At 36.9% G+C, this 72,089-nt stretch overlaps 1 protein-coding gene across 2 annotated transcripts; it reads left to right on the forward strand.

The window, feature by feature from the left end:
• Positions 1-1,111: 1,111 nt before the first annotated feature.
• LOC122007018 lies at positions 1,112-38,956 on the forward strand. 2 transcript variants are annotated; one of them, XM_042562760.1, is made up of 28 exons: positions 1,112-1,366; positions 1,470-1,650; positions 1,758-1,879; positions 8,427-8,543; positions 8,630-8,776; positions 8,861-9,305; positions 9,405-9,558; positions 13,996-14,117; positions 14,227-14,318; positions 14,479-14,698; positions 14,783-14,846; positions 17,285-17,433; positions 17,522-17,592; positions 17,718-17,891; positions 17,974-18,045; positions 25,185-25,286; positions 25,363-25,452; positions 27,268-27,343; positions 27,431-27,530; positions 27,622-27,691; positions 27,834-28,013; positions 35,082-35,204; positions 36,258-36,341; positions 36,449-36,633; positions 36,705-36,843; positions 36,929-36,988; positions 38,140-38,244; positions 38,541-38,956. In XM_042562760.1, the coding sequence occupies exons 1-28, from the start codon at positions 1,277-1,279 to the stop codon at positions 38,652-38,654; spliced, it is 3,648 nt and encodes a 1,215-aa protein (XP_042418694.1). In that variant the 5' UTR covers positions 1,112-1,276; the 3' UTR covers positions 38,655-38,956. The 2 variants fall into 2 exon arrangements, with proteins under 2 accessions (XP_042418694.1, XP_042418693.1); XM_042562759.1 differs by having other exon boundaries at positions 8,861-9,558.
• Positions 38,957-72,089: the final 33,133 nt, after the last annotated feature.

Genomic DNA, 72,089 nt, shown 5'->3' on the forward strand with positions numbered 1-72,089 from the left:
AGCTTAGTAGAGTAAAGATAGGATATATAGAATTTAAGTTTAATAGTATTAGACATAATGAGATAATTATTAATATAAGAAATGACGAGTTGTTTGAAATTGAGAGCTCTAAGTATTTAGGATTATTTTTGTAAATTTTGAAATGGAGGAGAGCGTTGGGTGCTTTATGTAATCACAAAGTATTTCTAAAACATAAAGAGAAATTATACAAAACAACGATTATATTTGCTATATTATATGACGTTGAATATTGGGTTATGACTCGAACACATAAACAAAAGATGAGAGTTGCAGAGATGATGATATTAAAGTGGATACGTGGACATAAGAGGATGGACAAAATAAAAAAAATGAGAGCATTAGAAAGTTGGAGTTGCATTTATTGAGTGAAAACTCCGAGAGACATTTAAAATGATACAGATATATACTTAGATGACTAATAAATATTTCAGTTAGATAATGTGAAATTATGACAAATACACATATTAAGTAAGGAAGAGAAAAATAAAAAAAGACTTAGTTATTAATAATAAAATAATATAAAATTTATTTAAATATAGATGATAATATAATAGATGATAGGATATAATGGTATATAATCGATCCAGCTAGTGAGATAAAATTTAATTGTTATTAGTAGTATTGAATTCTCATCCTATTTTTTTTACCCTGTTTTTTAAGGATTTAGAGTAGAAATTAGTAAAAAAGAGAAAATTAGAGTAATTTATTTCATATTTATTTTTATTTTTATTTTTATTTTATGGAATAAAATTTAATGTGTTTAACTCACATGCCTATTTGTTTTCGGCACTAACAATGACATGCGGCTAGTTAATTTCAATAATTATTTAAAAGTCAAAAACTTAAATCTAACATTCGAACTTGGTGGTCAAATGCATTGGCACCGCTTTGTTTATTTATTATTTTTTACAATATGTGGCTCAAAACGATAAAGACCTTGAAATTTTCAATATTTAATAAGGCCTTGTGGATAAAAATATCGTCAGTAATTGCAAATAATGCGACGAACTATGGCAAAGTAACTTTCCAGATTTGGAACGGGGACAAGTGAAACCCTAAAATTCATCTGTTTATTTTTATTTTTATTTTTCTGGGCAATAATTACAAATACGCATCCCTTCCTTTCCTCCTTGAGCACGAACCCCAATCCTTCTCCCGTCTCTGCGTTCGATCGCGCTGCGCTTCGACCTGATCCCTCGCGGGAGAGGAGCCTCGAAGAGGAGGGCGAAGAGATCAAGGAAGAAGCGGTGAAGATATGGTGGAGACGAGGCGGAGCTCGGCGTCCACGAAACGGCCCCCTTCCGGACCATCCCCCGCGACTCCCCCGTCTTCGAAACGGCCGAAGGTGCGATTTCTCCCTCGCCCCTCTAAAATTGTCGATCTCGGCCTCTTGGGGCGATTTCTCACCTGAAGCGATTTCTGGCGGGGGATCCGCCTTCGGCCTTCAGGAGGAGGCAGGGGTCTCGCCCAAGAGGCAGCGGGAGGAGTCCCACAAAGAAGCGGCAGCAGCGGCTGACGACCAGCAGTTGAACTCCGATCAGCCTGGTAAGGACCCTCCGACAGAGGCCGCAACGCATGATGAGAAGCAAGGCGATCCCCCTGGCCACGCAGTCCACATGCTGGCAGGAGGTACGATCTTGAGCTTGGTTGCTTTGCGTGGGTGACTCTTGTTTCGGTTTCTTGAATCTTGTTCTTTAGACCTTTTTCTGTTCCCCTTGTCTTGTCTCCTATTAAAGAACGAGCAACCAAGGCGGAAAGCAGGAACCATGGTCTCAGCTCTGTTGATAATTTGACGAAACGAGCAGAAAAAGTACAACAGAAGGCTGCATGGGCAAAGCTTATTTCACAACACTCTCAGGTAGTATTGCTGCGCTAATGTCTTTATCAGTTTCATAGAAACTAAATTTATTTCTCTGTTGGTTATATATGACTTTTGCATTTGCTTCCTGTTCCTAAATGATACATCTATAGGATATCTAACGTTATACTAACCTGTCATAGAGTGGGTAATCATGAAAATGGTCAAAAAATTGTAACACTTAATGTGTATTACCTGCTCTTGATTACATTCAATCCATAATATTGGTTTAATGATTTTTTCTTGACGGTCAAAATTGGCTCTAAAATGAGAAAGATGTTTCCCATCCAAAGGATATATTCGCGATAGGATACCATGTTGTATGCTCTCTTTAAAGGAAATAGTTGTAATTGGTGACGGTGAAAACAAAGAACTCAAAGTATGAATTGTGTGAGAAGCTTTAGAAACTAAATATTTCTAAGTTAAATGGTGTAGAAATTAAATAATAAAATAAATTTTTAATAATTAAGAAAAAAGTGGGAAAATAGTTAAAGCGAATTAGCGATGGATATGAAATTTTATCTAAGAGTTTTAGATTTCTTGGATTTTATTATTCAACAAGAGAGTTATATGGATGGCAGTAGTTGGAATGGAAATAAGTTTTGGAGTCTTTTTGTAATTATTGTGTGCCCCTTAGGCAAAAAGGAAAGTTTCTTTGTAAGACTATGATACAACTGATCATACTCAATTGATCGATTTTCAACAATTAAGAAGGAACACACTGGAAGTAATTAGATGTAGCTCCAAAAGATAGTAAAATAAGAAACCTATCATACTGAATGGATCAAAATTTCAACAATTAAGAAGTAACACAATGGAATAAGTAGGTATAGTTTCAATAGATTATAAAGTAAAAATAATTAGCATAAGACATATGAATATGTTCAATGATGAGAGATTTATTATATCCAAGTTGAATCAATTGGAGTTATAGGTGTGAGGTGCAGATAAAATTCTCTTTTAACATAGTAAGTGTGAATTTAAACAATTTAGCTAAAGGGATATTGGCTTGCATAGAGTACAATTGACATATAAAAGATCAATGAAATCAGCTGCAGTAATTTGTACTAGCAAAATTTGATGATGACGATAATATTCATGAGTGTGAAAGTGCAAACTCAGAATGTACCAAACTTAGATGCAATGGCTTCAGTCTTGTTTTGTGCGAAATGCTTGTTTTCCTTGTGAGTCAAACAAGAGACATCATATTGTCCATTGATAAACCAATAAGCAAAGGCAACTCCCATTATTTTTATTTTGTTAGTGTAGCACTTTGCTCTATTTAGTACGTAGGTCCATGTTGCCGCCAACATTCATATGCTGGTAAAACCATATGTTTGCCATTGTTAAGATTGCAAAGACATTTCATGATACAAAATGAAGCAAATGAAATATAATATTTCCTTGGAAGACAAATTGTCAAATTTAGCTTAAGCAAAGCTAGTCGAAAATGGATTTATTTTTAGGAAATTAGAAAGAAATGCTATGGCCGAGTGCTCTAAGAATAAAATCATTATTATCTACTTAAAATAATCCATATTTGCTAAGCCTGAAAGATATTATTCTTATGTTTTTATAATAAAAATTAAGTTCCCGAGGCTTAAATTTTAATTTCTCAAGTTGTCTACCAAAAGTTACTTAGGCATGTGATGATTGCAATTAATTATTTAATCAACTTTAACAATGCTTATCCTCATAATAGTTGGGTAACATGAGTGTAATCAAATGGAGTATACCTTTAGACAAATAATCAAAAACAGAATGCAAATAGCACAATATCCATTGAATTCCATGGGATTAATGGCAAAAGTTTGGTGCTCTCCTTTGGTATCTCCAATCCTTCACCCACTCTACTCTTCTTGGTTTCTATGGTTACATAAAGGTGCTACTTGTATGATTCCTTATGATTCTACATTCAACACAAGGCAACTTACCATGATACCACAAGGTGAATCATATTCTTTTCTACTTTTATTGTTGTACCTTAGTATACACTATTTCCTGATATGTTTTTCCTCCACGATGATGTTGGATGACACATGTCACATGGCATGCGCTAGAGATTAAATCAAGGATTCAATTCTCCTTGCTTCCAATTTAAAGAAGAGTGTTGTTTGGAGTCTTGTGTATATCATTTTTTCTAGCTGACTAAAATCAACATTGCATTGGCATGAAGATATTGGATCTAATGTTGAAATCTTGAGCCGTGTCGGCGTTTTAGTATTTTGATATCATGTAGATGTTCTATGGTGTTGGTGGTGAATTAGAGGTAGAAGGGGATGACGAAGAAAATAAAATAAGTATATGTTTTACGATCCATCTAAAATGATACAATTTTGACATTATCTTATATGGACGTAAATTGCGAAAAAAATATTATCTTAATTTATCTTGATTAGTGTAGTAGCATGTTAAGAGACGTTGAGTATCATCATGACATGATTGACAGAATGGCACAAGAGACATTTTTTAGTAGTATCGATTTTTGAAAATTTCTCAAAAAGATACCTTTCAATTGTGCCGCTAGGCACGGTAAGAGATTTCAAACCATGATTGGATCATTGGATAACATTGATTGGCCATGGCGGTATCAATCTTGTCTCATTTAGCATTGATCTAGAAGAGGGCTTCAACTTTAGAAGGAGAGTGGAGGAAGATTTGATTGTGAAATAGGGGAAACTTTGACTCTAAAAAGGAAAGAGGGTGCGTGAGCAAGGGATGGAGTAGGAGGCTTTGACTTTGGAAGAGGTGGTAGAAAATGATAAGCTTTGGATTAAAAATTCAATGAATGTTTCTTTTTTTTTTCCCCTACTGCAGGGCTTCTTCTTAGATGCCTTGCATCTAGGGATGAACACCATTAGTTAAACATATGTTAGGAGATATATATATTTTTTTTAAATTAAACAAATTAATCAAACACACATTAATTAAACATATTTTTAGGTTAGACTAATTAAACAATAAAATACATACTATCTATAAGTTTTTAATTAATATTGATAAATCGTATTAGTTTTTTTAATTTAGACACATTGATTGAATTAGTTATTAAGTTATAACTTATTTTTATTTAAGCTAATTTAATATCAATTAATATTTGATATTAGTTATTACTTACAAATTTTATTAATTTTTATATTACTTTACTAAATAACTTATAAATTATACTAAATAAAGATATTACTATTAATAAATTAAATTGACTATAAAATATGATTTGTTATTTAAATTAACACCCCCACATGAAATTATGCTTTAATTGAATAATTGCTAGTCTTAGTTTTAGAAGTAAATACAAGTAGAAGGGGAAAAAGGAGTTGGGACATTGATGCGTAAAACACCCAATGTTGACATAATATAATATCGAGACCATCATTGCAACAGGAAAGTAATATGCCCAACACATAATGATACTATAAACAGTGCAATTGCAAAGCCTCTACCTGAAATTCCATATCTTTTTATTGTTAGCATAACTCTTTTTATGACTCTTTCCATCCTTTGAACCTTTGTCATCTCTACCGTCTTTGTACATTGGTTAAAATAGTTTTTTAGTCACTGACCTCACACCAACATGAGTGTTTTGCATTTGCTCCCATATAAATCTTCATAATGGTCTGTTTTAGTGGATCAAGAGAAAGATCTCCATACCATTTTCCTTCATCACATGATGTCCACTTCATGTGTATGGCGCCTCTTCCATCTATAGTATGGTAAGCAATACTGAATATAAAACTTCAATTCTCATAGTCTCTTGTTTCCTTCTCTAAAATCTAGAGAACAATCTAGAATCTATCAGTTAGAACACCATTAACATGTAAGCTTGCAAATTTATCAAAGCCGTAAGTCATTTTAATGGCAAGAAGTTGAGTTAAGCTTTATATACTCACCCAAATGACATCTCATACCCGCTAGAAGTTTTTAATAAACTTGAACTGAATCTTGCATTTTGACTTGGTTGTGATCTTTTTTATTTAGCATCTTAGTTAAATTTGGAAGCTTAAAGACATTAATCAAAGAATGCCATAAATATATTAAACAATATTTTATTATTTAAAATTATATTTTAGAAATTTAAAGTTGCTACCATGTGGCTTGGTGGTTACGGGTCCAAGTTGTGGAAACAACTTCTTGTAATGTCGGGTAAGGTTGCGTATAATAGACCCAATGTTTCCTCGGGACCCACATTGGCATGCACCTGATTGTCCTTTTTATATTTTAGAAATTTAAATTCCTTGATTCCCAGAATTGAAATTCATTACTTATTTCTATTTTCCATTGTTCTTAACTTAAAATTCTCGGAATTGAAAATTCACCTTGAAAGGAAAGGTTCTAGAAAGATTGGCTGAATCTTGTGACTTTTGCTCAATTTGGCTGATTTCTTCTCATTTTCAAATGATTTCTTACCTATTTACACCTAATTCTCATCAAATTTCACTTCATCATATTCAATATTTTAGAGATTTCTAACCTACAACAATAAGAACAACCAAGCCTTATCCCACCTAGTGGGTCGGCTATATGAATTCTTTAACGCCATTAAACTCTATCTCCTACGATATCATTATCTATACTTAAATAAATTTTATCTTATTTTATTGTTGCCAACCAAATCTTTTTTGATCTTTCTCGTTTGATATATGTGCTTGTTATAGTTTCACATCGCCTAACTGGAGCATTTATTGGTCGTCTAAGTATATGTCTTTACCATCTTAAACGTGTCTCTCGGAGTTTTCCCTCAATAGATGCAATTTCGACTTTCTCTCTAATGCTCTCATTTCTTATTTTGTCCATTCTTGTATGTCCATACATCCGCCTTAACATTCTCATCTATGCAACTCTCATCTTTTGCTCATGTTATCGAGTCATATCCCAACATTTAGTTTCATATAACATAGCAGATCTAACTATGATTTTATAGAACTTTCCTTTAAGTTTTAGAGGTACTTTACGGTCACATAAAACACTCGATGCTCTCCTCCATTTCAACCATCCTACTTGTATTTTATGTAAGACATCTCTCTCAATCCCTCCATCGTTTTGTAAAAATGATCCTAAATATTTAAAACTTCGGTTCCGGGCAACTCGTCCTCTCCTATCTTAACAATTGTCTCATTACTTCTAATATTGTTAAACTTAAATTCCATATATTCTATCTTTAATCTACTAAACCTAAAACCTTTTCCTTCTAGTGCTTTCCACCAAGATTATAGTTTGACATTTGGACATTCTTAGCATGTGTTTGAGAAATTTCTTGGAATTGAATTGGCCAACATTGATGCCTATCTGTGTTGGGATCAACTTAGTTTGCCAACCATGTTATATATCAAGGTTTAAAATTTTGAGCGATGTTGAAGTTTCAGTTTACGACCGGAATGTTAGTTATATTTGGGCTAATACTATTTTGGTACTTTTTAAAATATAATATATTAATTTAAAAACATTTTTAATAATATTTGATTTTTATAGATGCTTGCTATTGAGTTATATTTGGGATGTTGTATGTTGAGTTTAAGTTTTAATATTATCTCATGAAATATTTGATGCTTGTTGATTAAAAGATAATTTAGGGTTAACTGAAATCACTAAGAACATAGCAAGAACAAATAGGTTTAAACTATATTTAATTTGGATTTATTTTGATCAATTTAAAATTAAACCATATTTATATATAGAATAATATAATTTATCAGTAGTAATATATTTATAAGGTTAGAAATTATATATTATATATTTATTTTTTTTAACAATCTATTTTCTCCATCTTAATGAGACTTTTCCTCATGTACAGATAAAGGAGAAGAAAAAGTTAACCATCCTTTAAGAGGTTTTTTTTTTCTTTTTGTTTACCTCATGAATGAATGAAAGAGGGGAAAAATTAACTATGAGTTTAGGAATTTTTTTTTATACCTTTGTGGACGGATGAAGTAGGGGAAAAAATTAACTATTCGTAAAGAGTTTTAGAGCTTTTTTTCTATCCTTGTCGACGGATGGAGGAGGAAAGAAATTAAAGAGGAAGGATAAAGAAATTTAACATCAAGAATGGAAAGCATAAAGGAGGAATAAAATAAGAGGGAAAAAGAAAGAAATAGGGAAAAAGAATAAAAAGATAAAAAATAAAAAACATAAAAAGTAAAAAATATAAAAGAAAGCCAGCTGTTGGCTTCCTTCGCTGCCTCGTGAACGCAGCGCGAGGTCGTGGCATCCCCTGCCGCTTCGTGGAGGTCGTTGTGAGGTCCTGGCTCCGGTTTCAAACCTGTGCTGGTTGGCAGATAGAACAGTAAATTTCACCTATGCTAACTAGCACGACACAATATCTTAATCCATGTTATATATCACAATGTACCCATAGGGATTTATCGTCAGGCTGTTGATAAGATACCGGAGGTTTGCATAGTTAAACAACTTCCTGTTGTACTTCATTTGGTTGTCAAAACAGTTATAGCAGAGTGAGGGTGCTTGATCTATTTTTTTTTTGTCTAGTTTAGTTGCTTGGTACTTCTTATTTCTAGTCTGGTATTTGACTCAGTTGTCTTTCTCTGTCTAGAACCCCCACCTTCTTCTATCCAATCCTCACTTCACTGTTGGCCAAAGCCCGACCTGTAACTTGTGGTTAAAGGATCCATCTGCCAGCAAAACTCTTTGCAGATTGAGACATTCCCAGGTACAAATGAGGACATTAACATTGGTAAACTAATATTTTGAGTTGATATTTTTATGTAATTTTATTTGTTATTATTATAACATCAGCTTGGAGGTGCATCAGTTGCAATGCTTGAAATAGTAGGAAGGAAAGGATTTGTGCAGGTAAATGGAAAGAGTTTTGAGAGAAATTCAAATGTTGTTCTCATGGGAGGGGATGAACTAATTTTTAGTGCTTCTGGGAAACATGCTTATGTATCCTTTCTGAAAATCTGATTAGTACCGCATCTCAGTATTTGTTATCCATTCCTTGGGAGAAAATTCCTTATCTGTAGGCAGATATTTCAGCTACTTAAGAATAACAATTCAGCTGTGTCAATGCCACCTTCGCCGCTTGATATTTCGGAACCAAAGGTTCTCTCTGCAAAAGAAGTACAAGTTGAAACCAGGTCTGGAGATCCATCAGCAGTTGCTGGAGCTTCAATACTGGCATCCCTTTCTAATAACATGAAGGACCTTCCTGGTGTTCCTTCATCACCTAATGATGAGAATGCTCAGGAAGGTTTAGAAAAGCCCGACTTGGATTCTGTTTGTGATGCATCAGAAGATTGCAATCCTGATCTTGAGAAAGGCTCAGATATTCTGAAGGAAACTTCTCAAAATGATGTGGGTGCTGAGTTTCCAACTGATAATCCTGATGCAGTCATATCTTCTGATCTTGGTGGAGATGAGGTCATGCAACTTGATTGTATTGGTCCTGATGCTCATAATGATGATGAAATTGGTAAGGTTTCTGCTCTAGACTATGAAACAAGGCCCTCTTTAAGAATGCTTGCAGCATCTCCTACATCTAATCTGAATTTGACTGGAAATGCATACAAAGCATTTGATGACCATAGGGATTTCCTCAAGGATCTGGAATCAACAACTTCCATTCCTACTAATAGATGCCAAGCTTTCAGAGATGGTTTGAAACAAGGAATACTCAATCCAAGTGATATTCAAGTTTCGTTCGACAAGTTTCCCTACTATTTGAGGTATGTCAGGTTCATATCTTTACATATTGCTTACTCAATATTTAGTTATGTTTTCTTCGGTTCGTCATATTCTGAACAGTTGTTGTAAATTTCGTGTTCTTAATTTTGTCTGCTCTTTATATTTGTTGTTTATTCTGAAACAAATTAAGCGAAGAGCTGAAACCTCATACTTGTCCTCTATGATACTCGAATAAGGGTGTGATACATTATTTCCCTTCATACGTGTTGGTACAGATTGAGACCTGCCAGTATGGCATTGGTTTCTGCATCGTCTTTATTTAAAAGTATCTGTTTGAATACAAGAGCAATAAGATATTTTAATCCGAGGGTTTAGATTGATTAGCACATCAATGAAATAAGAAAATTCTCATCTTCATTAGATTGTGTTTAATCCTGGAAACAACCTCTTGCAAAAAAGCAGGGTAAGACTGCGTACAATGGATCCTTCCCCTATGGTAGAAGCTTTGTGCACCGGGTTCCCTTAATAATAATAATAATAATATTAGCTTGTGTTTAATGCATGTTACTTGGCCTTGGGTATGCATATTCAATATTGACATAGATCTAGTTGTCTGAGATATAGTCAATAAGGGTGTCAGTGCCCAACTAAGAATCTGTGTGGTGTTGGATGTGTGACATAGTACCATGTGGATAGGCTGTATCTGAATATCAGAGTATCTGATAGTATATAAAAATTGATGAATTATTCAAATTTTAATCTTAAAAAATCTTATAGGGTAGAGACCTTAGGATTGATGACCAAGAAATATCTATAAAGAACTTCGATTTTGAATTGGTCTTCACACTTCGAAAGCTTCTTGTTTCTTTAAGTTTGTAAAATTAAGAAGCTACATTTCTATGCTATTTTTTTAATTGATTGTAAAATCTCTAGAAGGCATCCAATGGTAACCTGTGCTATAATGTTTGAAGTTAAATAGCAATCACAAAGCACTATTTGGTAATATTTTCTATTTTCCCTCCATATATATGACATGTTACAAGTTTTTTTCTTCAATATTGTTTACTTCAAATCAAAGTGTGCTGGAACTATCACGTTTTGGTTGCTTAGGTCTTATGTTTTTTTTTTTTCCTTTTTGGATTTTAATAGTAAACAGGAATCATTGATGTGGTTTTCAAATAAAATCTTAATTATTATTTTTAATCCCGGAATGAAGGATTTGTACATAGTTGTCAAAATTGGCCATTAACAATACGGATTGCTAGAACTGGATAAGTACTGGCAAATCTAAACGGTTCTTTCTTGAGAAATCGAGCATCTTGTAAAGATTGAAGGAGAGGTCCAAAACAAATTAGAGTTCCCTAGAAATTAGCTAGAGATATGTAAAATTTTACTACAAAATGGATGAATTTGATGGAAATGGTTGAGATTTGGTTTGATTAGGCTAATTTTAGAAATGTTACCCAATCTAATTGATTTTTCATAAGCGATAAAATGACAACATGATTATATCTATTAATAGGTTGATATCATTAATAGCATAATAATAATTTGATATAATTGATTTTTATAAAAAGGAAAAAATATATACTTGTTTTTTTATGATAATATATTATGTGGTATTAATCTAAATTTATCTAATCCATTATTTATTATTGTATAATATATTGTCAACCATACCAATACCTAGTGGGATAAGATTTGATTTTGTTTTACTTTTACAATGCCACATGTAATAATTTTATTTTATGTTTCTATTTTTTCATGAAAATTGTTACTATTCCATAATGTCACCAATGATAATAATTCCGTACCACCGATAATTTTTAGAATCATCATTGTAAACAATTCTTTTTATCATAGACATCCAATCCTCCAAACTGTTCAGATGAAGTAGTGTTGTTCATTATTATTATCATCATCATTTTTTACTATCATGGTACAGATGAATTTCTAGTCCTTCACTTGATACAGTACACAGGCATTTGCAAGTATACCCCACATCATTATCAACCTATGCGAGGATTATATTTTAAATCATAATAACTTGCCTCCGTTTTTTTATTATCTAATTGTAGATCTTAATTTTTTTATTTCATTTTGTGAATATTTTTGTTCGACATGAAATTGAATCTAAATTAGATCATTCATACTATGACATGTTCTCTGTGTGTAAATGTTATGTTATTGCTAAACTATCATGATCTAGGTGGTTGATGAGATTAAAATTTAAAACTCTTGTCACTCATACTCTCTATGGGCTTTGATATGAGGCTATGAGCTACATGGTCCTCTTTCTGGTTGCATCTTCAATTTGATTCTATAATGACAATGTAGATGATAGATGCAGTACAACCATGGATTAAACTCTTAGTTTTGTTTTGCCTTATACGGTTGAAACATTTCGTTCAGCCTCCATGCCGACGCACCTGAGGCCCCATGGATGTGTTGTGCTAGCCCAGTGACACGTCCAGAGGCATCATGCATAGAGATAATGGGTCGGGTTCAGATCGGATTTCATATCCTCCGTCATACCCATCGATTATTGGATATTCATACCCATTAAATGATTGAATATCTTCTATACTAATAATTTTCTTTTTTCCATTCAATTATCATCATTCAACAAAAGCCTATTCCTAATATCAACAAAAAATAGTTAGTGAGTATTGGGAAAAGAAAATTTTCTTTAATATATATTATTTAATCTGATATTCGGGTCAGATATCAGTAGTCCCTCCATATCCTCCTCCATACGGGTCGGACATCGAATCCTCCATCAGGTTTGGAGGAAATTGCCATCCCCAGTCAAGCGGGCCGGAATAGTGGGGGCGAGGGAAGGTTGTAATTTAATTAAACTTATGTTAATAATTTTAATTAACTCCTAGATATGGTTGGGATAATTTAAATAGGCTTAATTAAAACTTAATAAAATTATCTCTCTCTCTCTCTTATATATATATATATATATATATATATATATATATATATACTTATGAGCACCTAATGTAAGTTTTTTGTGTGCTTAAGACTATATCCTAACCCCCCTAAACCAAGCTTAAAAAAAAACTATGAAAAATGTTTTATATTTAAATATTTAGATTAAATTTTTTATTCTTAGTTAATATATTTTATATTTTTAAAAGTACCGAAACTATGTCAGTATGATATGATACTGAGACGATATTGTTCAGGATCTAAACCTCGGCACGGTTTGAGATTTTAAACCATGAGTACAACTAAGCCATACTTGACCATCAAAGTTTTTTTTATTTAGTTGGCACTAGATATCTAGCTTATACCAACTAATTTTGGGGTGTCCGGTCGGCCCCACAGACCGACCATTAGGATAAATCGGGAAGTGCTCACAGTGGGCGTGTCTATTAGCCCAATGTTCTTAGGTCAATCACCCATTAAAGAAATTCATCCGTTACTTCGCTGAAGTTGGGACGGGATCCTTAGATGTCTAGGAGACTGAGATGGTGCTCGTCGAAGTTGGGGCTGCATTTCTTCATTGAATAATATGTTTGATGATTTGGCATATCAGATTATTTTTTTTCCATATCATCATATGTAACGGGATTTCTCAGGGACCCGCATGGCGGGAGCTTTGTGCACCGAGCTGCATTTTTTTTTTTTTTTATCATATGTATACCCTTCTTGCATACCCTGATTTGACATTTCTTCCTTTACAATCAAGTCTCTTCTCAACTTTTTGTTGTGTATTCTCCAAACCCTGATTCGGCATACCAAACTGTTAGTCCTTTGTCATTGTCACTTTATCTAGCAAGGCGCAAAAAAATAGCAAGTATAAAATGTATTCCTTGAAATTTAAAGTTTTATTATTGAGATATCAACTTGGATTTGGTGGTTATTGCAAAATGATATTGCTTGATGTGCTCTCTTCTCTATATCAGAACACTTATGCCTCTAATTCATGTAGGTCCAAAAGTTAAAAAAAAAGGGGCAGCCCGGTGCACGAAACTCCCGCTATGCGGGGTCCCAGGAAGGATCCATTGTGCGCAGCCTTATCTTGTTTTTTGCAAGAGGTTGTTTTCAGGATTCGAACCCGTGACCTTTTGGTCACAAAGCAACAACTTTACCGGAAAGTTGTTCCAAGGCTCCCCGTCTTGTAGGTTCAAAAGTTGGCAACTGGAATTCTTGTAGCTAGTGTATTATGTAAATACTATCAGTTTTGACGTTATGCTGGGGAGGGTATCGAGATATTGTCTATTCCTTCTATTTGTCGTGTGCTAACTTGTATGAAAATCTTCATAATCAGATCTATTGCTTGTCAGATATTGTCTTTTGGTTATATTGCTTCGAAGTTCCTAAGTTTAGTTGAAAGATAATAATGAGAGAAATGCTTAGGATCATAGCCTCATGCATGTATAGACTATAAGTTGAAATCTCAATTTTATTTCTTCAATAATCTTGTTTGAGCAACCATTTATTAAAATTTCTTTTTGATCTTCCAGTGAAAACCTGAAAAAAATTCTCATGATTTGTGCATTTATTCACCTGGAACGCAAGGAATTCATAAAATACGCTGCAGATATTTCATCAGTGAACAATCGGATTCTATTGTCTGGTCCAACAGGTATGATGGAAATTGTCTGGCCCTACAATTGGATTCTATTTTCAATTTCAAAGAATAGAGATGGAATTTTGCACCCATTAATCTAAGATGAGTTTGTTTACCCATCTAGGATCTGAAATATATCAAGAAACTTTAATAAAGGCCCTTGCCAAACAGTTTGCTGCTAGATTGCTCATAATTGATTCTCTCCTGTTACCCAGTGTAAGTTTTTTCTATTATCCAATACCTTTATTTTAAATAAAAAATCTCTTACAATTGGTTGTTTAGATACACCCTTACCATTGAAAATTGAATATTTTATCCACATGATGATAAAATTGTTGCTCATTGATCCTGGGAACTCGAAAACAATTGATTGCAGGGATCATCTTCTAAGGACTCAGAACCGTTGAAAGAGGTTGTGAGCATGGACAAACAAGGCATCTTTTCTAAGCACCGTACTGCACTGATTGACAGTATACAACTGAGAAAACCAGCTTCCAGTGTGGAAGCTGATATTGTGGGGACATCTTTAAATTCACAATCTCTCCCAAAACAAGAGATATCTACTGCAACATCAAAGAACTACACATTCAAAGAAGGTTAGCCAATGTTTTAGCTTGTCTAATGTTTGATGGTTTATCTTAGTTGTAAGCTTAAGGAAACAGGATCTTGATTTTCTACAGGTGATAGGGTAAAATATGTTGGATCATTTCCTTCATCGGGCTTTCCTCTTCAGGCACCTCAAAGGTATAAATCTTGTTTTAAATTATTATGTTTCAAAATTTTATTTTTAGTTTATCATATATTCCAATCCTTTTACTTTGCTAGCTATTAAACTTAATATCTTCTGTTGAGTTGCTAAGATGTTACTCATAATGCTGACTCAGAGGAAATTTTTAACTGAAGAACTTCATAAACTGAGCTATTATTTCTCTAGATCTAGGGTCAAGTGCTGGCCCTATGACTTTGCTTCATGTTGTGGACTTGCAGTTATTATGTATCTACATTTTTTCTCTTTTGGGGAATTTCCATTTAATACTATTTAATGTGGAATCCACTATTCATAAACTTTGCTTGCTTGATTTTTAGAGTATCTACTCGACTTATTAGCTGTCAGTTGTTACACTTGTCATGTACACTACAATACAGTCTTCTTGATACACTCATGTGTCGATGCAATTATTATATGGTTTTAGACTTTAGAGTATTTGTTTGGTTCATTGCAAGGTTCAAAATATTCTGTTTTAGTCAGCACAGGAAAACCATAGCATTCTGCCCATGGGCCAAAATTGAAATGGGGCCTTCACAGATGTAGATGATACCTCTACATTGAGTTTTTGATTGCTCGATATTGCTCGATGCCTGCCTTCACTTGTCTACCTAAATCAATCATCTGTTAACCCATTGAACTTATCCTGTTTCGCTGTCCTAAAATTCATAACGGGATTAAACCTTTATTTCATTCTGACCCTTGGAACAGCTCTTTGTTTCAACAAGGTAAGCTATAAGCCTGCCCTCCAACAACCCCTTGCTTCCACCTTTCTCATTGTTGCCATTGGCACCACATGTCGGCATGTTGACATGACATGATACTGTTTTGTTCTGCATGGAGACCAAAGGAACTTTAAACGATCATGCACATTGGTTTTCAGTTGTTAAACATTTTATGAATGTGATTTCGATTTTCTTATTTATATAGTCATGCACATAGTAAGGTACATTCATTTAGTTTGGTTGATGCAACTATTATTCGGTATTTTGTCATTACACATGACAGAAAAAAGTGCAGCTCCATAGCAGACAACAAAAAATATCATTAACCAATTAATTCTATTGATGGTTTTTCATATCACATTTTCCGTATAATTTGTTTTTATTTGTTATATACTTTTAGTTTTACTTGTACAGTGGGCCTTACCTAGTATAACCCAAAATGCTTTTAGATCCATGTGATTATTATATTGTAGTTGGCTCGTTCTAAAGGGTAACAGCTGCCTCTTATTTGTGCGACCTTAAAGTCCTAACATGTGGATGAAGTTTATGATCTTAGGCATGCTTGGTTTTACTGTCCATGCATAATTATTGAATGTGAACTTGACTACCGGTTGATTCGAGCAGAGAACCAGGCAACCAGAACCATGTGTCAGTCCAATTTGCTTGCTAGAAAACCTGATCAGTTCATTTGTTTTCCAGAATTTAAGTTTTCTTAAATTCTTATATCTATTTTCTTGTATATTTACAGTTTATACTTATATATAATTTAAATGTTTTTATATAATATGATACTATTTATAATTATTTTCACATATATACTTAAATATTACAAAACAAACATGTGACTATGTGAGTCAATTGGTTGAGCCACTTGTTTGAGCAAGAATCCAGACCAACTGCTTGATTGGGTTGTTCGTTGTGGTTCTGGTAACTCCTTTTACAATAAATAATCCTTATGATACAGACTGGGCAATTCATATGCCCCAAACTCCTGCAAATCTTGAGTATGGACATGCGACAGTCAATCTGAGCAGCCTTCCCCTTGCACAGAAGCTATTTCCTACAGGCTCTTGCATCACAGGTCTATGGGTAAGCAGGAAGAAGAGCCATTGTGAGTTGTTTAAGAATACATTAACCCGTCCTGCCATTTACTTATCTCACTGACAATTTCTTCCTTTCCTATCAATTTCTTGTCCTTTCCCTCCTTGATCTATTCTTAGAACATTTGTTCTTTCAAGTCATCAAGTTTTAACTTTATTTAATGTCTATTACTATCTTGGTTGGGTTGGGCAAATTGTTCATTGACATCCATATTTTTTATATCACTTGAGGCTTTGTGATGGAATTTCACTAGTTGCCATCATTGGTATAGTTATCTCGAGTCATACTGGTAAATATTTCTGCTTTTAAATACAATATCCCATCATTATTGTGCAGATTAACCTCTCCTGCCTATGATATAGCCTTGTAGCCATTCAGGACAAATGGCTTAACCATTTTTTTTCTCCCTGACAAACATGAGCAGGAAGCCAAGTGTTGATGGGCAACCTATGACGATGCCTGAAAGGCTATTTTGTGAAGGAAATAGTTTTTATATCTTTTATTATGGTTATCTCTATTGTTTCTTCCAACTGTTAATATATTGGTCACGTTTATCATGCCAGGCTTATTGGCTATTTTATCTTATGTAGGGGTCCAAATTATGGGTACCGTGGGAGAGTAGTTCTTGCTTTTGAAGAAAACGGGTCCTCTAAAGTTGGAGTTAGATTTGACAAACAAATTCCTGAGGGTAGCGATCTTGGGGGCTTATGCGAGGAAGATCATGGATTCTTCTGTGCTGGTGGATCCTCAGTTGACATTGTTTTTTTTCCTTCATTCTTCATAAGTATTATTTTTGTATTCTCTTAATTAACTGTCTTTTTATGCAGCTGATTTACTTCGCCCAGACTTCTCTGGGAGTGAAGATTTTGAAAAGCTTGCAATCAGTGAATTGTTAGAGGTATGCTATTTTGTTCTTATCCTTTGCAGGTTGATACACAGTTGGCATTTGTTCTTATCCTTTGCATGTTGACATACAGTTGGCACGCATTTGGGATGCTTCTCACTGCTTGATCCCCTTTTCAGGTTGTGACAGAAGAAAGTAAAAATGGTCCTTTGATTGTTTTTCTCAAAGATGTTGAAAAATCTATATCTGGAGTTACTGATTCATATATGACTATGAAAAACAAGCTTGAGTTGATGCCGCAAGGTACTCTTATAGTTGGGTCGCATTCGCAGGTTGACAATCGCAAAGAGAAGGTAATAACCTACCTTAAACAGGTTTTACCTTCAGAACATTTGTTTTAATTTTCATTCATTTTTATCTTTTATATCTTTGCAGTCACACCCTGGTGGGCTTCTTTTTACAAAATTTGGGAGTAATCAGACAGCCTTGCTTGATTTGGCTTTCCCGGTACTCTTGCCTCTTGCCAAACTGTTGTCATTTTTGTGTTCACGAGATTGAATTTGTCTTACCATTTATATGCTTCATAGTCCATGCTTTTGATGCTATCTTCAAATTATTTCATTGATGTGGTATTGGCCATCAAGTGCTGAGCAAAGTAGTGTTTCAAAAGAGAAACTGTTTCATCTTCATAGAAAAGATGATGGTTTACTTCTGATGCATCAACAAACTTAGGGAATATAAGGTCTAGGCTTACATGATTTTATTCAATCCCAGCCCTTGATCTTCTCTAGCTCCATGTATTTTCATCACTCCCATATTATTGAACCTTCTAAGCTAGGCACCTAACTACTATTGATAGAACAACTTGGCCTAAATTAAAAGATAAGGTGCCTCAACTAGCTGTCATGCACTCAAAGGTCAAAACAAGGACCTCCAGTGCCTTCAACAAATGCTTCGGTCGGTGATGCATGATTAACGACTTGGTTACTTGAAGCACACACAACCTGGATTACTTTATTATTCTTTTTTTAACCTATCAATGGTAATCATCTTACTTAAGAGCAACTGGATGCTTCTTTTGGAGGATGTAAAATGTAGTTCTTGTTGTTCTCCAGGACCAGGAGGAAGTATTGGGGCTGACTCGATGAACTGTCTTTGTCATACAATCTTGGCCTCCTAATAGTATATGGCATGGTTGGCCCTTTTCCTATGATAATTTGCTACTTTCTGGTGTCCTAGTTGTCTAATTGTTGAATTAAGCCTGCCTATATGTAACTTTTCAGTGAACCCATTAAACCCAATTCTTATAGACAAAACATTGTTAAACTCAGATGTGTGCTCCTCAATTGTCATCTCTTTTAACATGTGGAATTTCTCCGACAATTGCCTGTCATAGTTAGAACTATGAAGTGTTGCCCCTTTTAGTTTAAGTTTCACAAAGAACATTCTTCTTTCTCCCTGAAGGTTATCATTCAATGTAACTAACTGCATTCATTTCTTACTCTAAACAGTCTTCTCTACATGTGTTCTCCTATGAAAATCTTCTAGTTAGATTTAGATTCCACCTCCTTTAATTCAATTCATTTCTTCTCAAGTTTGGTTCTACAAGACTTGTTAGTGCAGTGAAAATTAAACAAAATACACAAGCACAAGAAGACAAATCAAACTCAATGATTTAATATGGTTTGGAATCTCCCGTTCCTAGTCCATGGCCTATGAACATTCAGATGAATCATCCTTTGCAAATACCACTACTTCCATCTTCTCGGTACTCACCTTGAGGCAGAGAAACCTCTTACAATGGATGAGAGGTAAATGTAAGAAGATGGAAGCAACAAAGAAAGTAAAGCATTTAATACAAATATTCAAGACATACATGACATAGTTGCAAGGTTTAAAATCTCGATTTGTGTCGAGGTTTTAGTCTCAAACTAGGACGATACGGTATTGTATTGTGTCGTACCGATATAGTTTCGGTATTCTTTAAATTTTAAATATAAATGTATATTAATTTTATTAATATTTGATTATTAAATATGTTTTATATTTTGAGAATTTGAATTTATATTTCAATATTATCTCATAAGATAATTGCCTATTAATTTTTTATAAAAATTATTTTAAAAAATAAGTAATTCTCAAAATTCAAAATTAAATTTAAAATTATAAAATTATTTGAAAACTAAAAATAATTATAAAAATTATGAAAATTTTAAATTATTTTTTTAATGTATTTGTAAATTTTTAATTTTTAAAATATTATTTGAAATGTTTAAGAATTATATTTTTTTTTAAAATTTTAGATTATTTTAAATTTATATTTAATTTTAAAATTATTTAAAAATTTTGAAATAATTTTTAATATTTTATAACTATTATTAAAAATATTTTTTTTATAAAAAATACATATTTAAAAAAAATTAATTAAACAAAAAAAAAAATCACGGTTGCGATGACCCGAGGAGGTGTCTGTAGTCCCCACAGAGGATTTTAGGAATATATAAAATTTTAAATAATTTTTTATATATTTTAATAGGGAAATTCGATTAAGATTTTAAGAAATATATTTGGCTATCTATTTAAGTTAGGGGTTGATTGGATTCATTAAAAATAATAATAACTTAAGAGAAATAAATAAAATTTATTATATATTTTTAAAGTTAAAATAAATAACATATATAATTAATTTGATAATTTTATTAGGGTTTAATTAAATTCCTTTGAATTATCCCTATCATTAGGAGTTGATTGAGATAATAAACCCAATATCAAATTTAATTTCTGTTTTAATTGAAAAAACTTGCGACATTGCGACCTTAGCCTCCGACCTCTTTGGATTATTTGTAAAACCCTAATCCTCTTTGGATTATCCCTATCATAGCTCGCGACCTCAGTCAGGACATTGCGACCTTAGTCAGTACATTGTGACCTCTGATGTGGTGTGGGGTCGCGCGACCACTCTGGCATTGCCACACTCGAGCCTTCTGCAGTGATCGCAGGGGTCGCGTGATGCCTTCGTGGCTGTTCCTGGGCCTGGTGTTGGGTCATACTGATGACGGTCGACGGGAGGAACGAAATATTTCGTTCGTTTTAACTAGCTTTGCTTGATATCTCAATCCCTGCCGGTAGCTTCTTCAAGTTCCCATGTGCCTATATATATTGTTCTTGTCTGAAAGCGGAGAAGATGGCAGGTTGGGAACATGACTTGGCGGTTAATTGGATGAAAACTCCTCGCTGTCCTACAAAACCAGGAGCGTTAGTGTCGGACCAGGAACGGGTTTCTGACATTGGCCCTCCGACGCTTAGGTCAGTTTTCAGCTCAGTGGAGAAGAACAGTAGAAATGAACAGTAGCTAAAGCATGTGGAATAACAAGATATCGCATACCTCTGCCTGTGGATGGAAATCCCCTTCTATATTCACTGTAGCGCTTGTGCACTCATCTTAAAGCATATGCACGCTTTCTAAAGCATCCTAGAAAAAGATAAGTCAAAAAGTGTGTCTGACATTTTTCCTTAAGCAAGCACACAAATATCTGACGTGATAGACTAGAAGCTTCTAAAATACGATTTGTATGCGGGACATGCTCTGTTGTGGCACAAACTTCCAAAAGGATACGATGAGATATATGGGTGGGTCCCACTATTGATTGATTGGAGGCCGCTCGGCAGGGACGTCCCAACTCGGTCGTGCTGATTAGAGCTATCGACCTATCCTCAGAGGGCTACCATTTACCCGATCGGACATGCCGTCCGATCGGCAGGGACGGTGGGTCAGAAAATTTACTGTCTGTTTCTTAACCCCAATTGCAAGTTTTCAGAGGTTGGTCGTTCGGACGGTCAAAACTTGCGACATTGCGACCTTAGCCTCCGACCTCTCTGGATTATTCCTAAAACCCAAATCCTCTTTGGATTATCCCTATCATAGCTCGCAACCTCAGTCGGGGCATCGCGACCTCATTCAGGACATTGTGGCCTCTGACGTGGTGTGGGGTCGTGCGACCACTCTGGCGAAGCCGCACTCGAGCCTTCTGCAGTGATCGCGTGGGTCGCGTGATGCCTTCGCGACTGCCCCTGTGCTTGGTGCTGGGTCATGCCCCTGGTGTTGGGTCATGCTAATGCCAGTCGACGGGAGGAACGAAATATTTCGTTCATTTCAACCGCCTTGGCATGATATTTCAATCCTTGCATACCAGGAGCTTCTTCAATTTTCCATGTGCTCGTATATATTGATCTTGTCCGAAAGCGGAGAAGATGGCAGGCTGGGAATGTGACTCTGCGGTTGATAGGATGAAAACTCCTCGCTGTCCTGCAAAACCAGGAGCGTTAGTGCCGGATCGGGAAGGGGTTCCGGCATTGGTCCTCCGACGCTCAAGTCAGTCCTCGCCTCAGTGGAGAAGAACAGTAGAAATGAATAATAGTTAGAGCGTGTGGAATAACAAGATATCGCATACCTCTGCTTGTGGATGGAAATCCCTTTATAGTGTCACTATAGTGCTTGTGCACGCCTCTCAAAGCGTATGCACATTTTTTAAAGCGTCTTAGGAAAAGGGAAGTCAAAAAGTGTCCTTGACACCTTTCCATAAGCAAGAACACAAATATTTGACGTGACAGGTTGGAAGCTTTTAAAGTACGATTTGTATGCGGGATATGCTCTGTTGTGACTCAAACTTCCAAAAGGGTATGATAATATATGTGGGTGGATCCCACTATTGATCGACTGGAGGCCGCTCGGCAAGGACGTCCCAACTCGGCAAGGACGCCCCAACTCGATCGTACTGATCAGAGCTATCTACTTGTCTTAGAGGGCTACCATTTGTCCGATCGGACATGCCGTCCGATCGGCAGGGACGATGGGTCGGGAAATTTACTGTTTGTTTCTTAACCCCAGTCGCAAATTTTCAGAGGTTGGCCATTCAGAAGGTCACGTCCGACCGGAGTTGAAGGCCCGTTCGGCTAACTTTGCCTGATCTGTGGTCTTGGACCTTTGATTGTTTTGACTTTGTCCTCCACACCCATCTTTGGTGGAGTCCCATCATCGTATCATATATAGTCTTCACTTTTACCTGAAGTTCAACCTTTGAAAAACAACTTTTCTGTTGATCAATTGACTACTTGGTGTCCATGTCCATGACTTGGATGAGTTAGTGGTCACTCCAGTCGACTATCAACTGCTGACTTGGACCTGGACAGGTGTTGTCAAATCTTGTCTTGCTAACAGCTTCCTGATATTTAATGTTTGTCTACTAGACTCTACTGGACTGATCATGGTTGATTGGTTGACTGGACTCTAGAGACAAACTTTTCTATTCATCCCTTACTTGACTCCTTAGCCAGTCCACTAATAATATTAGTCGACTGAAATATTGGCAATGCATATTTCTAAGGTCGAGTTTGTCCCATTTAAGAGTTGTACCCTTCCCCATCCGTACATGTGTCACTCTCTCAACTCCCTTGGAATCTTGCCATGACTCGCTTATTATTACTCTGTTGCTCCTTATCATGGTCTTTCAAAGTCCATGCCATCCTTCTCCGAACTCCATAAACTTTTAAACCATCGAGCTATCAACACCTTGGCCATGCCAAATCTTCATGTGTATTTTCATCAAGTTCTATACGACTTCACATGCATATTATAAAGTGTGGGGAGGGGAAGAGGAAAATACCAACTAGCACATCAACAGTATCAAAGAGGATGAAGAATGTTAAGAGTTGGAGAAATTTATCATCCATATCTTATTTTATTGTGCTTTTGTCAGATCCAATCATATCAGTCCAATTCCAATTACTTCCAATGTCAGATGTCCAAATGTCCCATGACTAGGAGCATTATTTAATTTGAGTCTTGGAAAATTATAGGTGTCTTTTCATTAAAATATTATAAGAACCAATGTTCATTTTGGTATTAGTAAGCTATAAATCATAGTCAAGAAGCTTGATGCATTTTTTTAATTTTTTTCTTTCTAAATTATAATACAATTGACATTTTAATTGCCATATCCTTATAATTTGAAGTATGCAAACTAGGTAGAAGGAAATTATTAGCTTAAATTTCATTTGAGTCGATGTTAAGAAATTAAAAGATTAAAATTAATTTGAGTTGATGTTAACATAATTCTGGGATAACTCAGTCTCCTCATATATGCACCTTGTCTTTCGAGGGATTATTCAGTGTTTGAAATGCCGTTTTGTGCCGCCCGACACGGACGGTTTTTACCGTTCCGCTGGGCGGCCGAAATCGGCACGGGAGGCGTCCCCGTCTCGGCGGCGACGGACGTCGGCGCCGGACACCTTTGGCGGTGTCCCGCGACGCTTTCTGCGCCGAAGGCGTTGTGCGCGACGGCTTCTGCGGCGTCGGAAGCGTCCCGCAGGGTCGTCGGACGCCTACAGCGCCGTCGGAGGCATCTGACGACGCTTTTGGCGCCGCCGGACGCCCCTCGCGGGATCGCCCGTGATCATCGCAACGCGATCTCGCGTTCTGCTGCCGCTGCGATTTTTTTTCTATTTTTAATAATTTTTTATTTTATTTAATTAATTTAAAGAATTCTCAAGGATGTCTGGAGGATGTATGATAATTCGAAGAGGCTTTTATATACCCTAATTAAATTATCCTAATAAAATATATAAAAAATATATTTAAAATTAAAATAAATTAAATAAATTTTATTAATTAATTTTCTGAAAAAAAATAATATTTTAAATTTCATTTAAAAATTTTAAAAAATATATAATAATTCTTATTTACATTCTAATATATTTTTTATTATTTTAATTTTCATTTAAATTTTTAAAAAAATTCTAATAAATTATATTTATATACTGATTTTTTTTTTAAATTTTTTTACTTGATATTTTTTACTATTAAAATATATATTATTTAATTAATAATTAATTAAATGAATAAATAGTTAATTTATATAATTATTATTAATATAAAGTAATATCTCGTATTAATTTATATTATTATTATTATTATTATTATTATAGATACTTCTATTTTAATTTGAATTATTAATATATCAATTCTATTTAAATAAATTATTTTTAATTATTTTTTCTAACAATATTTAATTATTCAATAATTGAGAACTTATAATAAATCAATATACAACTTATTTTTATATACATAATAAACATATTTATCTTATAATTACTATAGATAAATAAAAATTACCGCAACTGTATCGGCACGGCACGATACGATACCGAAATCGTATCGTTCTGGTTTGACACCGAAACCTTAGCACGGGTCGAAATTTTAAACCTTGGGATTAATAGACAAACTTTTCACCAAGTTCTTTGGGCTAAACCAGAAATGTTACTTTGTAGGGTGGTTTTTCGCATATTCTTTCTAAATACAGCCATTGTTCATACTGGCCCCTCTATTAATAAGCCTGTAAATTTCTTTACCATTAATTTTATTATTGATGTGTTTCATCATATCATGACATCTGATTGTAGCACCCTCACTTGTCATAGTTGATCAACAATTTCATTTATATTTTTTGTTACATTTGGACATACATGCTAATGTTATCTTGTTGAGATATTTACATTTACCTCAGAGCCAATAAAAATCTAAAATAAAATAAAGTAAAATTACAGCTCAATTATCTCTGTTCCATAATCTGTCCCCCGGGAATACCCAGGATAACTTTGGGAGGCTGCACGAAAGAAGCAAGGAGATTCCTAAGACGATGAAACAGCTCTCCAGACTTTTCCCTAACAAAGTCACAATTCAACTTCCACAGGTTTGAGTTGGGGACTTATATTTGTATTTGCCCTTTTTTAAGAGTATCTTTGTTTGCATACTATAAATACTTGCAGGATGAAGCACAATTATCAGAATGGAAACAGCAGTTGGATCGTGATGTTGAAACTCTTAAAGCCAAGTCTAATGTGCTGAGTATACGATCTGTAAGTCTTATCTTTTCTGCATGAATTCAAATTGTTGATCCATGTTGCGATATTTTGGTTTTTTTACCTTTTGTTTCAAGAATTTCATCATCATAAAGGCAGGCTGTTCGATGACTTGTGAGTTTGTTTGGTATTTTGTTTCAGAAGTCTTCATTGTCTCAAGTGTCTTAAAGAGATAACATTTCTCTTTGAACCTTAGATGGAAGTATTAAAGTAAAATGCTGCAGTTTTGATATCAGGAAATGTTTATAACAATTCAGGTTCTAGCTTTAGCACTAAGACGTCAATTTCCCTTATGTCAGTTTCATGTTCTAGCAATTAGCTTATTGCCAATCGGCAATATGCATGGTAATATTCATGGAAAATGAAATAAAATTTCCTATTGGGTGCAAAACACATATAACTTGATTATGTTGCTTAATCGTCATCACATGTCACACTCTGCATCTCATTTTCAATCAGTCAGGAATCCTTTTGAAATTTAATCAGCAATTGAAATTTTAATTTGTTTACTTGATTTATTTATTTTAACTTAATTAATGAATGATAATTTCATATTATCTAATCTAAGTAGTACTTGAGCTTTTAATTTTCCAACTGTTTAATGTTTTGTTAGTTCTATGTATTTTAATAAGTGGTCAACAATGGAAGCACTTTGACTTTCATGATTCCCATGGCAGAAAATCCTTTGGTCCATCATTTTTACACTCCATGCCTTACTAGATATTTGTCATGCTAAACAAAAGATGATGTGATATTCATGGTATTATATAAATAATGTGCTTTAGAAAAAAAGGTAAATCTGTTACTTTAACAACTCTTGTAGGTGGTGGCCCTATAGATATGGAGGGAGATAGATGCAGGTATATAGGCGTTAGGTGCATGGTGAGGTAAATCTCAGGTCGTTAGTTATTGAGAATCGACCCTTGACTATTACGTTAGAGATGTCATGCGTCCACAGTCTGCGCTACGCCCTAGGGGCAATAATGTGCTTTAGAAGATCTATTCTTTATTGTATGTCTTTGATATATATGACCCCCAATGTAATGCATATTGATTCAACCAACAACACGAGACTAGTTTTAACACTCCTCAAGTTTGTGGATAGAGGCATTGACATGCAGTGAGACATTGACATGCAGTGTTGCTCAATTTCTGGATGGGGAGAGGAAGGCGCTGGACCCAGTGTAACTGTGCAGAAAGGTTGGCCACTGGATTTGGTGGAAGGATATGTGAGGTTTTGCTGTTTTTCCCCTGGCAAGCTGGTGACATCAGCATCTTGTCTTCACTTGGTCAAGTGAGGCCTCTGCATATGTAGCAGAGAGCACGCAGTATATTGCCTTCTCCAGAGCAGACTGCACGTAGAGGTTGGTGTGGGGTGTCACTAAAAGTTACTAGAGGGGAGGAATTAGCAGGAGTTGGAGTTGGATGGCTGGGGCTGACATTGATATACTAGTGGGGATGTTGGAGTTGGGATCTATAGGAGACCATGTTAGGTAGAGAAAGAAGACAAGTAACAGGAGGAAAAAGAGTACATAAAACCTGAAGGACGGAGGAAGCAATTTGTTATGTCATATTCAAGGCCTCTCCATTATGTTCAACTCATCAATTTATTCTAGCATATGTAATATGCAATTGCTGTTATTTGATGCGCCCTTGGTTGCTTTTAATCCCTTCTCTTTCTTTGATGAAGGTCTGGTTAATTATCATAGATGCCTGCGATTTTGTTATTTTCTTCTCATTCTTCACATTAGTAAAATTTTTTTGATTAGATGTGCTACCATCTTATGGTTTCCGTCTTTTGTGTTTATACAGTTCTTGAATCGGTGTGGCTTAGATTGCAATGATATTGAAGCTGTGTCAATAAAGGATCAGACACTTACAAATGAAAGTGAGTTGCTTTCAATGGTCTATCTGTATTATCATTACTATCGTTACCAATGCTTTTAAAAGAAAATATATAAATATTTTTGGGCAGATGTGGATAAGTTAGTTGGTTTTGCTCTTAGTCATCATGTCGAGAATAGTAGAATTGAAGCCTTGCCAAAGGACACAAAGCTCGTTCTCTCCAGTGAAAGGTTATTATACGTTTGAATTGTGATGTAGTGAAGCATGGAGTCTATATAAAGCTCCCTCTAACCTGCTTAAATTGTTACAAATGACTGGCAGCCTTATGAATGGGTTAAGTATGCTGCAGAGCTTTCAAAATGATAACAAGAGCTCGAAGAAATCACTTAAGGTATTTCCCTTGTTTATTTTTTTTGTAATCTGAATGATACCGCTGCGTTCTCCAGTGCAATGTCTTTTGGTGTATAGTTATGAATTTCCTTCATTGTACCACTTCAATGTCATTATTTAATTACCAATTTGCTTTGTTACAGGATGTGGTTACTGAGAATGAATTTGAGAAAAGACTACTTGCTGATGTTATTCCGCCTAATGATATTGGAGTTACATTTGATGACATTGGAGCATTGGAGAATGTTAAAGAAACACTGAAGGAGTTGGTGATGCTTCCCCTACAGAGGCCAGAACTATTTTGCAAAGGACAATTAACAAAGGTACTTCTTTTCTTGATTTTCCTCCTAATTGTTGTTCAGTTTGAATTCTCTAATTTTGGATACCAAAATAAACTTGTTGTAACATATAAATTCCTACTAGTCTACTCAATCATAGTAATTTGTCAAAAATATTTAGTCTTGCACTCATTCCAAATAAATTTGTGCCTCCTAATATGATTGTTTGATATTACTTATGCCTTCATCATACAAATTGTCAAAATACGTTAAGTGTATTCTGCATAGTATAATTATCCTTAATGACTTTTTGGTTAGTTTTTTCCCAGACAAAGTTGCTGACTGTCCGTGGCCTACAAAATTCCTAGTTGTAAAATGTTAGATTTGCAAACCGCATCAGCCATTGAAGTTCAGTTTGTACTGTCACCTAATTTTTCATAATCAGTTGTCAACTAATCATCTTTCATAACTTGACACAGCTTATATCAGAAAGTGCCTTTTAAACATTCTTTCAAGTGGAATGAGAATCTAACGAAGTGAAGGAAGAATAACTAATTGACAATGACGTGTGACGAGAAAGAGGATGTGAAGCAGTGCATTTGCAGTTACTTTTCTAAATAATAACATGGAGTTCCAAATTAGAAACTGGATTTGGGATTGTGGACAATGTCAGGAGAGTAGTAGAATATCGAGGAGCAACTATAACAGTCTCAGTTCTTATTCTTTTGTTATAATCCTGTTGTGGTTGGGGCGTTCATGCTAGTTCTTTGAGAGGAGATATTGAGCATATAATTCAGCATGAAGAAGTTCCTCCACGATAGATTTAGAAGATGTGTAGTTTAGATAAATGGAAGGGACTCAAAGAAGATTACCGTTGCATAAATAAAGTACATAATTAGGAGAGTAGCAAGGATAACCCTTTCTGTGTATGAGAATGCCCAGGAAGACACAGTTAAGTTATTAAGGAACAATTTGCCTTTACTTGGAGATTAAAGACGAACAAAACAAATTTAAAGTAGCTAGCTGAGATGATGCATTCTCTCTAACTTGGAGCCAGAGGAAGTGAATGTAGTCGGCAGCAATTTGTGAAAATGGAACTAAAACTGGATTCCTTACCTGTTGGCGGTCCATCCTATGGAGGTGGTTCAGATTAAACTACATGAGCAATATACAAGGATGACTAAGTGGGTATCTGTTAGCCCCCTAACTTGATGGCTCAATGGGACGAGAGCATTGGGCAGTGCTCCTTTGATCCAACCTATTGAGCATGTTCGCGGGGCGCGCGACATGCTAAGCAGCGAAGTATTTGGGCAGCACGGGGCTGTTCAAGCCCAAGTCTTGTAGGAGGCAGACTTGGCATACCAGCGGGCCTGGCATATGCACAAGACATGTCAAGCAGCGGACTGCATTGTCCAAGCCCTAGTCTACGAGTGGCAAACTTGCCAAACAAGCGGGTGTGGCATGTGCGCAAAACATGCCAAGCAACGACGCAACGGTGCGGGGCACTGGCCTTGGACTATGTTGTGCAGGAAGCAGACTTGGCATACATTCGAGCTGGGCATGCGTGCAAGGCATGCTAAGCAGCGCTGAGGATTCTGACAGCACGCGAGATGCTATCCAAAGAGCAAGTTATGCAGAGGCATACTTGGCAATCATCCGAGTTGGGCATGGGCGCAAGCCATGCCAAGGAGTGACAAGTATCCGACGGTGCACGGGCCACTGTCCAAGCCCAAGTCTACAAGAGGCAGACCTGGCAAACATCCACCCTATTGTGCAGGTGCGCAGGGCGTGCCACAGGCAAAGCGGTGGATGCGACAACACGCGGGTTGATGTCCAAAGCCCAAGTTATGCACGGGCAAGACTTGGCATTCATCCAGACATCGCATGTGCGCAAGACATGCCAAGCAGTGGATTCATGCAGTGCGCAGGCACTGCCCAAGCCCAAGTCATACAGGAGGCAGATTTGTCAATATTCTGAGCATGACATGTGCGCAAGACATGCCAACCAGCGGGAAGGATTCTGAGAGTGCGTGGGCCATCTAATAGTGGCATGTGCGCAAGGCATGCCAAGTAGCGGATACGACAATGCGCGGGGCGCTGCCCAAGCCCATGTCATGTAGGAAGCAGATTTGGCAATCTCCCGAGCAGGGCTTGTGCGCAAGGCATGCCAAACAGTGGAGAATTGTGACAGTACGTGGGTTGTTGTCCAAAGCACCAGACATGCAAGGACAAACTTGGTGATCATGCAAGTAGGGCATGCGTGCAGGGCATGCCAAGAAGCAATAAATGTGTAGCAGCGTGCAGGGCTATCTAACCACAAGTCATGTAGGGGCAAGACTCGGATTGCGACGAACAAGTGCAAGGATTGGACGTGCTGCTTCCAAGCATTTAGCCAAGTGGGCTTGTAGGAAAAGTGAGCCATGCGGCGGGCGCATTCAATATGGATGGAACAGCAGGGGCCAGCTCATGGTGTAGAACTTGTGCCATGCACAAGGCGTGCATATAAAACTTTGGTGTGGTGCCAAAGCAATGGAGCCATGGGCCAAGCACTAGGCGTGCATACAGACTTTGGCGCGGAGCCATATAAGCGGAACCATGGACTAAACATCGGGCGTGACTTTGGTGCGGTGCCAAAGAAGCAAAATCGTGGTCAAGCGCAAGGGGTGCAAATTGACACTTGGCATGGGCCCAAGAACCATGGGCCGAAGCACAAGCGGTGCATGTTGACACTTGGCATGAGTCAATGCAGCATGATGATGGGGCAAAGCACAAGGTGTGCAGGCTGCCACTTGGCATGGTGCTAATACAGCCAAGATATGTGGACAATACGGTTTTGTAGAAGTTGAGTCGGTTTTGTACATGTGTTATCTTTAGCTAATGGTCATTTGAAGCCTTCGACACTGTTTATGGAAGACGCCTTCCAAGTCATTGAAGCTGCCTTCCATGAGGCAGATCAACTCCTTAGTTGATCTTCTTTGCTTGGGTGATGCTTCGGTTAATCGGAGTTGAGTTCACCCTAACCCAACTCCGACCTTCTCCTCGAGCAGGTTTCCTCCCCGATTTCTCGTCCCTCGAATATTGCGCACGTCCTTGTCGTCCACCGGTATACTCTTTTGCAACTTCTGATCTCTCAGATGCACCGAGCCCATTGGCTCTTTTCCCGTGCCATCCTTCTCGTTTGCTGCGTCTTCCGCTCGACTTCTTGTGCTCTTAAATTCTTACACAATTAGACACAAGACATCAAACACAAACAAGACCTAACTTAACTTGGTTGACCATATCAAAACTACCATAGAGTACTTACACTTAAAAATTGAAGGAGAGTTGTTAGAGGCATAGAAAACAAGGGACTGAATGTGCGTCCAAGAATCTGAGTTTTCAATGGTTTGAGTTCAAGGCTCATAATGTAAATGAGCATAATTTCAAGGAGCTTATCAATCTAATCTTCATAACTCAAGCATTGTATTGGCACTTAGTAGCCAATATGAAGTTATTGTTGGAACCAATAGCAAGTTCTGAAATCGACCAATTTGGTAGTTATCTCTTTTAGATTGATAAAGCTAAAGAGATTTTTGATCACCTTGTAAGAACGAGAGTTATCACCAGTAAACAGATTTTGTGTTTGCAACTATGCTGGGTAGCAATAAAAAAAAACCATTGGAAGATGCTCATAATGCTATGGTAAATTCCTTGCTTAAGGAAGGTCGATTATTAAACACATTTTGTAGAATCGTGATCCTACGTAGAATCGATTTGGGTCAAAATCGAATCGGCCGGGATTAGATTGTTGAATCGTACGATCCTATCAAAAATCTTTAAATTTCATGATACATAATTAATAATTAGAAAAAATATTCAAAAAATCATTTACCTATAAATAGATTAATAATTTTGCATGTATATATATGCAATATTATAAATTTAAATTAACTAGTAATTTAACTACCATTCTCACATAATAGTACTTAATAATATTTATATTTTCATATTATAAAATGAAATAATATAAAATGTCTATTAACATAATAATAATAATAATAATAATAATAATAATAATAATAATAATAATAATAATAATAATAATAATAATAATGTTCCTTTGGTTTATAAGATGACCTAATTTAAAGGCCAACAAAACTGCTAATGTAGAAGCTATTGAATTCTTTGAATCGAACACGAACGTCGGAAATATTCTAAGCACCCCTTGATTTCGTAGAATATCATACAATAGACTTTCAAAAATTTGTCGTTTTGGGGAAAGGAAACGATGATCAAAAACTAACTCAACTAAATAGATTTTTAAATAGTCTCAAAATCCTAATCCTAACTTTTGCAAAGATAAAAAAATAATAATAAAAAAGATAAATCTTCCGGGTCTCTGAAAAGATTTCAAACGATTTTTTTTTTGGGTGCAACTGAGCAGTTAACGTTAAACCTAGAAATTAACTATAGTATAGGTCCTGTGGTTCAACCTAAGTCAAAGTTATGACCTCTCAAAGGTTCCACCGATCCTGTTATGATCCTACCGATCGTGTTTGATCCTGCTCTGATTCTACTGAAAAATTGATTTTGCACGGTCTTGGATCGATTTATGCTTCCAGATATAAGATAGTGCGATCCTACGATCTAAGATCGTGATTTTACAAACTATGATTAAACGTCACAGCTTTCCTATGCAACTTTGGCTTAGGAATTGGCAACTCCTGTGGTCAAATGCTCTAATTACCTATGTAGACTGTTGTAACCTAGGATGTATAGTTATCCCTGTTAAATTTGTCGATGGTAGATTGGTAATAGAAGCAGGAAGACAGATAGTGAAGTAGTTGAAGATTACTTTTGGAGGATTCCATGACTGCAGAAAATTTCTGGAAATCTCGAAGAAAAACCAGATGAACTTAAAGTTACTGCTATGGATAAACTAGAAAATGGGTTGTAAAGGGTGGGTTTATTCCAAATCAACCTAGGGAATTCGAACTTGACCAATTTATTTGCTGGTAATACCCATCTATGAATCAATTCATTTAACTCAAACCCAATGTCATAAAGTTGTTGGTGGCATCGTCTTGTGTAAATTGGTCCTGCCATCTTTTGTCACTTGTAGTTGGGGTAAACACTTTGATTGATGATGACGGTGCTTATTTCAGATTGGTTCACTAGGATTAGTCCCAAACTGAATTGAATTAAATCCTTAATACTTATTAAATCAAATCCAAATTTAGTTTGAATTAATTTTTTAACTGAAACTCAATTAAATTTGTGTTATTTCTAATTAAGCCTTTTAAACTTAGGAAACCAATTCAACTCAAATCAAACAAACCATTGTGTAAGGTCGAGTGAACAGATTGAATGTTGGAATCTCGTCATTTAAGGGGGTGAGGTAACTTTTATTTGAGTGAGGTTAACATCTTTTGTTTGAATTGATAGTGACTGAGAGAACGAGATAACATCTCGCTAAAGAGAATCATCCAGTTTACAAGATCTGCTTTGCCTTTCCTGCTAAGATTCATCTTCTTGCTACTTGTTGCTCAAGCCTGGCACTTGCTATTCACTTGCCTCTATTGCCAAGACTCGATACTTGCCCTTTGCTAAGTTCTTCTCACATTTCCTCTTATGGACTTCACCACATTTGTTGAAGAATGAAAAGTTGCTAGATCAATTCATGTTCTTTTTCTAGCTGCTTTCATCTCATTTTATTGCCTGCGCAAGGAAATTTACCCTATATCCAGCCAATTTCTTTGGCCATTTTAGTTCTGTTCTTAGATTCTCGTCTCTCTTAGATTCCTTATTTCTTGGGAAAGTGGTGGATTGGCTTTGCTGATAGTGATCTGACATTCATTTTACCTGAATTAGCTCCCAAATAGTATTTCTTCCGAATTAAAAGAAAATATTGGAAATTTATCTTTTCAGAGTTATCATCCTAATAAAAGAAATATTATTGTAATAGGTCCTGTTCCTGGTCAGAAATATAGTGAAATCATCTTTCCCATTCTTGCCCCCGACCTTGCTACAATGAACGATGTTTACTTCTTAAAATATCCCATATATGTAGGTGGGAACAAAGGAAGGGGTCAGATTTATCTGATGGTAGCAAAAGTAACAATACAATCTATAATGCTACATCAACAGGTGTAGTAAGTATAATAGTACGTAAAGAAAACGGTGGATATGAAATAGCCGTTGTTGATCCATCGGATGGACATCAAGTAGTTGATATTGTACCTTCAGGACCAGAACTTCTTGTTTCAGAGGGTGAATCCATCAAGCTTGATCAACCATTAACAAGCAATCCCAATGTGGGAGGCTTTGGTTAGGGAGATGCAGAAGTAGTGCTCCAAGACCCATTAAAAGCACATGTGAGTTAGACATCTGATCATCAGTTCAAATTAGCATTCCTAAGCTTTCTCTAGACTATTCTGTCTTGGTCTAGAATGGACTACAATATAGAGTTACCTTATTCATGGTGGCAAAAGGCGAATACGCTCGCCCCCAGCGCCCCTGCCAACCCGTCCCAGGGCCAACAAGGAGGAGGTAAATCACGGGCGGCTGCTAGCCTTTGGAATAGTGACTAGCACACAAGGGAGACATTTACCTTGGCTTTGCCGAAGAGTTACCTTATTCAGGTTATATGCAAGGTAGTGTGATATTGTTAGCCATAGTTGGTGTAATTTCTGTGAATTGCTCAACCATCTCAAACATTTCCACTATCAAATCTGGTGTAATTACCTTTTTTTTGTTGTATAGGTGAGTGTATAAAGTAAACTTCCAGTAATACCTTTAATGCATTATTGTTGCGCCTGACGCCTGTGTACCTGCATGTACCTCCCTCCATATCCGTGAGGCCGGCACTAGGGGGGCCGTTAATGTAGCGGATCTACAATTTAATGCATTATTGTTTTTTTTACAGTTGTACTCAGTTAAAGAAACTTCAACTACTTTTAAGTATTTTTTTTTCAGTTTTATTTGGCTTGCTACTATAAATTAAATATTGATTGTTACACTTTAACGTGCAAGTTTTCAGTTTGTATGCATTAAATGAAGTTATGACTAAATTGTGCCTTTTGTGTTAGGATCCCTAGAAATTAAAATGTTTAACTTTCTTTTCTTATTTTCCAGCCATGCAAAGGAATTCTTCTTTTTGGACCCCCCGGCACAGGGAAAACCATGCTTGCTAAAGCTGTTGCTACAGAAGCAGGTGCAAATTTTATCAACATATCGATGTCAAGCATCACATCCAAGGTATTTTGCCTTGTGCACTGTCTTATAAAAATGGGCTGCTATATTAAGTGGTTTATGCTGCTATTTTATGTGATACAAGGTTAGAAAGCTGTTTGCAATCTTCATGTCAGTTGAATTTTGGATAATATAAAAATTATGTTCTGGTACTTAATTTAAAAAATAAGTGAAAATGAAAAAAAATACTATAGAAATTAATGTATCAATTTGGTTTCGTGTCAACCATGGATTCTATTTATTTAACCATGTAATATTTATTTAATAAAATTGGAGAAACATTGAAGAAAGAAATCTTCTTTTTTGTTGATTTAGAAAAGCTTACAACAAAACCCCTAGAAAGTGGTGGTGTATTTTAGAGTAGAAACAAATATCTAATAGTTATATCACCACTTTCTAGGGGTTCTATGAACTGTGGTAGTTAAGTTTACATCAAAGTCAGTTCTAAATTTATATCTTTCTACAGTTTTGCTAAATAATTTTATCAGCTAGATTCAAAACAAATTTTGTATTTGTTATTTGTAGAGGATAAAGTGTTAATTGATAGTGTAAATAAAATAAATTTGAGAATTTGGAGAGAAGCTTTATAATGTATAGGTTTTAAGTAGAACTAAATTTGAATATATAAAAATATAATTTCAATAACAAGAAAAGAAGTTAGCTAGCAGTCAAGATGAATGACCAAGAAATTCCAGTAAGAGTTTTTAGTTATTTTTGGATCTATTATTCAAAATGTAGGAGTTATTGTTGAAAATATTAATAATGGGATAATAGCAGATATGTGAGTGATCGATGGCTGTGGAGTTGCTAGAAATGAAGATTCAAAACACCATATACATGTTGAAAGACAGCCAATTGATTCTATATCTTAAAATAGAGTTCAAGTGGTCCATCTGGCAAACCCCAAAAAGTTGGCACTTGTAGGGCTCATTAATGTGGATCTTGTTAGCTGTAACAGGGACGTGCAGATTGGAACTTTGTGATTTTTGCATTGAGTGTGCTTTAAATGGTAAAGTCTATTTCCTTTCTAAATTTAATTTTACACATCATTTGTAACAGTGGTTTGGTGAGGGTGAAAAGTACGTAAAAGCAGTGTTCACATTAGCCAGTAAGATTGCCCCGAGTGTGATCTTTGTTGATGAGGTAAGCTTATTGTTTAGTTTTATTGTAAATGATATTAGTATCCAATCGACTTCTGTTTTGTTCATTTCTGTGTTTCGAAGGATGATTGTGTTATTTCCATTTTATAGGTTGACAGTATGTTGGGCAGGAGAGAAAATCCTGGGGAGCATGAAGCAATGCGCAAAATGAAAAATGAATTCATGGTTAATTGGGATGGCTTGCGAACCAAAGATAAAGAACGTGTTTTAGTTCTCGCTGCCACAAACAGACCATTTGATCTTGATGAGGCTGTTATAAGGAGACTTCCTCGAAGGTAAATTTTGGGTATTGTATAATTTGATTGTTAATAAAAAGATTGATGTGTAGAAATGTTTTGTAATGCAGATTAATGGTAAATTTACCAGATGCATCAAACAGAGAGAAGATTCTGAGAGTAATATTGTCAAAAGAAGAGTTATCACAAGATGTTGATCTTGACATTCTTGCAAATATGACTGATGGGTACTCAGGAAGTGACCTGAAGGTTAGCTTTACTAGAAGTGTAGTTTCATCTTGTTTGAGTTATATTCCCGGGTGATTAAGGGATTTAATATCTTATTGTTCTTCAGAATCTCTGTGTAACTGCTGCACATTGCCCCATCAGAGAGATTTTGGAGAAAGAAAAGAAGGTTAGTGTTTCTCATCACTATTTTGAGTATTTCAGAAACTCAATTGGGAGTTTTAGACTGTTAAGATGCAGCACGTGTAAAAATATAATACTGCAGAGATAAGAATGCTTAAGATGGTGGCGTGAATTACAGAAATGCTAAAAAAATACTAACATCCATGAGTGCAATTAGGTGTAGATCCAATTAACATTCGAGGAAGATCAAAGAATATTCTAGTTGTTACAATAAAAAACATAACTTAATTCATTTGAATATTATTAGCGATATAAGCTCAATGCAATAAGCTATATGGTTGATGCCAGATAATGGAGGTAGACATTTGGATTACATTCATTAGACGCCCTTCACAGCCCGTTCTCAGGTTATGTGAAGAGAGGTAAATGATGGGATCAGCTTATAGCCGATTGCCAAGAGGCTAGGGGGTGGGAGGAGTTATTTTTCCGAGGGCATGCACCTGCCAGGAAATCCCTGCCCCATTATAGTAAATCTGCCACACTCTAGCCAACTGGGCTTCCCGTGGGAATATAATTGTGGTAAACATGGTACTACTAAAGATTGTTAAGCCATAGTTCCAGACTGCTGAAACAACGAAGAGGGATACAATGTTGATTTGGTTGACTTCTAGTAGATTACCCAGCAAAAAGAGTTTGCCCAGGATCTGGGATTTCTGCTAGTGCATACTCAGGGTAAATGGCCTCCTACTTTTAAGACAGCTATGGGTCAGCCCTATATATGCAGTACTAATGTCACCAAAATTTGTCATCTCTTCACATCCATGACTGAATATTAATGTAGATGTTCAATTATTCACACGTGGACATGATTTGTTTATACCAACACATTTGAGATGCATGCTTAAACGTATGCCACTTTTGATTGGCACTGAACCCGAATACCTAAATGGCAGAGCAACTTGTTTCTACCACATAAGAAGGCCATTTTTCTTAATAATAAGTTATGCGTTTCCCAATAGCACAACTCTAGTAGGTTTCCCAATATAACCTTGTGAGAACCAACGTTGCTTGGTTTGATGCACGATGTTCTGTGGGTTATGCTCCTTTTTTTGTTGTTATGGTGTTTAAAACTCGGAATTGCACACCATTGTTCCTTTTGTTATGGGATCTGTTGACTATCTGTCTTGAAACTTACAGGAAACGATTTCAGCAATTGCAGAAGGTAGATCTCTACCTATTCCATATGGAAGTGGAGATATTCGTCCCTTGAACCTTGAAGACTTCAAATACGCACATGATCAGGTAATGTAGCAACATGGTACATACACATTACTACAATTAAAATGTAACTCATAGTGGCTATGCCCTATGCTAAACGTGCCTGTAACATCTTTGAAAGTACCATAATTTCCCTCCTGAGAGCATTTGCAGCTCGAGGCCTGGACCCATTGCATGCAATCATATTTGACGCGCATTCAGTTTTTTTCCTTCCCTGAAAGCTAAAATTTTCCTTAAATAGCTTTTTAGCTTGTCCCGGTAAATTTGCAAAATGCTGATTTGCAAATGTGAATAATTATTAGTGAATTTTGAACTTGCAGGTGTGTGCAAGTGTGTCATCTGAATCTACAAATATGAATGAGCTTCTTCAGTGGAATGAACTCTATGGTGAAGGAGGGTCAAGAAAGAAGAATTCATTAAGCTACTTCATGTAGGAGACCTCCATTTTGTGTATATCCCTTCTGAAATCCCTTTCACCAAGCTAGCTAATCTGCCGATCAAAGTAGTGGCTTCTCTTGTCAATCTTGTATCTATTTTTCATAGCTGTTATTTATCAACTGTTAATTTTTATCAAACGCAACTCAATGTTTATCGAGGTGGTATAATCCATAGTTTTTTTTTCCCGTTACCTGTAATTTTGGACCTCAACATGGTTGAAGGCTTATTTATCTGTACATGATCATGGTTAAAAAAAATAAAGGGCCTAACTATATAGGGTTGGGTTCTTGTTAATCGAGCGGCTGGTGTGTTTGACATTTGGACATTATTTTAGCATAAGAACGGCTTGTGTAATACACCTGATCGTTCTTTACCTGACAAACACTTGGACATTATTTTAGCGTAAGTATTGCTTGTGTAATTCACCCGATCGTTCGTTACCTGGCAACTGCCTTGCTCGAAGTTGTTGGAGCTAACCTAAAGGGAAACAATAATAGAATTCTCAAATTTGATGTTTTTAGAATTGTCTTAATACTTTTCAAGTCTTTGTGCAGCATGGAGGAAGTGGACGCAGTGCAGACGAACAGCTCCACGGTGAGGTTCGGGGAAGGAAGGCGATGTTATTATTCCCTGTCGTCGTCATTGTGGCTGACGACTGTGCTCACTGTTCTTCCAAAGGTTATGTGTGCTTCAATCCATAGAGCTTGTCAAGGGCAGAGGGAAGTATTAATCCGGGCCCAATTTTTGTAGTATTATTATATTTTTTAAAATGTTATTTTGTTTTTGGGGTTTTTAATTAGAAAAATGATATGCACAAGGAAAAAAAATTCAATGAAAATAGAATAGACACATAAAATGGAGCCCACAAAAAGTGAAATGGTGGACCATGATTTTATGTGTCTATCTTTGAGATTTTCATTGAATTTTTTTTCCTTGTGCATATCATTGCTCTTTTAATTAATTCTAAATTCTGGATGATTGATCACAATTAATAAGTATTAATTCAGATAAATTATAATTTCTGACTATGCCATTAAAGTCTATTCCATTAAATATTAGTTAAAATTTTAGTTAATAATTTTAAATATTTACGGACCAAATTCATATTTTTCAAAATAATTTAATAATTATATTCTATTTAATAAATAAAATATATATCCGTGAGCTACTGTTAATTTTTTAGGATTTAAAGTGTATAGTATTTAGGTTTAAGGAAGTTATTTTTTTTTTTAAATAATGCTTATGAGGTACTGAGATGGATGTGCAGCATATCATCCCCCTCCATCAATATATAATATAAAAAATTTTTGACGGCCCCAGTAAAATTGAATTTATCTTAACTAATACTTGTTCACTATGATCTACCCGATTTGATCATCGATAATTTAGAATTAATAAAAATACCAGATAGATAATCTTATAAAAAATTGTCCCTTAGAAATATATGATAAGTTAAAGGAAGAAAATGAAAAATTGAATGATCAAATTTAAAAATCTAAAAATTCTGCATGTCTTAATCAAAATATCTGAAAAAATTATAGAAGTCTAAATTAGTATCATAAATATCATAAAAAATAAATTAAAAAAATATCACAAAAATATATTGTAAAGAAATTTTTCATTATTTTGGGTCCCAAAATCTTTCTTAGAATAAATAAATAATTATGCATATTTAGAAATTTATAAAATCAAGTTGGTATGCTTACTGTTAATTATTTCTAAAATTTACTTTCTCAGTTACAAAAATAGAAAATCTCTCAGTATTAAATTTTTCTTTAGATAAAATATTTTTTATGAATTTTTAAAATCATAATTCTTCATATAAGTATTTTGAAAAATCTATTTTTTTTAAATTATAATTATGTTTTAAATACATAGAAAAATCAACTTGATTTTTTAGACTAATAAAACTATTTTTGAAACGAACCATAACTAGTCAAAATAATTTTTTTTGTATATTCTTTCTGTTAGAAACTTTTATTCAAATTTTTTCTACGGATAGAATCATTGAATTTCTGTTCAAAAATATATTTTTATATTTTTTTTATAAATAATAAATTTTCTATAGATTATTTGCCGAAAACTTTAGTTCTAAATATGAAAAATCTTGAAACTTTATTTTTCAATTTTTTTTTTAACTTGCAAAATCCATTTTGTGCCAAAATGATTTGTTTGTGCTAAAACTCATTTTTTTTTATTTTTGCAAATGTGGTTATTAAATCGTGGAAATTTAGATTTTTTTTATAAAAAATTGAAATATGTTTCTTTAACCCTTAGAAAAGTTTCAAATTCTTTATCTAACTTTGTTTCACCCAACTTTACTTTTGATGTAATCAAAGAGGGAGAATGAGAGTTGAGACTTAAGTCTAGGCGGAGTTAGGATTTTTATCCTCTTATTATTTTTTTTTCAATTAACTTGATTAAATTCATTGCTTTACTATTTCATTGTATTTTTAACCCTAACTTAAATTTGGGTTGATGCACACCAAAAAGGGGAGATTGTTAGAACTTGGGTAGTTTTGATGTGGTTAACAAAGTTTAGTTAGGTCATGTTGTGTTTGCTCATTGTGTCTAAGTGTGTAGGAGCTTAGGAACACAAGAAGTCGAGCGGAAGACACAACTAGCGAGAAGGACGGGACGGGAGAGAGTCAACGAGCTCGGTATGTCTGGCGCCTTCAACCCTTGAAGGCGGCTTCATGCCTTTATGGAAAGCACCTTCAATCCCTTGAAGGTGCCTTAGACTGGGCAAATAGTAGCCGTTAGCCGAAGATAAGACTTTATCTTCGGTGATAAGCTTTGCCAAGCTAGAGGCACCTTCAAGCCTATTGAAGGCACATTCCAGCCTCGGATAAGATTTTCCAAGGGCTATAAAAAGACCTCCTAGACCTAGGAAAGTTATAACAACTCAAGTATTCATTTTTTAATAACTTTCTGAGCATTCAACGAGTGTAAGAGACTTCTCCGCTTTCATCGAAGGAGATCTTTAATACTTTCTTTTGTCTTGGATTAACAACCACCTAGGTTGTAACCAAGTAATTTTCTGTGCCTCTTTATTTTATTAGTTATTAAACTGCTTTAAGTTAATTGTGCTACTAATCTAGTTTGAAAGATAGAGAGAGGTCCATTTTTAATTATAGGCAAGTCACCCCTCCCCTCTTGCCGGCCACACATGTCTTAATAAAAGCATCTTCTCCAAGTGCTTCCTTGGCTGCCGTGTGTTGTTGTCCTTCTCCTTTTTTCACCATCGTCCAATAGACTGGTTCTTTCTCTAATTTGTACATTACAAAATCTAAAAAAATCTCGAGTTATAATCGAGGATAGTCTAAATTTTCAACTGGAATGAAAAAGAAGAGAGACACGACACACAAGCCGTATTATGAATTACAACATACACACAGATCCAATCACATTGGGGTTAAAAGTCATAACCATGCGCGATGTCATATAACATTCACAATATCTTTATGACATAAAATCTACTATGATTGCAACAAAGACTTATGAGTCACACCTTACTGTTCACAACAGTTTTGGGCTAAGACCTTGGAAGTACATATTTTTATCAAACGAAATCCGCTATAGCACGCGTTCATAACATGTATGAAGATGCTATATCCTTTAGTTTGTTCAACACAAACTATTTCATTTCCAATAAAAACAAAGACTCATAATTATGCAAATCATAACAACATTTCATGCAATTTCTATATCATATATAAAATCTACTACAACTTAGTATATGCCTTCGCAAGCGGCTTTGATACCACTGTAAGGATCTAAGGTGCTAAACACATAGAAAGCGCAGCGGAAAAATTATCTAGATCCTTTCCAGAAGATCCATACGAAGGAAAACCATATACTAAGTTTGATGAGAGGGAGTTATACCTTTACTGCGTGCCTTTCGCAATCCCGGCAGCAACTTTTCTTTGGATGTGGATCTCAGCGTGATCAAGTGACCGCATCTCTTCGGTATCCACACGAACATGTTCCGTCTGTCTTACGAACTCATGATTTGGAGAAGAAAACAACCTTTGGCTGTACTAGCAAGCCACCAGGGAGTTTCGGCCAAGAAGAATTTCGGCCATGAAAAAGAGAGAAGATGAGTAGGAAGCTCAAGGGGCACTCCAATTTTCATCTTATGAAAATTCCATTCAAAAATCCTATTAATACCAATCTAATGAATACCAAGGGGTTTTGCCCTTTGGTCTTATTCTCTTTAATGCATGATTAATTCCAATTAATCATCATTATTCTCCTTTTAATGGGTTGAATTATTATATTGGATTAACCATTAACCCAATAAACCATTAATCCAATATGCCTAATCATATCATAATGGGCTCTTAGGGCTAATACTAACAGCGATTGTAAAATACCGAAAAAGGCCGAAGAACTATAAGGGAATTTTCCAGCAGGTTGCTCTGTCAAGGGCTCCATTGGTCCACTCATGGGTAGTGTGACACAGCGTTGTAGCAGGACAGGGATCCCTCCTCTGGACTGGCTCAGGGAGATGAGAGCATTGAGCTCCCCCACTTATGATTTGGGGTAAGGAGGGTAGGTGTACTCCGACAGCATCCCGTCCACTCGGTCACTCAGGAGCAGTGATGACAGAGTGCACGGTTGTCATAGCCCTACCCACTCGGTCTCACCATCGTGTGTGAGATGGCTGACTGGCAGTAGGGGTGACCAGGACATGTCATTGGCATCATACGCATTGATGCATTTATTGCTTGTGTTTGCTGCACTTTATATGCTGCATATTTGGTGGATGCATATGTTTGACATGCATATAGGATTTATGATACTCTCGGTCTTACGACCTTGTTATCCTTATACCAGGTCCTGGCTAGTACAATTTTCTCCTGTTTATTTCAGTTTGCATTTATCATTCCTATATCAGGAGACTGTATGCATAATTATTGCTATTAGTTATTTCTTACTATGCATGTCAGTTGTTATTCGCTGAGGAGTTGACTCACCCTGTTGATATTACTATTTCAGGTTGAGGCTGTTCGGAGATTTCCAGTCGCTAGTCCCCCTGCAGATCGCAAGTATGTTTGTTTGGTTTTTCTTATTATACTATCTAGACTGTGTTTTAGACTTGTTTTGGTTTTTGGCACTTGGATCTTGTAGGCTCCTTTATTATCGTTGGGTTTTATTTGGATATGTTCTGCTACATGCCTGCCTGGACGACAGAAGAGGTGAGTTGATTTTATTTACATCATTGTGATTTGAGTTTTATGAGTGTAGTTGAGTAGGAATATGATTTGAGTTTTATGGGCGTAGATGAGTAGGAATATGATTTGAGTTTTATGAGTATAGTGGAGTAGGATATTTGAGATGTTTTCCTTATCGTTGTTTTAGTTTGGATTGTGATACCAAACTATGTGGTATGTTATTATACATATGTTCTGGCCGTGTTGGCTGAGGTATCTGGATTGATGTAGTCAAGTTTCAAATTGTCACCCGTACATGGGAGATGCTGCCGAAATTTCTTCTGACAGGGACTCTCCCGGGGCGTGACAATTTATTTGGTATCAGAGCCAACTTTCGGATGCTTAGTTTTCGTATTTTGATTTTGCGTGTTAATCTGATACCAATATATTCGGTATCAGAGCCAGGTTTGCGAGTCAAACTGGGTACTTTCGGATTTGTACGGATTTTCGTTATGTTCATGTTTCGGAATTCCGTTTTGGATTTGTATGAATTTTCGTCGATTTTCTCGTACGGGATTCCGAGGTTATATATGGGGACTCGACAGTGACAAAACATCTCCTGACGGCAAATAGGTAAAAAGGTAATTTTATAATTTTGTTACTTGTAGTAATATCTGAGTTATAACTTAATAGATATGAGAAGATCTACACGTGCATCTGCGATGAGGCGTGGTGCTGGACGACCACGTAAGAGGAATTTGGAATCTCTGACAACGGAATTGCCAGAGATCCCTACTGGGGTTGAGCCTGTCGGTCAGGGACAGACTCATGATACTGCGGGCGCGTCGGGCTCTCAGACTCCAGTGGCTTCGTTAGAGGTAACCACCCATACATTATACACTGTACCACCTATGGCAAACCCGGTACCTCCACCAGCAGAGCCTGCGGCATACCCGGCACCACCGCCACCTGAACCTACCGTGTACCCGGCACCAGCGGCACCCGCGCCCCAATGCCTACAGTGTACCCAGCACCCGCACCAGTGGTACCTGTTGCTCCATTTCCGGTACCACCACCTACCGTACATCCAGCCGCGACCACTCATATCGACCCTGCAGTACCACCAGTGGTACATGCTCCAGCTTATGCAGCAGCATCGGGAGTACCTCCCCCGGTCTATCCAGCGGTATCACCTATAGCACCAGCTCCAGTGATTCCACCAATTCTTGCATCGATCCCTACCCACCTCATTGATATTGTCGCGGCACGGATTCCAGCATTGGCAGAGTCGATGAAGCGTCAATTCACACTATTCCGAGGAGAGATTCATCCGAGTGTGGCCCAGTCTTGGATCGAGACTATGGAGAGGACCTTCTTCTACATGGCTTGCTTCGAGTGGGAGAAAGCGGAGCTGGCTACTTTCTATCTGCCGGATGAGGCCGACACCTGGTGGGTTATGCAACGTTCCATCATAGGCGAGCAGAACATCACCTGGGCCAGATTCAGAGAGGCTTTTGAGAGCCACTACTTGCCACGGGCATATCAGATGATTCGCCGACAGGATTTTCTGAGTCTGCGACAAAACAACCGCTCGGTGATAGAGTACAATGCTGAGTTTAATCGGTTGACCATATTTTGTCCAGAACTAGTTGCTGAGGGTAGTTCCCGTATGCATCAGTTTATTCAGGGACTGGATGGACATCTGCAAGTAAAGCTTGCCGATTTTGGGAACTCATCTTACATAGAGACACTGAACCGAGCCCTTATGATTGAGTCAACTCACCAGAGAGTGTATCTGGACAAGAAAAGGAAGCAGACAAGTCAGACATTAGGGCAGATCCAGCAGGCACAGGCGATCGGACAGCAGCAGAGTGGTCACAGTCGGCCAGGTGAGGGAACTTCTGGGGCATTTGGTCAGCCTCAGAAGTCGAGGCGGTCTTAATCAGGATGTTTCCGGCCTCCTCAGTAGACCCAGAATCAATCCTCCAGTGACATCCACTGTGCCCGGTGTGGATCCAGAGAGCACACCACATCAGCCTGCACCTTGGGACAATCAGTTTGATATTATTGCAAACTGCCTGGGCACATGAGCCGAGATTGTTTGTTAAAGGCTCAACATTTTGCTTCCGGAGTTTTTGGTCATGGAGTTCAGCTCAGTCAGACATGGACTCAGCGAGGCGGGCATAGAGCCCAAACTTCGCATCGCCAGAGAGGACAACTCCCCCTATAGCAGCTGCATATGACATGCATGGACAAGAGCACTCTAGTGCCCTTATGGTACCACAAGGTTCTGATGTGGGACCTCAGTATTCATGCGGTTACTAGAGAGGATGCACAGCGGACCGACGGATCTGTTTTTCGCGGTATGGTTTTACTTTATGCATTATCCGCTGATATGTTGATGGATACTGGTAGCTCGCATTCTTTTATATCTCGTACCTTTATGAGGGACATAGGTAGACTACCTACTCTTAGACCGCAACGACTGACCGTCTCCCTACCGTCTGGTGATACATTGGACGTCACTCAGGAGGTCAGAGGTTGCCCGTTAGATTTTGACAACATGATACTCATGGTTGATTTATTAGTGCTGGAAATTGTCGAGTTCGATATTATCCTTGGCATGGTTTGGCTGTTTGCATATCATGCCACGGTTGATTGTCAGACGAGGATGGTCACATTCCGACCTCCGAACCAACCCTCGTGGGATTTCACTACCATCAGGGATGATGACATATCGATCATTTCAACGATTCAGGCTCAGAAGCTGCTGTCACATGGCTATCAGGGTTTTCTGTTATCTTTGATTAATGCTGAAGATGGCAGTAGTTCTCAACTCTCCGACGTTCCAGTAGTCCGAGAGTATCCGGATGTATTTCCAGAGTAGCTACCAGGCTTGCCTCCCAGAAGCTAAGTGGAGTTTGCTATTGAGCTGATTCCGGGGACTGCACCAGCATCAAAAGCTCCTTACCGTATGACACCGAAAGAGTTGGATGAGCTAAAGGTCCAACTCCAGGAGTTATTGGACAGGGGATTCATTTGTCCTAGTGTTTCTCCATAGGGTTCTCCAGTATTGTTTGTCAAGAAAAAGGATGGTAATCTGAGGTTATGCATTGATTATAGACAGCTGAATGCAGTGACCGTCAGGAATAAGTACCCCTTACCACGGATCGAGGATTTATTTGATCAGCTCAGAGGTACATCAGTGTATTTTAAGATTGATCTGCGGTCCGGATATCATCAGCTGAGAGTCAAAGAATCTGATATTCAGAAGACAACATTCCGTACCAGATACGACCATTATGAGTTTTTGGTAATGTCATTTGGGCTTACTAATGCTCCAGCGGTATTTATAGATTTGATCAACCGCGTCTTCCTGGAACGGTATGAAGAAAGACATCACAGAATTAGTAGCTAGATGTCTTGTCTGTCAGCAGGTGAAGGCTGAGCACTAGAGACCTGCCGGATTACTTCAGCGGATTCCTATTTCTGAGTGGAAATGAGAACACATTACCATGGATTTTGTGGTAGGTTGGCCTAGGACACGACGAGGCCATGACGCGATTTGGGTAATCGTTGATCGATTAACCAAATCAGCGCACTTATTAGCGATCCGGAAGACTGATTCCCTTGATCGATTGACAGATTTGTATTTCCGAGAGATCATCAGATTACATGGACTTCCTTTGAGTATTATTTCGGATAGAGACCCTCGGTTCATGTCCCAATTCTGGTAGAGTCTGCAGCAGGCCTTGGGCACTCAACTCCGTTTCAGTACAGCTTTCCATCTGTAGACTGATGGACAATCAGAGCGGATCATTCAGACTTTAGAGGACTTGCTGAGGTCTTGTGTATTGGATTTCGGAGGCAGTTGGGATGACCATTATTTGCCATTGGTAGAGTTCGTCTACAACAACAGCTTTCATTCGGGTATCCAGATGGCACCGTTTGAAACATTGTATGGTAGGCCTTGTCGGACACCCACCCTCTAGGAGGAGGTTGGGGAGGCCCAGTTGCTAGGGCCTCATAGAGCTCAGCAGGAGGCAGAGTTGGTCTGTACTATTAGACGGAGAATGTCAGAGGCGCATGACCGGCAGAAGAGTTATGCTGATCAGAGACGGAGACCACTGGAGTTCTCTACTGGTGACCATGTTTTTCTGTGAGTCTCACCCACGAAAGGGGTGAAGAGATTTGGCCTCAGAGGTAAGCTAGCTCCACGATACATTGGACCTTTCTAGATCTTGGAAAGGATTAGAGCGATAGCTTATCGTTTGGCACTACTACCGTCCTTGGCAGGTGTTCACGATGTATTCCATGTGTATATGCTGAGGAGATATATATCTGACCTGACACATGTGCTGACAGATATCTCAGTTCCTATTCAGCCTGACGTTACCTACGAGGAGGTTTCGGTACGGATCCTAGACCGGAAAGAGTGTCAATTGCAGAACAAGACTATCCGGCTGGTTAAAGTCAGATGGAGGCATCATTCGGATGAGGAGGCTACCTGGGAGCTCGAGGATACGATCTGAGCTCGATACCCCCATCTTTTCACTTGAGGTATGTGGGTTAAATTTACCGTTCAGCATTTATACTCTTTATCTGTTGTTAGTACTTACTGATGGTAGATAACGAAATTTGGGGACCAAATTTTTATTAGTGGGGGAGAATGTAAAATACCGAAAAAGGACAAAGAACCATAAGAGAATTTTTAGAAATTTTCTGGGGATTTTTCGGAGCTCGTATGACGAGTTTAAGGGGATTAAATTTGGGCCCTGGGAAAGCCTGTTTAGGCTATCCCATTTGAACGAGGAAAAGTTTAGTTTTTTCCTTTCCTTTTTATTTTTATTTTTCTTTTCTCCCCCGTCGAACCCGTGCCCGTGCCCTAAGCCTCGCGACGCCGATTACCTCCTTCTTCTCCTCTTCCGCTCGATCCTTACCGTTTCTCCTCAAACTGCACGCGACGGTTCCTCCTCTCTCGCGATTAAAGCTGTGGCCAAGGAAAGCCTCACTTCCTCTTCCTCTCCTTCTCCTGACGCCGAGCAGCGCCAAAGCCTCTCCTCTACCTCTCGTGTGGACGACTCGACGCCGACGATCGTCGGGCACTCCACTCCCACACGCCGATTCTCTTCTCTCCCGACTCCTCTCCATCAACCGACGACATCGCCCAACACCGGGACGCTCGACGGACGTCGAGCCACAACGTCACTAATTTGGTCGCTTCGGTCGATCGCCGTGCCGCCTTCCTCTGCTTCGGCTCGGTACTGTAGTAGCCACTGTTGATCTGTGCCCTAGTTCGGCTAGAGTTGGTGGTGATCGGCTTGCTGGACAGAGGGTTCTCCTTCCTGTGGCTTAACCTTGAGCTTCCACTGTCGATCTTTCTTTCTTCTTGCCCCCCCTCACCCCCTTCATAGGTGAGTGAGGTGAGCATCTTATCTTTGTTGTTCTTCTTCTTATCTGATCACTGGTTGTGGTTCTCTTTTGATATGCGGTTAGGTTATAGATCCAATCAGTAGCAGCTTTGAAACATGTTGGATCCCGGCAAGCAAGTCTTGATTTTGGGTATTTGATTTGGTGATCAATAATTCCAGCTTGCTTCTGTTACATTTTTCAACAGTTGTTCTTGGTCGTGGGTCAACATGGACGACTTTATATTAAGGTAAGGAGTAGGGTAATGAAATGAATATTGTTTATGTGTTGAATTAGGTATGAGGTAGGCTTCATGATTAGCATAATTGATTTAGGTTTGGATTATTAATCTAATGGGTTGATTGGGGATTATGTAACTAACCCTAATTAACCGTTGGATTTAATTTAGGTAGGTTGATGTTTATAGTTTAGGGTTTTTCCCTAAATTATTCTTAAGGATTTTTATTTAGCTATTCATTTGAGTTGCAGCTAAATAAAAATGTATATATATTGGTGACACAGGACTTTAACGCGAGACGAGCATCTTGACGTTGGATTTGGACCGGATTGGGCCTTTCTATTGGAGGCGGGTACCTTGACTTATCTATTTTGATATGTCATGTTGATATGCTTAGTAATATTTAACAAGTAGTAATATTTATGTTCATTTCTGCATTGATATGTCATTATCTATTACCTGAGCATGCTGTATTTATTTCCTGTTGTTGCATTCATGTTTTTTTGATTATATATGACCTTAAGGTACTGACATACCATGCCTTATTATGTTCAGGACATTGATTTATTTACCATACCTGACCTGTGTACCTAGATCATATTATTTGATCCATATATCTTTTGGTACACGTTTTAGTAGAGATGGATAGGATCAGGATATTTCCAGGCTTAGTGTCATGCATCATCTCGCATGATTGCATGCTGTATGATTGTTGATTCCATTATTGTTAAGCACATCGCCAGTTACATGGATGTGCACACACAACCACTCATGAGTTAGTGGTGTTTATCAGGCCGGGTGTGTTGCAGCAGGTTGCTCTGTCAAGGGCTCCATTGGTCCACTCATGGGTAGTGTGACGCAGCATTGTAGCAGGACAGGGATCCCTCCTCTGGACTGGCTCAGGGAGATGAGAGCATTGAGCTCCCCCACTTATGATTTGGGGTAAGGAGGATATGTGTACTCCGACAACATCCCGTCCACTCGGTCACTCAGGAGCAGTGATGACAGAGTGCACGGTTGTCACAGTCCTACCCACTCGGTCTCACCATCGTGTGTGAGACGGCTGACTGGCAGTAGGGGTGACCATGACATGTCATTGGCATCATACGCATTGATGCATTTATTGCTTGTGTTTGCTGCACTTTATATGCTGCATATTTGGTGGATGCATATGTTTGACATGCATACAGGATTTATGATATTCTCGGTCTGACGACCTTGTTATCCTTATACCAGGTCCTGGTTAGTACAGTTTTTCTCCTGTTTATTTCAGTTTGCATTTATTATTCCTATATCAGGAGACTGTACGCATAATTATTGATATTAGTTATTTCTTACTATGCATGTCAGTAGTTATTCGCTGAGGAGTTGACTCACCCCGTTGATATTACTATTTCAGGTTGAGGCTGTCCGGAGATCTCCAGTCGCTAGTCCCCTTGCAGATCGCAAGGATGTTTGTTTGGTCTTTTGGTTTTTCTTATTATACTATCTAGACTGTGTTTTAGACTTGTTTTAGTTTTTGGCACTTGGATCTTGTATGATCCTGTATTATCGTTGGGTTTTATTTGGATATGTTCTGCTACATGCCTGTCTGGACGGCAGAAGAGGTGAGTTGATTTTATTTGCGTCATTGTGATTTGAGTTTTATGGGTGTAGTTGAGTAGGAATATGATTTGAGTTTTATGGGTGTAGATGAGTAGGAATATGATTTGAGTTTTATGAGTGTAGTGGAGTAGGATATTTGAGATGTTTTCCTTATCGTTGCTTTAGTTTGGATTGTGATACTAAACTACGTGGTATGTTATTAAACATATGTTCCGGTCGTGTTGGCCGAGGTATCTGGATTGATGTAGTCAAGTTTCAGATTGTCACCCATACAGGGGAGATGCTGCAGAAATTTCTTCTGGCAGGGACTCCCCCGGGGCGTGACAGCGATGTCACTATAAGATACATCATATAGTTGTTGAATCAATATACAACCCTCGATGTACCAATGATTATAGATATGACCGGGATATATGAGATGAAGGGATCGAACTGTACATTAACCATAATTGACTGATTCTTGTAAGTACTATTTAATGATACCTAGGGAGTCATGGGGTGGTGCTGCTAGACACTCTTACCATGATTCTTTGGGTGCTAATCAGAATTAGTTCTGACATCCTATAATCAATCAGATAAACATAGGATGAGGTTATTATGGGTATGCCCAAATAAAGAATGAGCATCATCCTGAATCACAAAGAGTTGGGAAACCCACGACTAGCTATATCCTTGAACCATTGAGAATTCACACAAGTATTGGTTTCCCTATTTCTCGTCCAGAAAGTTAAATTTAAGTAGTTGAATTTGACGAATAAAGTTTGATGTGATCAAATAGTGAATTGATAACTAAAGTTTGATATAATTAAATGTCATCAATAATATGATTATGATGGACTCACATTATTGAGTTTTAGAAAAATTCTAATTTCCAATGGGCTAAGATGGAAGAAAGGAAAAGGCTAGATTCAATGTATCAGGAGAAGAGAAAGTTTTTTTTTTTTTTTCCTTTTCCACCTCATGCACCACTAACTCTTGAATTTCCCTTTGAGTTTATCATAGCCACCTCTCTTTATTTTCTTTAGAGAAGTTGACAAGACAACCTCTTGATCTTCCTTTGGAGAAGTTGAGAAGACAACCTCTTAATCTTTCCATTAGAGACTTATAAGTAGCCTCCTTAGAGAAAATTATTTAGACAATCTATTCCTCTTTTCCCTTGGAATTTTTTGTAGTTTACTCCTCTTGAAGAATTCAGCAGACCCTCGCTTGGAAAGAAGATAGTAATCTTCTTCCTTATCTTCTATCGAAAGAGTCTCATCTTCTTATGTCGTTACGACCGTCTCAGTGAAAAATGACACTTAATCTCTAGTGCGATCAAGTGTTGGAAAGGAGACTCCGATTGTGGATCGGATTAGCGGGAGGAAGCACAAGTTTAAGGCAAACAAAGATGAACTATTTCACAAATCTTTCTAAAGCATTGCCAAGATATAAAAATGTTAACTTAGGCTTGAACAGAGAGAAAAGTCATTTTATGGTCAGAGAAGGAATAGTTTTGGGACACATGATTTCTGAGAGGGACATTGAGGTTGACAAAGAAAAAATTGAAGTTATAGAAAAGTTATCTCCCCCGATAAATGATAAAGGAGTACGGAGTTTCCTTGGACATGCTGGATTTTATCGATGATTTATAAATGATTTCTCTAAGATATCTAAGCCATTGACCAATTTACTTTTGAAAGACATTGATTTTAATTTTCATCTTGAATGTTTGGAGGTCTTTATAGAATAAAGAAAGCTTTGGTGACAACCCCAGTAATGCAAGCTTTAGATTGGAATCTACCTTTTGAAATTATGCGTGACGCTAATGATTTTACACTTGGGGCAGTGTTGGGACAGAGAAAAGACAAGAAGTTGAATGTCATATACTATGCGAGCAGGATACTCGATGATACACAAGTAAACTATGCCACTACTGGGAAAGAATGGTTTGTAGGATTGAGACTCGTTAGGAGGGGATGAATATCGCTCGTGACTTTTTTACTCTTTTCGAAAAATGTTCGATCGAGTAAAATGCAACAAAAATGAAAGTAAGCAAAAAGCAAACAAATGTTGACACTTTTGGTTTACTTGGTTCAGAGCTTTTGATGATTACTACTCCAAGGAAAACGATTATCGATCGCTTTCGTTGGATAATCCACTATCAGTTCAAAAAAATCTTTACAAAGGCGAGTACAACAGATTTAAGTACAACAATTGAAATTTATACTGACAACTTTTAAGCATCCGAAGGGTTGTGCTTTCGGTTGTCGGAGTTGCGTCACTCGGTGGCCGGAGTCGCGTCGTGGAGTCGCAGGATCATCTTTAGAGCAGCGCGTAGAAGAAAGATTACAAAATGAAGTATATCCATCCCTCTGGTCAAGCACTCCTTTTATGGACTATGAAGGCGTCTTTATCCCCCTTGAGGGCGCCTCCAGCTCAGATTTCTATCCTCGAATCCATGGTATGATAAGCTCCGCTTTCTATGAACTTTATTCGTTTGAAGGCGCCTTCAAGCTCATGGAAGGCACCTTCCATCCGGTATCCAAGGCGCCTTTAGGCACTTTGAAGGCGCCTTCGTGCCTCTTCACGCGGGCCTTCGGCCAAGCCACCCAAGACGCCTCCAACCACCCTGGAGGCGCCTTGAAAACACTGTTCATTGGAGCTTAAAATGTGCTTTTCAATGCCTGCAAGATACGTTAGTCCAAAATACCAAATATATCATGTAAAACAAAATTAGCATAATAAAATATAAATAACAAAACTTCTTGACAGTCTCCGAACTATCCGATTTTGACTTTCAGATTTTTTGAAAACTCTAGGTCGAACCGACGCCTATTGTTCCCTCAACGGGGAACGCGTCCTCATCTACTCCTCTCAGGAGAAATTACCTTTTGCCAGATCGGTCCAAGATGTCTGGACTTTTGCTCAGCGCCCTAGACGTTAGGACTTCATGCTGAACGTCCGATCTCGTCTCGTCCAATCTTCCACCTGGTGTTTGCGACTCCCAGGATTTTCACCTAGTGTCCTCGACACTAGGATTTCGCCCAACGTCTTCGACCCGCCAAGGCTTTGCCAAGTCTCCCGGACTAGGACTTCGATGCCTAACCGCAGTTAGGACTTTCCACCTGCCTAGTCGCAACTAGGACTTTCCTTTGCCTAGTCACTTAGTTCAACTTGTTAGACAACTTAACTTTGAAACCCTTTGCTATTATCAAAACACAGGTTTGATCGTTTGGTGCTCCTTGCACCAACAATCTTTTCCTTTTTTATTATGACAACCTGGTTCAAAAGTTCAGTAAAGATATACAAAAATAGTAAGACGTGAAGAATAATTAACAAGTAAATTTTCAAGTAATATTTTTCAAGTCAAATATAAAATGTCACTCACTTCCCCTTAAACATTACCTTTTCTCAAAATAAAATATTTTACTTTACCTTGAATACCTTTTTCCCTATTTGACATACAAAAAAAATGACTACTATGTAGAGAAAAAAAACTTTAATTTTAAAAATTTAATTTTTTAATCTTTTTCTTTAGGCTCCTCCTGAAAATAACGCTTAACTTTTCTTTTTAAAAAGTATTTTAGCTAAAAGAATCTTAATTTTTAAAAAAAAAATTCAAAGGAAGTTTTTTAAAAATACTTTTCTTTAAAAAAATTCTTAAAAAAAAACTTGACTAAATACTTAGCTTTAAAAAGAGGTAAAAAAAACTTAGCTAAATACTTAGTTTTGAAAATGATTTCTTTGAACAATACTTAGTTAAATACTTAGCTTTGAAAAGTTTTGTCTTGTAAAAAAACATTTATTTAAAAACATAGTTTTTAAAAAGAATTTCTTTTAAAACTTTGAAGAAGTAATTGATTTTGAAAAAGTTTAACCTATAAATGTTTTAAAATATTACCCCAAAATAAAACTTAATTTTTAAGTAAAAAAATAACTACCTATTTTTCTCTCTCTTAAAAAAGTTAAGTAATTTGTAAGGGATAGTAAGTTTAAATAATTCAATTAATGTCTTGATTAATGACTATCACTCTAGAGTCCAAGTATGAAAAAACTTAAGTTTAAAAGCATGGAAATAATTATCTATTTTCTTAATTTTCTATCTCACCCATTCTATGTTATCAAACATGATCAACTTATGAGTTTGTGTGAGATGGAGTTAAGTTCATTTTAAAATTTAAAATTTAAAAATTAATTAACATCTAAAATTAATTATAATTTAAAAATTAATTATAATTTAAAAATTAATTAAAATTTAAAAATAATTATGATTTGAAAGTTAATAAAAATTTGAAAATAATTATAATTTTGATTCGATTTGGTTAATCTTGATTAAGTGTAGGTTAAGTTTGATTAATTTGAATTATATTTTCATTGATTAAGTTAGGTTTAACCTTTAATTAACTAACTTAAACTTAATTCCATCTCACTCTTTTTTTATATTGTTAATCAGGGAACTTTATCTATTTTGTGAGATGATTAATTTTAACTTCAATTTAGATTCAAATCTAAGAATTGATTTACACATGAGTTAAACTAAGGTTTAATATTTAGTAAATTAAATATTTATTTCAATAATTGGCTTCCAGGTTATGACAATGTACTAGGCCTCACAACAATCACTTATAGACAAAGCTTTTTAAAGAAATTAAATATTTAATTTTCTTTCTGAGAATCCTTGGTCTAACTAAACAAGTGTCGATCAAGCCTAGGCCCTTATTTATCCTAATTTAAGCATGTATAAGGAAAAAAGTAGTAAATCAAACATCAATCAGGTTTATTTATAAAGATAGTCTTTCTATTAGTTCTCCTTGGATCATAGCCTCGATAAGATCTATCAAGGTAATGGATGTGATCCTTAGGAATCCAATATTGATCGAGTCTAACTTGATTAGTCAGGTTAGACTTGGGGTGCTTGGACTAGCTTCTTAGTTGATCGATTCACTAAAGACAAGTAAGATTTGAATTGATTTATAGCCTTGTACCCAAGTCCGGTTCATTTGTATATGACCCTTTGTTTTCCAAGAATCAGATTACGGTTCTTGGAACCCAAGGTGAACCGTTCCAACATGTCCTTAAGTTCCTTGACTTTTCAAGTTAGAATTTTCTTCCTCAAGTTGTTTGACTTGAGTTGAAGTTCCAGCTTGAACAGATTCGGCCAAGGAGCTTGGGTTAGTTACTTCCTTGACGCCTTTGATCTCCTCTTAGAGTGACTTGACCCGGAGGTTGGAATTAGCTAGTTTTCTAGATAAGTATGAAATTAAGTTATGCGATCTAATCAGAGAGATGCTTACAATAGGTTGGGAACCTTCTGAGCCAGATTTGGATTTGTGGCATCGCTCGGACTCTGCTTCCGATTTTATCTCAGATTTGGACTTGATGACTTGTTCTCGAGCTAGAAGTGTGAGGAAGCTTGTTTGTCCGAGATCTTTGTCGGAGTCTTCTAATGAAGACTCATTCCACATTTCTTGTAGCACCTTCTTTTTCCGTTGCTTCTTTGTTTCCTTCTACTTTGGACAGTTTACCTTGATATGCCCCTTTTTGTTGCAGTCGTAGTAAGTGACTTCGGACTTGGTTGCGTTGTCTTTGACTTGATCACCTTCTTGATCTCTCTTTTGGTGAATCCCTTCTTCTTCTTGTATAGTTTCCGGACTAGGTTCACAAGTTCAGCGATAATTTTGTAGTCTTCTTCTGAGTTTGATTCATCTTCGAACTCGGGTTCAATCTGGTACTTTTTCTTAGTTTCCTTCGTCTTACTTATACTTGCAACCAATACAATACCTTTCTCAGCCGGAAGTACATTAGTTTGTTTGTGCAATTCAAATTTTGAAAATAATTCATCTAACATAATTTGAGAGAGATCTTTAGAAACTTTGTAAGCATCCACCATAGATGCCCACAAAGTGTTCCTTGGAAAAACATTGAGGGCATATCTTATAGTATCACGATTTTCTACATTCTAACTGATTACGTGAAGAACGTTGAGCAGGTCTTGGATCCGAGCGTGATGTTGATTCGCTGACTCACCATCCTGCATTTTATATTGTATAACTTATTCAAAATTAAGTCTCGTTTGCTTACCTTAATGCCCGAGATACCTTCGTGCAACTCCATTATATTTTCCCATAATTCTTTGGCGCTGTTGAAGGGGCTGACTCTGTTCAACTCTTCTTTGGTTAAACCACAATGGAGGATCTGGGTTGCCTTTGCATCAACTTCAATCTTCTTACAAGTTGGTGTGCCCCATTTGTCGCAGGGGACAAGAGCTCCGTCTTCAGCGGGCCGTCTAGATGATTATCCATATTTCCACTTGCGTTTTGAGGTGGTAGTCCATTCGAATCTTCCAGTAGTCGAAATCTTTGTCGGAGAACAGTGGTGAGTGTACGGTGTTGTAGCCTTCTTGGTATGCCATTTGAAGGAATCTTGCACACAAAAATGAAAGAGCAAAGAGTACCAAGACTTAATCTTGGTTAGTAATGCGGTATGAAAAGAGATTGTACAACTCGAGTGGTGTTTGCACCGACTTCAAGAGACGAAAAACCCGATTGTGAAAAAGAAATCTGATAAAAAAGGGTGATGACAGCAATTTCATGGAAAAAATGAAATAATAAAATAATAATAATAAAAAATATAATGTCAAATTTTGTCAAACGCAATATTTTTCCAATTCTGACTAATGGCAAAAAAATAAAATTGGAAAAATATGAGAATTTTTCAAAAAAATTGAAGGCAATAACAATGAAAGGTGTAGGAGAAAGATTGCAATGATTTACCAATTGTAGGATCGAGACGCGCTAGAGGGGGGTGAATAACGCTCGTGATTTTTTCACTCTTTTTGGAAAATGTTCGATCGAGTTAAATGCAGCGGAAATGAAAGAAAGGAAAAAGCAAACAAATGTTGACACTTTTGATTTACTTGGTTCAGAGCCTTTGATGACTCCTACTCCAAGGCCAGCGATCACCGACCGCTTTCGTTGAATAATCCACTATCAGGTCAAAAAATCTTTACAAAAATGAGTACAACAGATTTAAGTACAACAATTGAAGATTATACCGACAACTTTTAAGGGTCAAGAGGGTTGTGCTTTCGGTTGTCGGAGTCGCGTCGTGGATTCGCAGGATCACCTTTAGAGTAGCGCACAGAAGAAAGATTGCAAAAATGAAGTATATCCAGCCCTTTGGTCGAGCACTCCTTTTATGGACTGCTGAAGGCGTCTTCAACCCCTTGAGGGTGCCTCCAGCTTGAGTTTCTATTCCTGAATCTACGGTACCGATAAGCTCTGCTTTTTGCGTACTTCATCCATTCGAAAGCGCCTTCAAGTTTATGGAAGGTGCCTTCCATCTGCGGTATCCAAAGCGCCTTTAGGCACTTTGAAGGTGCCTTCACGCCTCTTCATGCGGGCCTTTAGCCAAGCCACCCGAGATGCCTCCAACCATCCCGGAGACGCCTTGAACACTGTTCATCCGAGCTTAAAATGTACTTTTCATTCTCTGCAAGATACGTTAGTCCAAATTACCAAATATACTCTGCAAAACAAAGTTAGTACAATAAAATGTGAATAATAGAACTTCTTGATAGTCTCCGGACTGTCCAGTTCTGACTTTCAGATTTTTCAGAAATCCTAAGTCGGATCGACGCCTACTGTTCTCTCAACGGGGAATGCGTCCTTACCTACTTCTCTCAGGAGAAATTATCTTTTGTCAGATCGGTCCTCCAGACTATCTAGACTTTTTCTCAGCGTCTAGGACATTAGGACTTCATGTTGAACGTCCAATTCCGACCCGTCCAGTCTTCTACCTAGTGTCTGCGACCCTCGGGATTTTCCCCCGACAGCTCCCGAACCAGGACTTCGATGCCTGACCGCAGCTAGGACTATCCACCTGCCTAGTCGCAACTATGACTTTCCTTTGCTTGGTCACTTAGTTCAACTTGTTAGACAAGACAACTTAACTTTGAACCCCTTTTCCATTATCAAAATATAGGTTCGATCGTCTGGTGCTCCCTGCACCAACACTGTTAGCCGTAGTATTTACATTTAACAAATTCAGATCATACATTGTGGGATCCAAGGTGATAGTTTAAATTGACCATGTAGCAATTCGATATCTTTTGAACAAAAAGGATGCAAAGTCCTGACTCATTCGATAGATATTATTCTTTCAGGAGTTTGATTTAGAAATAAAAAATAAGAAAGGGTCGGAAAATATAGTTGCAGACCACCTCTCTTGATTGAACCAGGATGATAAGGAGGGGAGGGATAACAATTTACTGATTAATGACTCTTTTTTTGATGAGCAACTTTTGACAGTTAGAAGTTCAGGAGCTCCATGGTATGTAGATTTAGCTAATTTCCTAGCATGCAAGATTTCACCTCCGGGGTACACTTATCAACAAAATAAGAAATTTTTGGCAGATGCTAAATATTATATTTGGAATGAACTGTTCTTACATAAAAGATGTGCAGATGACATCTATAGAAAGTGTGTTCCAGATGAGGAGATTTATGACATCCTTCACCATGGTCATTCTTTAGCTTACGGTGGACATCCAAAAGCTATGAAAACTGCAGCAAAAGTTTTACAAACCAGATTCTATTGGCTACACATATTCAAAGACGCAAGAGATTTTGTAATGGGATGTGATCACTGCCAGAAGATAGGGAACACCTCTAAGAGATAGGAAATGCCGCAAAATACTCTTTTGTAAGTTGAACTTTTTGACGTTTGAGGTGTGAATTTTATGAGACCTTTTCCTGCATCCATGGTGAACAAGTACATTCTAGTAGTTGTCGATTGAGGCCGTTGAATCTCCATCTTGTGATGCCAGGACAATTATTAATCTGTTCAGAAAAGTTATCTTTCCCATATTTGGAGTCCCACGGGCAATGACATTTCAGAAATTTGTTAAAGAAATATAGAGTGCGACATAAGATAGTCACCCCATATCATCCTCAAATGAGAAGACAAGTAAAAATATCAAATAGAGAGATTAAAAGCATTATGGAAAAGACGGTTTTATCATCCCGAAAATATTGGACCCTTAAATTAGTTGATTCATTATAGGCATATCGGACAAATTATAACACTCCCATAAGAATGACTCTATTTCGACTAGTTTGTGTGAAACTCTGTCATCTTCCCGTAGAATTGGAGCATAGAGCTTATTAGACAATTAAGCAGATAAACTTTGATGTAAAGATAACTACAAAATAAAGGAAACTTCAACTGAGCGAGTTGGAAAAATCCGGCAGGATGCATACAAGCATGTCAAATTGTATAAGGAAAGAATCAAGATATAACATAACAAGCATATCATAAGAAGAGAATTCCATCAAGGCAATTGGGTGTTGTTATTCAATTTAAGACTTAAGCTTTTCCCAGAAAAACTAAAATCAAAATGGTCAGGGCCTTTCTAAGTACAGAAGGCATATTTATTTGGAGCCATAGATATTTGGAACAAGATATTAGGACTTTTAAAGTAAATAGACAAAGATTGAAGAAATATTATTCAAACATGCAAGTGGATGAAGGTGAAGTACAATTTTTCCTTGAACCACCTAACCCAAATTAAGGAGTGTTGGTTAGTATGTAGGCACCTCTTTTGCAAATATCGTTTAATGATGCTTGCTTTAGATATTTTTCCTTTGTTAAGTGATTTAGTCATCACTTTTACATCATAGGTTTAGTGTTGTTGATTTTTTGGATTTAAAATGAAGCATAATATACATTGTCCTGTCCTTTGAAGCATAATTTTTATGATTGGTGATACCATGTTAATATGCTCTCTTGATTTTGGCAACTCATATCTTCCTATCGTATTATAGTAAAATTCTACAAAAACATTATTGAGTTAATTTGGTTTCACCATAAGTCTGATAGTTTGACCATTACACTTCACTTATGGTTGATTCCGAAAGGTGGATTTAATACAAAATTGTCATGATTCATTTGCCAGACTAGTGCCACAGTGGTCATAGGTCTCAATATTTTAGTTACAGTAAAACATGAATGCTGCATTCTGCAAACAAAAATAATTAGAGATAGAAAATAGTTATCATGGGTGGAAATGATAAGATGTCCTTTTGAGACCGAGTTAGGTTATTGGAGAAACACCTATCCATTTGTTAGAGCATACCTTTAAGACTTTGTGTTAGGAAGAGGGGACTAATCTCGCGTATGACAGGTAAGTGCTTAACGCTGAAAAACCTTGGGAACACAATAAAATGATGACTTGGCAATGGAGGAACTTGAAACCTTAGGAACAAACTATGCATTGTACGCGTAAACTAGCTTGTAGGCCTGGTGAAACTTATTGAATGCCTTTGCTTGAAAGTGATACTATTTGATACGATTAGATGAATTTATTGAAGCTTGGGAGAGAGTTATTCACATACATTTTAGATATTGATATTTATTTGAGGACAAGTAAAGGATTGGTCTGGGGAATTTTAATATACGTATTTTATATAAGATTTTTGTTATATTTTGACACACCTTTTGACCTATTGTGTATCCATATATTTCATAATATCATACATTTATACTTTATTTTGATACTTTTCCATTCCAGAGAACTGCTTTGTATATTTCTTTTGATAGGGCGTGAAAAGGAGTAAAAATGGAGATTGAAGATCAATGGATATAGTTCACAGCTTGCCATGCATCAATCGGAAAACCAGTCCAGTACACGTGCCAGCCGACACGAGCCATGCTCCTATCAGTCGAACTGGTGACGGGCATCCATGCCCACTGGCACGACCCATGGCCAATGCTCCTCTGCTTTAGCTGAACCTAACACAGGCATCCGGGCTTGCCGACACAGTCCGTTCTCTGTTCGGCCAACTCCCCTTGGTAGCCACTGCACTCAATACGAGCTTCCATGCTGACTGACAAGGCCCGTGTCGGGCACTCTCCCTTTGCATATAAAGGCTGATCTCATCCCCTTAAGAAGGGATCTCGATTTGGAGCCGCCCTAGAGGCAGCTTGAGAAGATGTTCTAGAGGGGATCTGACACTGTCTACGCTTGGAAGATGGATCGGGAGCATTTGGAGAAGAAATCTTGGAACGAGCTTAAGTTTTTCTTCTCAATTTCTGAATTTTTTAATTTGTATTTCAATTGTAACTCCATATCTATGGAGTAGATTCTTAATTCTAGGATTAGAACCCTTTGTGATGTGAACACTCTTTTGATTGATTTATTAATATTTAATCTTTCTTATTCAATGATATGTTGATTTATGGTCTGGATCTACTATGTAAATATGATCTCAATGCCAAAAACATGAGATTCGTATCCCATGAGGATTTGGGGATGAATCGGAAGGAGAATCCAATCCTCCAACCCGTAGAAAATTGAGACGCAGAGAGTTGGCTACGAAAGTAGATCAGTATGCCGCGAGGAGCAATGGACAATCATTGATCTTAATGGATCAATCCCAATTCATTGTCACACAGTAGGAGAAGGGTTATTTGGGGTTCGCGAGATATTGTGATAGGGTATCTTTATGGAAGCGATCCCTGATTTCAACCACTCCGAAAGTAGGCGATGAGTTGAAATTGGTACGCTGATGTAGTTCTAGAAGTTTACATCATATACATAGGATAGTCTACCTACATAAACCAATATTGAGGATAGAAAATCAAATATATATCAAGTGTTTACTAACATAATGGTGAAACTAAAGTTCTAGAATTGCCTTCATTAATCGATTTCTCTCGATTTACTCTATTTTTCTACTATTTTCTTGATCAAGCTTTCTCTCTCTCTTCTCTTTACCCTAGTCTTTTGATTTTCTCATTCTTGACACTCTTTACCCTAGTCTTTTGATTTTCTCATTCTTGACACTCTACAACAGTGATTAGTCTATATAATTACATTTGTTTAGTAAGATTTTCCACATCAATGACTAATCCATCCATGAATTTCGCCCTCTACAAGCTAGTACTTGATCACCAGCCCTTATGTCTCCTCGGATGGATCTAGTGGCTAGCGCATGAGGTATTGCCACAATGAGGTCTGGGGTTCGAATCTCGACAAAGCCGAGGTAAATACCTCCCGTATGTGCTAGTCACTATTCCAAAGGCTAGTAGCCGCCAGTGATTTACCTCCTCCGTGTTGGCTTTGGGATGGGTTGGCGGGGTGCTGGAGGCGAGCGTATTCACCTTATTACCACAATTGATCACCAGTTCTTATGAGTTCGATATCTTTATTACTTGACGACGAAATCGTGCACTTGTGATTTTCTACATCAATCACTAATCCATCCTTCCTCATAAAGTAAACAACGAAATTTTTTTCCTGCTCTCCCAAGTAAACAGAGCATTAAATGCCCACGGGAATAGCAGAGCTAGAAATTATTATTTATCTGAGCTAATACTTATTTTCTGTGATCTACCCAAGCTAATCGTCGATAATTTAGAATTAATAAAAAGTCCTGATATATAACAAAATAATATTAAAAATATAATATAATATTAAAAAAGTGGGCCAGGCAAATGCCTGGTAGATTAATACTTCCCTCCGGCGCCCATGTCTTTGCATTATCCGCTGATTAAATAGAGAGTCGCCTTCCTTTCCCACAACATCACCATGGAGTTGTTCGTCCGCGTAGCATCCACTTTCTCCATGCCACGCAAAGACTTAAAGAGCCTACGAAGATCGTAAGTAAATCGTATAAACATATAGATGCAATAAAGATTTATAATTTGTTAATTGAGTCGATGCAATTGTGTTTGATTTAATTTGCTGGTGCAAAGACATTAGGCGTTGAGAGTGAAGAAAATGGAGAGGAAAATGCATGCACGTGAGGATAGAGCATTATTTCAATTGTTTCGATCATGTTTGTGCTCACCGCGACAACCTCGATGCCTGATTCACCCCCAAAGCCGATTTAAATCCCACTAATGATCAATCATTTGGTTTATTTTTTTCCTCTCATTCATGTTCAATATTGTTGCAGGAAGTGATCTTCAACTCGAAGGAGAAGACAATGGAGTTGAGCTAATTGCAGAGGACGAAAGTGGATGGGCACGACGTCGCGACATATGTGCTCGACATACTTCTGTTTTCGATGATGAGACCGCTAGCTCGTTTAACACCTGCACCACTAGCGACCGCATCATCAAAAATAGGAGCATGTCGTGCACATATGTCGAGACGCGGTACCCATCCAATTCGCCCTCTACAAGTAGCTCAATTTCACTGTCTTCTCCTTCGAGTTGAAGATCTCTTCCTGCAACAATATTCAACATGAGTGAGAGAAAAAAATAAATCAAATAATTAAGAATTAGTTGGATTTAAATTGTCCTATGAAGTCTAGGATGAAGCGTGCATTGAAGTTGTCGCAACGGGCACAAATACTATTTCCGATCGAACCAGTTGAGACAAAGCTCCAATTCTCTCCTCATGTGCATGAATTCCCTCACCTTCTTTACTCTCGACGCCTTATGAAAATCATTGCAATTGCAAATTAAATCACACACAATCGCATCAACTCATTTAACAAATTATAAATTTTCATTGCATCTATACATTTATACAATTTACTTATGATTCTCGTAGGCTCTTCAAGTCTTTGCACGGAATGGAGTGGACACTATGCGGAAGAATAACACCATAGTGAGGTTCACGGTGGGCGAGTGCCCTGGCTACGCGGGAGAGTAGCCGCTGTGAACCACACCTAAACTCTTCCCCCCTCCGTCGATCTCTCTGAGATCTAGGGATATGATAAATGGCTACGGGACCGGTTGAGGTGAGTAAGGGAGGATTGCTGGAGGTGGCTGGTAATAGCTGGCTTCACGCGCTCGACAAGGGGTGATGCAGCACAGCGTGGCGGAGGTGAACAGGGGAGAAACAATGACGTTAAAATAAAAACCTAGGTTTTAATTAATGAAACTTAGGTTTATTAAAATTAGAGAAATGATATTCATCTAGAATTTTCATCTAGAAAATTCATCTAGATAGACACATAAATGATGGGCCCACAAAAAGTGAAATGGTGGGTCCAATCATTTATGTGTCTATCTAGATGAATTTTTTAGATGAAAATTCTAGATGAGTATCACAACTCTTAAAATTAATTCCCAAGTTAATTAGGTATTCTAAACAGGTTTTCTAAGTAACGAATTTATGCCGATGATAATATCTAAAAATTCCATTCAAATTCTGAAAATTCTAATAAAAATCATATTTATTTCTATATTTATTATTAGTTATTTTAATATTTAGGATTAAACTAATTTAAAATATTTAACTTTTATATATATATATATATTAAAAAATTGGTGAAAACTATTCCTAAATTAACTTTACCTCTTGACTCAGATTATTTAATTATTGAAACAGATGACTATGACACTGGTTGGTATCTTATATCGCAAAATATCCAAATATGAACCTAAATCAACATAAGCCTTATGCCGATATACCTCTGGAAAATACTACGAAAAAGGACACTTGACATCTTTAGATTATGAAATCTTAGCTGTTATTTACTGCTTAGAAGCTTTTAGATTATTTATTTGTAACAAATCAGGAAATCTTATTAGAACAGACTGTGAAACCATAGTTAAATATGGTCAACAAACGAAAACAGTTAGAAAAGGCCTCAGTATAAAGCGTTGATTAAAATTTACAGATACCATAATCAACAAGAGACTTAAGATACAATGGGAACATATAAAAGGGGTTAATAATTCCTTAGCAGATATATTATCATGACTTCTACATTAATTTTTTTCTTTTTGAGCTTATAGGATGGGCAGATCAAAGAAAGTTCATACTTTTTCCACAAAAATCATGCGTTTGGGTACTCAGGATTTATAGTTATTCACACAACCAGAAGATCATTTTCGATTTGCAGGCAGAGACAGACTTAATCAAATCCAAAATTGTCTTATTGACAATATTTGGCATATCCCTACACTTCCAGGGAGCTCTGGACATAAAATTGCTGTGATTAACGCTCTTCCAACTATTTCCTTACTACTATCCAAAAACCAGTAGGAAAGAAATTTTCCTGTTGCGTGATATTTTCAGGACCTCAGGCAGGGGTATACTCTAGATGGGAAGAAACCAACTTAGCCATTCAAAAGTTAGAACATCCATACTTTAAGGGATACTATTCGCTTGAAGAGGCATTTACAGCAGCCAGAGCCCATCTAAGGCCACATTTCTTTAGTACAACGCTGCAAACGACACCAATACAAGCTACTAGCCCTGATACAAATACTTTCACTTATGCTCAAATTGTACAACATACTCCTGAAAATAGCCTGGCAGAGACTCCTATCAGACCAGAGTACTTAACTTTAGCCCAATTGAAGGAACAAAATAAGACTACAGCTTTACAACGAGCATCTGAGGTGCGCCTGGCAGGATTACCGAATACTATTCCTGAAGACATTCATACTTATGTTCGTAGTTTGGCCGAAAAATCTACTTTACAAACTTTTATCGAATTATGTGAAGCCCTAAAATCTTTTCACAAAACACCTGAAGGAATGACCATTGTATATGAAACTGAATCCAGCCCAAAACTTAAATGCCAAAAGAAAGGACCACCTTGTCTAGAATCAGATAAATACGGATGTCAATGTCAACTTCTCTATGCTTTTAGAAGAGCTAACATGGATTATGAATCCTACATCACTACATCTTACAAAGGAAGACAAATTACCCCTTTTACTCTTCTTGACTATGAATTCCTACATAAATTATGGGTTGATGACCCAGATTCAGTAAAATATTTCCCAAAGAAACTTGGTACTGTTATTTCTATTGCTTTGGAAGAAGAAGAAATGTTTGTGGTATGCACATTTGACAGCACTCCTTCAGAATAGCTGTTAAAATTGACTTAAATGAAGTTAGAGGTTACTAAGCCGAGCTAGACGACTATCCTACAGACCCGGACTATGATTGGGAAGCTCCTCCCTCCTTTTCTGACAAACTTAAACACTGGAGAGCTTCAGTCCAAGGGATGCATTGGGGCTGGGACCGACTTGAAGAATCGTTTACTGAAAAAATTTATTGGCCGAAGGATATGGGTACCAGATTCTTTCCTTTTCACTTTACTACTCAGCATACTACTCTGTTTCAACACTACCAAAAGAAGACTAAAAGAATGAGTAACAAGAGGTCAGCAAGCTCCGCCCTTTTAGCTAGGGCCTACCGAGCTGCCTTAGCCAGACGCAGAGCACCAATCCAAACCTCCAGCTCACAAGCACCATCATTGAACTCAACAGGAGAAGCTAACATTAATAATATGGCTGACAGCTAAGACTACTACAACAGTACTCAACAGTTCCACCACTAAGACAGTACTACTTTCCACCCGTCTCACTTTTTTAGATGCTTTCCTTCACCCACACAAACCTTACTTTCCACCTGTCTCACTTTTCTAGATGCTTTCCTTCATCGCCAAGCAAGTGCTTCCTTCCTCCCGAAGAGATCTCTCCCTAAACCCTATAAAAGGCCCTTCTCTTCTGCCTTCTAAGGCATCCACCAGCAACTCTCTTTCCCTCTCTCTCTTTGCCTCCCCATACTCCCTTATTCTCAAGCTCTCTCTGAACGTCCTTCCTCTCTTTCTGTAAGTATGTAAGACATGCCTATTTCAGTATGTAATATCTAAATATTTTTGTTTCAGTATGTAATTTCTGCTTGCAAGTCTGTAAAATAGTTTTCTTCCTGAATGTATATGTTGTATGTGCATGTAAAATATCTAGCTCAATAAAACATAATATTACTTCTCTTTTAGATCTTCTTCAGTCCTTATCTAAGTAACTTAAAGGTGAACAGTAACTGTAAAAGAATAAGTAAACCAAAATAAGACCTGTGCTGGCTTAAGAAGGCCATTGAGTAGTCATCATCTGACATAATCAAGGCATTTGGTTTCCTTGTAGCTCTTTAGCATGTGAGGCTCACTAGAAGACCTGAAGACCAAGTTAAAAAAAAAACAGAGCCTTAAGACCCTATTCGGACCTTTTATGAGCAAGCTGCAATTTCCACTATGAGGCATCTTTAGATTATTTCCAACAATTTGCATAATCCAAAGACATTGACTATAGCAATTCTGCCTTAGTTAGCCAAGGAGATCAAATTCTAGTACAACAGAACAACACAATTGTATCATAATAGTACAACAGAACAACACAATAGTGGTGGCACTATTGAATATAATTGTAGTAGTCTTAGCTGTCAACTATATTATCAATGTTATCATCTCCTGTTGAGTCCAATGATGGTGCTTATGAGCTGGAGGCTTGGATTGGTGCTCTGCGTCTAGCTAAGGCAGCTCGATAGCCTCTGGCTGAAAGGGCGGAGCTTGCTAACATTTTATTACTCTCATTCTTTCTGTCTTCTTTTGGTAGTGTTGAAACAGAGTAGTATGCTGAGTAGTAAAGTGAAAAAGGAAAGAACCTGGTACCCATATCCTTTGGCCAACAATTTTTTCGGTAAACGATTCTCCAACCAGGAGATAAGTATCTGGTCTTCAAGTCGGTCCCAACCCCAATGTGTCCCTTGGACTGAAGCTCTCCCGTGTTTAAGTTGGTCAGAAAAGGAGGGAGGAGCTTCCCAATCACAGTCCGGGTCTGTAGGATAGTCGTCTAGCTCGGCTTGGTAACTTCCAACTTCATTTACGTCAATTTTAACTAAATGTCGGGCTGACTCGATTTTGAGGTCCAGCCATTCTGAAGGAGTACTGTCAAATGTGCATACCACAAATGTTTCTTCTTCTTCCAAATCAGTAGAAACAACAATACCAAATTTCTTTGAAAAATCTTTTGCTGAATCTGGGTCATCAACCCATAATTTATGTAAGAGTCCATAGTCAAGAAGAGTAAATGAGGTAATTTGTCTTCCTTTGTAAGCTGTAGTAATGTAGGATTCATAATCCATGTTAGCTCTTCTAAAAGCATAGAGAAGCTGACATTGACATCCGTATTTATCTGATTCCAGACAAGGTGGCCCTTTCTTTTGGCATTTAAGTTTTGGGCTGAATTCAACTTTATATACAATGGTCATTCCTTCAGGAGGTGTTTTGTGAAATGCTTTTAGGGCTTCACATAATTCTATAAAAGTTTGTAAAGTAGATTTTTCGGCCAAACTGCGAACATAAGTATGAATGTCTTCAGGAATAGTATTCGATCATCCTGTCAGACGCACCTCAGATGCTCTTTGTAAAGTTGTAGTCTTATTTTGTTCCTTCAGTTGGGCTAAAGTTAAGTACTTTGATCTGATAGGAGTAATGTTGTGTTCTGTTGATGAAGTCTCTGCCAGGCTATTTTAAGGAGTATGATGAACAATTTGAGCATAAGTGAAAGTATTTGTATCAGGGCAAGTAGCTTGTATTGGTGTCATTTGCAGAGTTGTACTAATAAAGAAATGTTGCCCTAGTATGGGCTTTAGCTGCTGGATATCATAGAGAGATTCTTAGGAGGTCTTAGTGTATGTGATGGTCTAGAAAAACTTTCAACTTGTGTTTTTGTTTGTAGAGCCATTAGAAGGTGAATCTTGTATTTTTAGAAACTTATAAGTGGAAGGTGGGTGTTTCATAATAGTTGTTCCTAGGGAAAGTTTATATTTTCTAATGTTTGTTTTAGATCTTGTGTATGAGTATTTTTATATATGTGGTTTTCCAAAGTAAGAATTTGGTTTTCTAAGACTGTAAGTCTATAATGTAGAGAAATAAGTAGTGCTAGAATTTGATCTCCGTGGTTAACTAAGGGAGAATTGGTATAGCCAATGTCTTTGGATTTTACAAATTGTTGGGAATAATCTAAAGCTGCCTCGTAGTGGGAATTAGAAAATTGTAGCTTGTTCATAAAAGGTCCGAATAGGGTCTTAAGGCTCTGATACCAATTTTTTTTTTTTTTTTAAACTTGGTCTTCTAGGTCTTCTAGTGAGCCTCACCTGCAAAAGAGCTACAAGAAAAACAAATGCCCTGACTATGTTGGATGATGGCTACTCAATGGCCTTCTTGAGCCAGCACAGGTCTTATTTTGATTTACTTATTCTTTTATAGTTACTGTTCATCTTTGAGTTACTTAGATAAGGACTGAAGAAGATCTAGAAGAGAAGTAATATTATGTTTTATTGAGGAAGGACTTAGATATTTTACATGCACATACAACATAGACATTCAGGAAGAAAACACATTCAGGAAGAAAACTATCTTATAGACTTGCAAGCAAAAAATTACATACTGAAACAGAAATATTTAGATATTACATATTGAAATAGACATATCTTACATACTTACAGAAAGAGAAGAAAGACGTTCAGAGAGATTGAGAATAAGGGAGTGTGAGGAGGCAAAGAGAGAGAGAGACGGAAAGAGAGTTGCTGGTGGATGCCTTAGAAGGTAGATGAGGAGGGCCTTTTATAAGCAAGAGGGGAGAGATATCTTGGGAGGAAGGAAGCACTTGCTTGGCGATGAAGGAAAGCTTCTAGAAAAGTGAGACAGGTGGAAAGTAAGGTTTGTGTGGGTGAAGGAAGGCATCTAGAAAAGTGAGACAGGTGGAAAGTAAGGTTTGTGTGGGTGAAGGAAGACATCTAGAAAAGTGAGACAGGTGGAAAGTAGTACTGTCTTAGTGGTGACACTGTTGAGTACTGTTGTAGTAGTCTTAGCTGTCAACCATATTATCAATGTTATCTTCTCCTGTTGAGTCCAATGATGATGCTTGTGAGTTGGAGGCTTAGTTGGTGCTCTAAGTCTGGCTAAGGCAGCTCGGTAGCCTCTGGCTGAAAGGGCGGAGCTTGCTAACCTCTTGTTACTTATTCTTTCTGTCTTCTTTTGGCAGTATTGAAACAGAGTAATATGCTGAGTAGTAAAGTGAAAAGGAAAGAAAGTGGTACCCATATCCTTTGGCCAATAAATTTTTTCGGTAAACGATTCTCCAACTAAGAGATAAGTATCTGGGTCTTCAAGTCGGTCCCAGCCCTAATGCGTCCCTTGGACTGAAGCTCTCCAGTATTTAAGTTGGTCAGAAAAGGAGGGAGGAGCTTCCCAATTACAGTCCGGGTTTGTAGGATAGTCGTCTAGCTCGGCTTGGTAACCTCCAACCTCATTTATGTCAATTTTAACTAAACGCCGGATTTCGTTTAGATCTAGTAAAAAGATTTGTACTTCTCTACGTTATATAGATCTATATAATGTAAGTATGTGTCGGATTTCGTTTGACATAAATTCTCTACCATGTTTTTTTACTATATATATATATATATATATATATATATATATATATATATATATATATATAACACAGGGCAAAAATATTTTAACCATTAGGACGTTAAACTAATTCCATTCCTAGTGCTTCCAGTAAACATTGATTACATGGTAATTGAAATTGTTGGATGTGAATTAGGATGAGGAGAATTTCAAAATTCGATTCTAAAGCCGTTGAAGCCCTATTTAAGTATGCTTCAGGAAAATACAAAAAAAAGGGGGTCATTTAACTTACCTAAATTATGAAATTTTAATAGTAATTTATTGTCTTGATGCAGTTAGAAAGAAATTATTATTAGAACTGACCATGTAGCCATTGTTAAATGCAATCAGCAAACAAAGTGTTCAAGGAAAAATTATAGTACAAAAAGATGATAATAAATTTATAGACACAATCATAAACAGAGGATTATAAATCTACTTTTAACATATAAATTGAATAAATAATTCTCTTGTAGACACACTTTATCTAAACTTTATATGGATAGATAAAAGAAGATAAGAATATCGCAATGAAAACCATGAGATTTGGAAATCAAGAACTATAGTAGTTAACTAGACATGAGGAGCAATTCTATTTTTCCTCAAGAGAAAAACTTGATAACTTACAAATTTGTCTATCCTAGGAAGTGTTAACTACAAAATTTCTATCATAAAAGTTTTATCCAATTACTTTCTAACAACATTGCAAAAATCAAAAGATAATAAATTCTCTTGCTATGTAGTCTTTTCTAAAATACAAGCAAAAGTTTACTATGATGGGGAAGAAATATAAATAGTCATACAAGGAGCGAAAAACCATGCAAGAGATTTTTC

The sequence above is a fragment of the Zingiber officinale genome, chromosome 7B (assembly GCF_018446385.1).
Source record: "Zingiber officinale cultivar Zhangliang chromosome 7B, Zo_v1.1, whole genome shotgun sequence".
Lineage (NCBI taxonomy): Eukaryota > Viridiplantae > Streptophyta > Magnoliopsida > Zingiberales > Zingiberaceae > Zingiber > Zingiber officinale.

Coding starts and splice junctions, on each gene's coding strand:
- LOC122007018 (XM_042562759.1), top strand. CDS start 1,277: ATGGTGGAGACGAGGCGGAGCTCGGCGTCCACGAAACGGCCCCCTTCC. Junction 17,593..17,717: donor CAATCAGTGAATTGTTAGAG/GTATGCTATTTT, acceptor TCCCCTTTTCAG/GTTGTGACAGAAGAAAGTAA. Junction 28,014..35,081: donor GCAAAGGACAATTAACAAAG/GTACTTCTTTTC, acceptor CTTATTTTCCAG/CCATGCAAAGGAATTCTTCT.